Source organism: Cygnus olor, chromosome 13 (genome assembly GCF_009769625.2).
Source record: "Cygnus olor isolate bCygOlo1 chromosome 13, bCygOlo1.pri.v2, whole genome shotgun sequence".
NCBI classification, from domain to species: Eukaryota; Metazoa; Chordata; class Aves; order Anseriformes; family Anatidae; genus Cygnus; species Cygnus olor.
In genome coordinates this window covers 3,913,752-3,974,699 of record NC_049181.1, presented here as the reverse complement: position 1 = coordinate 3,974,699, position 60,948 = coordinate 3,913,752, and the positions used below count along the sequence as shown (strand labels likewise).

The window sequence follows — 60,948 nt, the reverse complement described above, 5'->3', positions numbered from 1 at the left end:
CCATGTGTAACTTATGTTGAGTGTTCCTTAACACTTCACAGAAACAATCACCCAGCTGTGCTAAAGATAGGAAACAATTTGCAGATAACAATGGTGTAACTGAATCTCAGTATACAGGAAAACTTCCCAACTTCTAGCTAAGGGATTAGAGATGCTTCCCAAATTTGTTTTGGGAGAAGACCCAAATTTGAGCCAATTTTCCGACTTTCACACACTGATTTTTTTTTCCATGAAACACAATCCCATTGGCTGTAATAAAAACGAGAGCTGGCTGCAACCCCAGCCCTTCTTGGGTGATTAAGAAACTTGGGCAAGAGAACATCCCCACAGTCCTTGTGCCTCTATAAATGCTGTTAAGGTGGGTGGAGGAGCAGGTGATTTCAGTTCTGTTCACAGCTATGTGGACCTCTGATGAGCTGTGAAGGTGGGGGAGAAGTGTGGGAAGGTCAGTAAATCTATTGTGTTTCTATGAATCAGATAGTTATGGTTTTTTTTGTGTGTGTGGTTTTTTTTTTCACTTATGTGTGAATCTATACCAAATTCCCCTGTAGTCTTAGATGCTAGTAATTATTGACTAGGATGCAATACAACTGAAGTTTTATTGCCTCATTAGAGGGATCTCTTCCACTCTGATGCTTCCAGGGATGTCTCCAGTCACCTCCCAAGGTACCTGCGCTAAGCAATAGAAGATAGATTGGGTGATTGGTTGCTTTCTCAGGGGAAAAATGTTTTGAGTATCTTCAATGTTTTCATTCTCATGGTAGCTACAGGTAGCCTAACACTGTTGGTGTTTAGGGTGTTTTTTGTATGTGTGGATTGAAAGCAGATTGTGCATGAAGGATTCACTTCAGCAGTCTATAGTGCTTCAGCCTTTTCAGTGTGGGTGTATCTATATACATGTGCAGAAATATACATGCATATAGCAGGAATCATTTCTCTTAACACTGAAATGCAGCTAGCCCTTCGATGAGATGTGGTGACTGTTAAGTAGTGGACAGAAATATTAGATAACTGAAGAAAAAAGAGGAGAACATGACAAGTTATGTGCAAGAGGTTTTAGTTGAGATATATATTAATGACCTGTATTGGCTTTGCGTGAAATACATGAGCTTCATACATTAGTACTGGCAGAAATGGCAGTGAATACTTAACACAAGTCAGAACTCTTACACTTCCATGTTTCATATTCAATATATCTTTCTAAGTGTGTTATTCATCGTACCAAAAGTGATATAAACAAATCCTGCTCTGCAGGCTGCTGTTTACTCTCCAAGAGGCATTTTAAGAGCAAACCTTCCTTCCTTGACATACCACAGTGACAAATTACAGCTAATACTTCTATATCCAGTAGGAAAAGAACATAGCAGTGGTAAGGATTTATATAGTAGAGAGCAATGTGGCATATGTAACTGGCTGGCATTTTTAGTGCCCTGCCTTGATTTGAGACAGCTTTGGTAAAATGTAGCTTATCTTCTTTGTCCTTGACTATTTCAAGATTTTTCTGCTTGTTTGCTTTCTTTTGTATATAAAGCTAAGAAAGCTTTGAAGATGTATTTATAACAAATCATATGACATTTCTATACAATCTCAAAGAACATACTCGAATAAAGAAAATGAGGGGAAAAAGTGGAAACTATGAATAAAAATAAATGCAATAAATGTTATTTTATGAATACCCAAATATATTTCTCTTAAATCTATCGAAGATCTGTAAATTTAATATGTGACATCTCATTTGGCTTTGTGTTTGAGACTGCTTTTCAAAAACATGAAAGCGTGTTAACTTTTTTTGTTGCCCATCCTCAAAATTGTTCTTCATCCCAGCATAATAGCATTAGAGCTCTTTTTAAAAAGTGGTGTCAGAAAACAAATTCTAAGTCTTAAGATCTTTCTGAAAATGAAAAAGAACCTGGTTTTAATCAAGGGCAATTTTTCTCATCACCCTATTTGTGTACAGCTGTGGAAGACTGATAGTGATTCCATTAAAATCAGATGGACTATTTGTAGGAAGGAAAAAAAAAAAAAAACAACCACATGTTCTTTAGTCCTCATAAGTAGTATTAAAATCTCACTAGACAAAATCAAGTTCCACTCAGAGGTACTTCCTTGTTCCTCTGGCTTCCTCCAGCACCACTGGCTTCTAACTCTTCCTTCTACTTAAAACCATACTTGCAATCATATTTCACTGCATAAAGCTGTATTGGAAGCAATTATAATGTGTCAGCACATTTTCAAACTTTACGCTGTTGTAGTCATAATGGTGTTAACTTTCTTATGCAGTGGCAGAAAGTGGCGTACTAAACACCTTAACTTTCATTTTATTTCCTTTACATAAATATAAGCTTGCTTTCATACCTCTGAGGATTTTGGTTCTAATTAAAACATCAAGCTCCACTCAGTTTCAATGTACAAAGTAATTTTAGTAATATGTTTCATTTGGCAACCAAAAATGGGATCAGAAAATATGCAAGCATCTTCATGAACAGAAAAAGTATATGCTAAATGTAGGACAACATTGTGAAGATCGCAAATACTGTAACCGAAAAGGATAACTGTTCACATAATAAAAATGCTCTCACATCTTTTGTTTCAGTCTACCCTTTAATTAGAGACGTCAATAAAACTTTTATAGAGTAAAGAATTATCTAACTTTTAGTCTGTGCTAAACAGTGAATTTCTGACAATAGCTTCAAGAGTGTGAGTCTAGGGTAGTCCAGGGAAGGAGCAACACACATCTGGAAGGTGCTTCAACCATTGTCCTTTTTTGGTGTGATTTACAGAGCTGAAGGCAGGTATTGGGTTGTGAATGTAACAGCACAGCCATAAAGATGTCTAGTACTATGAGTTAGTTCCTCCATAGAACAAAACTATACAATTCTGGTTTTCTTCCCAGAGTAGCTAAAAGTGCTTTATTTTATCATACATATTGCTCACAGAAAGACTGAATATGAATGTAGTCTTATCCATAGCACATAAGAATCATGTTGTGTTGACCAAAAATAAGACGGAACAAAGACTTCTAATTCTGTATTTGTGTCATGCATTATCATTAGCATGTACCTGGCGTCCCTCAGAGATGCATAGAATAATGTCATTGGGCATTCTGTGTATTTGGAGAAAGCTAGGCTATAAAAGGTCTGATTCAGCCATGATGTCTGAGATCTTTGTTAGTCCAAAGTCATGAATTGTTTATCCTTCTCACACTTTTCCTTATGAGATAATGAGGATTTTTCACCTTCTTTTGTCCTGATTAGTCATAAGTTGCTTTTTCTTCCTTTGCTCTTACTCACTTAGAAAACAGAAGGAAATCATGTTATTCTCCAGTTTGTTTGAAATATGTGAGTAATGTGGTATCCCGTTTTTTAAACGATAAATATTTGTTTTCTCTTCTTAATACCAGCATTTACAGTCGGCAGTGACTCAGGAACTCATTCAAAACCTCAGTGACTAAATGAAAAGTAGAATACTTTACTTGCTTCTCTATGGTGGCAAGAGTAAGACACGTACTTGTGCTTGTAGCTATTTTCTGCTATTTTTTAATTATCTTTTTAATTAATAAACAAACAAAAACGTAAGGATGGTATAACCCTGTCTTGTATCAGACTTAGTTTCTCTTTTGGTGTTAGGAGAGTCTGAGTTAGGTGTCCTCAAATGTAGCCAATACTCTAATTGTGGAAAGACTGTTAAGGAGTCCACCTCTTTCCATTGATTATAAGTAATGAAGTTTGTTGGTTAGGAGATGCCCATATCTTCATTCAAAATTTCTGGCTCTGTAACACTGAGTTAAAAAGGCCTTCTTTGCATTTCTTAGTATGAGCTGTTCTTTCCTGGATATGACATTCTAAAATAGAAATCCTGATCTTTTAAACTGTCATGCATTCTGCTGACAGGCAAGCTAGTCTCAAAAGCTATATACCTGCCTGACCCAAACCGATAAACAAAGGAAATCCAAACCCATATAAAATATAAAGGAATAAATTTCATGTGAAGTTAATTCTGTGAGAAGGACTACGTTGGTTGAAGATACTGGAAAAGGTAATTAAATATGTTCCTGTGATTCTTAAGCAGATACAGCCCATTTCAGCAATAAACCTTTTTCATGTTTGATAGGCTTTGCGGAGATAAAAATGATTATGAGTTTTCCTGTTGATAGGAATTACAGTTAAGTAAATTCTCTTCTAACCTCACATTGCCCTAGAACTGTTACTGTTGTTGCTTTGACTTGAAACAGTTCTTTTCCTTTCTTTCTTCCACTTATTTTTTTTTTTATAGACAGAAAACCTTTTGAAAACTGTTTTTTTTTATTTTTTTCCCCATAGAAGCCATTTCTTTAATGATATGTTTGGAAAAGCAAAGTGCTTTTTTTTGGTGCTTTACAGATAACCTGTTATTTGAATGTCTAACAGTCCTTTATGTCTAGCAAATGGTGGATCGGATTAGAAGGAAACTTTGCACCGTAAAAATGTTTTCTTAAGTTTTGTATAAACATTCCTTTCAAGGTTGAAAGCAAATAAACAAATATGCAACATGGAGAACATGTCATCCTTACATGAGGAACTGTTGGTGTTTTTGCCTTTTTTAATCTTGTTAAAATTTGTGCAGGGAGTTGCCATGAGCATTATTCTCTTTTCCAAATAGTTTCGTAGAAAGCTGCTAATCTGTATGTGAAATAAAACTAAGCATTCTTATTAATTTTTAGAAAGGCCACTTTGCAAATCAGGGATTATTAACATGAATTCAGAAGAACTGTAAAAAAAACTGCTTTGTGGAATGATCTTTCTTTTAGACAGTAACACTTTGCTAAACTGTAGATACTTTTTGGAAAATATTATTTCTTGAAAACATTTCACATTATAGCTTCTCTTTTTCCAGTGGTGATATCTTGCTTTCATCCTATGAAAATGATGGCATCCTATTTTGAAGTTATAAATAACTTCATTTAAATCTTGTTTTTGTAACCCTTGGGGGGTGTGTGTTTGTTTGTTTGAAAAAGCCAAAACATCAGCTATTTAGATCCAAATTATTTAGTGAATCAGGACACTTGGTGTCATATTATATTAAAAGAAAAAAGGCGGGGGGGAGAGGTGGGGAATCTATAGAATTTACAACGCTATACTTTTGCACAAATCTAATTCACAGTTCTTTTCCCAGAAAGATATTATCTAACTTTCTTATGAATTACCAGTTAGATGGTTGATTTCCTTTCTTTCATTATTTTAACACTGGTAGAGTTGTCTAATTAACAAAACAAACAAAAATTAATATGCTAGCCAGAGTAGAACTTTTGGTGATTGTTACTAGGATGAAAGAAGTCAGCACTTCACCTCCAGCTTAACGAGCAGGGATTAACATCACAGAAGTGAATACCTGCATCACTTGTAAAACACACAACCTGTTTTACTGGCACAGTATTGATCTGATGTACCTCACCATGACTCCTTGCTGTTTTGGGTTTATGAATATAGTGTTCCTTGGGTTGTACAATTTTTCATGAACATTCAAGCATTATTAAAATAATGCTTAATCATTGTGGATTGCACATTAAAGCTTCTGGAAATGTTTTCTTTCTCAAACTGGAGTAAGAATGCAACTCCGCTCATATTTAAGTAGGAAGGAAAATAACAGTTTAGAAAAATGAGGAAGAAACAGCTCCGAGCTTTTTTTTTAAAGGAACTGCTCTTCTAAGTTTTCAATTAAAGTGAAAACCCTTCTGTGAGCATCTCCTTTTGATGTAGAATATGCTTTTGGTCATTGAAGATTTCCAGCACTTTGAAGCACCTGATCACACTGATTACTGCTGAAGATGTTGGCTAAACAAACCTGCACAACATATCACTTTGACAAGAGACGGTGCTAGCTTGCAATCAAGACTATAATGAGTGATTTATTTGTTCCCTTCTCCCTGGGCTTACCCATCATTACATGTTCATTAAGTAATAATTGTCATTGATCCACGGGCCTATGTATGGATGATGGTAAAAGAAACGGGGCTATTAAACCTTCACTGGGTATAACAAGTGCATGCCACAACCAATAAGGTAGATTAATGAGAAGAATTAAACTAAGGATAGTTGCATTATGGACCACTTCCTTTCTTTTCATTTTATTTACGACTAAAGTTAAGTGTATGTTTTAGACCTTCAGAAATAAAAGTTTAACAACATCAAACAGAGCCATGGCCTAATACTACACTGTTCAAGTACTCTGACCTTCAACAGCAGCTGGTCATAACTTAATGTAATAACTGAATTGGTTTGGAGGTTTTCAGATTAGTTGAAATAGAAAGACAAGGGTGTATCACAAATAAAATTCAAAGCCAAATAAGGGTTCTAATGGGTCATTAGTGGGTAAGTCCTTGTATAAATATTTAAAAGATCAAAAAGGCCTTGTATCAAGTGGATGGTGGCAAAGTTATGATGTTTCAAAATATGGTATTTTATTATACATGTTCATCTATATTATTTTCAAAAACTTATGTAGGAAAATATTTTGGAATCTACCCGTTTGGTCAGCTAACATCACAACAGGCAATGTTGCTGTAAACCTTTCTAAAGAGTTGTGTGCCTCTAGAGACAAGATGCTGTTGCTTCCAAAATACGTTCAGCTTTAGATGTATTGGTGTCCATATTCCTATATATTGAAACATTATTCCCTGCATTATCAAGCAATACCTATAATCCTTATTTTAGTAGCTTCTTCAAGCTGTATATTCATGCCTAGATAGAATTATTGAAAGTTTTCTCTTGGTAATTATATTTGTTTCTGATTTTATAGCATAATTTATTTATTTGTTTGTGTTCCTTTGTTCTATTTTGCTTTGTTGCATCTGAAAGCCAGGTAGGTACATGCTGCTATTGCTATTGGGCCAAATGTTATTGGCTGTCTAACAAAGTTGATGTGTTTAGATCATAGATTACTTCTGCTTTTCACTGTGGTCCCAGGCCTCCTGCAATCAATATTTTAATAAAAAAGGAAATGTTTTTTGATTATTTTTTTTTTCTTTTTACAGACTGAAAGGTCAGGACAACACATAATGAGAACAAAAGATGGAGTAAAAACAACATGAAAAATTCTTTGGGGAAATAGGAGAGGGTTAATTAAGTGTACTGATTGCAGTCGTTTTATTGTCTCAGAAAGCACTGTCCTGTGTTAGTACTTTAAAATACAGCTTTAATTATTATGCTAGGTAAGAAAACTACCCTAGGGTAGATTCTGCCAATGCTTTCCCATTGATTGCTACAGAAGTCTAATACTGCAGTATTTTCTCTGCTACTACTGCCAGGACTGGCTTAGAATATCTACTGTAACTGCTTGTAATTCAGAAGCAGTACGGACTCTGAGGCACAAGTCTCCAGTCTGCATCTCAATCCCAAAACAGAGTTGTTGAAAAGCTGGATAATTATTTTCAGGTTTTAAGGATGGAAAGTAAGAGAAGGATTGTTTAGCTTTTTAAAGGAATAACCTATAACTATTTTTAATCACTTAAAAAAAAAAAAGTTGCATTTATTGTAGCCCTATTTACAAGAGGAGTTTAACCCAGTTGTCCCTCATCTGAATTTTCCTGAACATGAGATGAATATCAGAAAAGAATGCAATTAGTTGCAGAAACACTTGGTTATATGCTTCCTATCAGATGGAATATTATCCTTGCCTACTGGGAGTTACAGGAGTAGAGGCTAGCTTTTTGTAATGGAAGATAAAGACATCCACCCGTCTTTCACATACCCAGGTACCCCAGAATTTTAAGCAAAATAGGCCACCGTATTGGAACATTAATATGGGCACAGAAACCACATAAGCACCCTGCGGAGAAAAAGAGAAAAGCATCCAAATCAGAGATTCTTAGACTGTAGAAGAAAATAATCAAAGAGTAAATTTTAATGAAGCATCTGAATAAACAATAAGATAAGACCCATCCAAGTTCCATGCAAATTTACTTTCTTGATGGTAGGAACAGTTAAAATCTGAGTAAGACTAGAATGGCAATTCTAGAATCGGGGGGGGGGGGGGGGGGGTCATAACAAGAGTATGTTTCTTCCCCGTTTAACTCAATTTTTAAGAGGACATAAGATGTGTCGTCTTTAATGAATTTTAACCTGTATTCATTTGGAGGGGAAAAAAAAAAGAGGGATAGTCTTATCAGTATATGCTCAGAGATAAATTGGTTTCTATCCTATTATGGAAAATGTGTTTGCAATTAGTCTCACAATATTTATTCTTTCATAGTTGTTATTTAAACTACACAATTGTCTAATATAAGAACAGCTACATTAAATCATGGATATGCCTATGCCTAAGTGATAGTTCTTTCATTTTTATCAAGAGAAAGGTATGTGCAGGAGCAGAGATGAGGAAACTATCAGAATTTTCTGGGGAGGGGAGAAAATAGGATGTGTGTTGAGTATATTAACTTTAGATAGATCCATATTAGAAGCTTGACAGCAAAACATTTTTTCAGCGTTTGCCTTTATTAATTTTGAAACTAACCCCATTGGGAAACATTCAGTGAAAGACGAAGTAATTCTTTTCAGTTTGAACCTATATTTGACCTACTGTTGTTTAAAACAAACAACAAATTGGGGGAGTGATGTTAAGAAGGTTGGAGTGTTATGGTCTGTTCTCAATAGAAATGAAATACGTAAATACTTCTATCCAGATATTTTTACAGCTATGGCATTACATTAAGATGCAGAGAATATAAAATCTACAGTCTACTACCAAGGTTTGGTAAAGTCTTATGCCAGGAAGCCACTGAGTAGTAAATAGTAACTGAAAGTCTTCTGTGAAGAAGTTATTTTGTGACAGCTGAGTTGTTTAAAAGTTGGGTATGGTGTCAAAGCCAGTCGGTTAGATTCTTTCAGTGGTCAAAGGAAGAAATAGCTGTACTAAGAGAGGTTTTAGACACTGGTCTGAGGGGCTGCATTGCCACCCCATAGGACTTCAGGGCTATCGTGGCAGTGCTGCAGAGGCACTCTCCTTTCAGCTTAAACAAAGCAAGGCTTGGCAGCTCTGACACAAATTAGAGTGGCATTAGGGTTGGGGGGGGGTGGGGGAAAGGACACTAGGACACTACACCTCTTCACCAAAACAGTTCCTATAACAAAGATGTCTTGCATTTCAATTATTTGGGGGTCAAGTCAAATAGATACTGGGATTTTGTTATTTGGTTTGCAGTCTGAATCTTGTGTCATGACTATCAAAATAAATTACTGTCATTTGACTTGAATGAGCAAAAAGGAGCCATTTCTAGTCTTGCTTTCGTTATTACCTCTGTAACAGTCTGTAAACTCAACTTTCTGGATTTAATTATTTATGATCTTTTACAGAGTTTTATAAAAGGTAAAAATCCCTCCCTTTGTTTTCAATTTCAGTGAAGAGATTAAAAAACCCTAAGTACTGATTTGATTAGCCTTAGGTTGACCTTTACTAATAAAACTTGCTTATACAATTGGTGAACTTCCACACTTTCTCGCTTTCCTGGAATCAACTTAGTATGCTACTACACAGCACAAAATGGCAATACTTTAATCACCAAGTAAGCAAGGATTTTTTTTTTTTATGACCTGCTCATTGGCCTGGGACAGCTCAGAACTTTCTTCTGCCTACTTTGCCATAAATAATGAATTATCCTGAGGACACAAGCGATAACTTATTCACATCTAGGACAATGTTGTCCTTGGTCTTTGATAGCACCTCATTTTCCCTCAATGCATTAAACAAAGCACACTAATATAATTCATCTTGTAATGGTAGCATCTTGCTGTAAGGATGTAAAATGGAATGTTACATTAAAAGCTCTTGAAAAACATCTTGAAAAACATGAGAGATCCTTTACCAGGGTAGGTAAATGTTCTATGTTTAGCCGTTACTTGCAAACTATGCTTTCTTTTTTATTTGCATATTTACTGTATAAACAACTTATCTGTTAGTGACTTGGTTTGTTTTCTTATTGATTGATTGCCTTCATTAAGGAAAACAGTCCAGTTTTTAATTTTTTAAGTTTTTAATTTTTTATACAGAATGACAAGGAAATACTTACACTTAAGTGTCAATGCTGTTGTTAGTTTCTGGAGTGTCTTTCTCCTAAATAATGGTTAGTCTCTCTTCATGCAGGTTTGAAGTTTTTCTCTATAAAAAGTAGTACTGACAGAATACTGGAAGTTTCTTTTTAATTGTGCTATGTTTGCGACCTAAGGAGGTAGAAAGCCTTAGCACATTTGGGAAAGGATAATCCTTTTAAAAGTTACCTTTTGAAATCCATTATCATGCATATATTCAAAATGAAGTTTGTGTTCACACATGGAAGAAGCCAGAGCTGATGTGAAAACTCCACCCTTATAAAATTCACATTTTCTTTGGGCAAGGGAGACATACTAATCAGCTGAGTAGTTGTCACAAGGAAATGCTTGTTTTCAAAAATGACTTAGCATTAACATTGTTTATGTGTAGTTATAGTATAACCTCCTCTTCATAATTCCTGGGTTGGCTAGCAGATAACTTAAGCTAAGTAGAATTGATGTACCTACAATGTGGGCAGTATGCTCTCACTGCCTGTCCTAGATGACCAGAAACTTGCAAACACTTTACATTTGTTGCTGCAATGTTTTTTTAAATTGAGTTGTATATATTGAAGGTATGTGCATAAATATGTTTATGGAAAAAAAAAAGCAAAGAATCTTCAGATGTTTTGGATCAGCCATGATTTTATCTATTTTTCTGACAGTTTCCTTGGTTACGTGGTGCCTAAGTCAACTCATTTTAACCAGATATTTTACTGAAAATCTTTATAATAATTATAAAGTATAGTAAGTCCACCAAAGCTAACTGCAGAGTTTTACAGCTTTTTTACTGTAATTTGTTTCTCCTTTGTTATACTGCTTTCATTCTATCTGGGAAAATGTAGTTGAGAAATTTAGTCAGACTACTACAGTTCAAAGCCCAGTTATTTTGGTACAGTTTTGTTAAGAGAAATACAGAATGGGAAGACAGGCAACAAGACCAGAGAATCTACTGCTGTGTACTTACTGTTGTCCCGTTTATCTTGAAAGGAGATAATCTAGCACTCTTCCTCCTCCTAAAATCCTTTCTAGAGAGGTACTGGAGTGGTGTAGTTCTGAAGGAGCTCTCCAGCAGTATGATACATTAGGTCACCTGTAGCAGTTCTGCTACTGACTTGTGACTCCAACAAACATGGTTATGAGAATGATGTGTAGAGGCAGAAAGACAGTTGCAAAAAAAAACTCATTGTGCCTTTCAATAAGATTTTTTTAAAAATACTTTCATATTTTCAGCATACACTGAATTATTGCTCTTCTATTATTTACACCTCAAAATTTTACTATAACTAACATATACATATTAATAAACCCCTTCTAAGACTTCATCTGTAATTGAGAATAGCTCTTATATTTGGATGCATATTTAATACAGAATCAAACTTTTCTTATTGAAGGCAAAGGAAAATGATTACTTGCTATGTATTTAATGTTAGGAGCAATACTGGTATATGAGCTGTCATCTTACACAATTTCCAAAGATGCAACATGTGATAGTTCTTACTGCACAAAACAGGCAGGCAATGTTTGCGCACAGCTTGTAGCTACAGAAAAGAGACAGAACTAAATGACTCTTTCTCCAAAGTTAAATTACTTTTCTAGCAATTGAACCCTGTACTCCTGAAAGTCTGGCCAGCACTGGCACTACTAGACCAACCCTTTCCCTCTCTTCTGTCTTCAGAAAAGAAAAATGCTCTCTGAATTGACATAGGTGGTGTAAGGCTTGTATTGCAGTATGCAGAGTACCACACCTCTGAGGAAATAATTGTGTTAGAATTGATGTGGCCTCAGCTAACTTGCTGGTGTTTCAGGGTTAGATTGTATTACTTTTCTGCTTCTTTTTCATTTATGTATTTTCATTTGTTGTCACTCTCTCAGCAACACACTTTGACAAATAAGTTAATTCTATAACTCAGAATTAGGCAAAATTAAACTTGGCTTTACCATAGCAAGACTAACTGCCAAATGGAGTGGTTGGGCTTGGAATCTCTTGCATCCAAAGGCTAATTCCTATTTCACATCCTGCTATGGAAATAGACAATTCCTTTGATTGACTATTTTAATTCAGTGCCTGCACTTTTTAAGAATTGGTTTTCATTCAAATGTAAGAATGTCATCTGCTGATGAAATGCCAAAACCTTAAACTGTGAAGACTGTTTTCATGGAAACTAAATCGTAGTTGGCTTTTTTCAAATGAACTCATATTCTTATTTTATGGATAGTAAGATGAACCAGACAATCACAACTCTTAACTTAAACCAAAAGATAAGTCTACGTGTCACTCTGAAACAATAATAATAGGAGAAGAAAAAGATCTGGATTACGTGCATAAGTTCATCTACCATATATCCATAACGAAAATGGCAATTCCTCAAGAAGTTTAATTCAATGCTCATTCCTCAGAAGGCCAATAAAAGCAGGAAAAAGTGTGGACAACTTTGTCCTATATCATTCAAACTGTACTGGAGTGCAGAATTTAGTTCAGGAAAACTGGGACAAGCAGAGAGCTGCACTACTTTGAATGAAGTGTCTTAAATCTTTCATTTGGACATTACCTGATTTAAATAATTAAACATCACACAAAGCAAAAACATCAACGTTCCCCGTTTAAAAAGGAATCCATCACTCTTCTTTATAAAGATCTCATGCTAACATTATGCAAAAGCACAACTCGGGGAAGGAACAAAGTTGTTAGTGGGGGACATTTTTTATGTAAGTATTTGAAAATACCGAGAACAGTAAGAACTCAGTATTGCTTACAAGAGTAATTGGTCTGTTAGTGAGTTTTCAGATATAAAAAGAAAAGAGCACTCATCTCTTACAGTTACACTTTGGTGAGATATAACACACATTAAATACTTTGAGTACCTGATACTTCTAAGATACAGCTTACTGAAAGTGTTGGCATAACAAATAAAAACTACTTCTCTACATTCTTACACTTCTTTTTAATTTTGGAATTGTTGTTGTGAAATAAGCTACATATTAGTATGCTTTATTGTTAGGAATATATACAAAGAGCTCTCAAGTGGAAATTTTACCTATGGGTAGACCGGTATATATTCCTAAAAGGTATTACTGCTATGGAAATTATCTTGTTTACACTTTCAGACTCTTCTCCAATATTTTCCATGTTTAAAATACAGTATTTTCCACTAAGTCTGTGCATTACTAAATATGTATATTTTAATTAGTTTAAGGTCAGTTTAGCTTAAAATATTTCCTTGCTTTTTAAATTTCTATACTACTAGTTACTGGATAAATGAAGAAAATAATGAAATATTAGGGTATGAATAAGAAACAATGAAAGTCAGTTAATTATGGGTGGTAGCCTATGTTCTCTACTCTCTTCAGCAGAGAGGCATATGGCTTTTCCCATGCTCTTACCTCTTTGATAATTTTTGCTCCATGTGTACTGACCACATGAGGTGGTATGTAATCCAGATGGTTCCAAGCTGTGTCCCTAACTGGGCGGACAATTATGTGCAACTATTAAGAGAGCAGATACAACAGCATAGATTACTACTGAGCTCGCGTTATAGCCTTCTCTGGGTTTGGGTATTTCAGTTTGCATAGGGAAAAATCAGGCAGCCTTCAATTTTCAAGAAGATTTTAGTACTTCAGTGTCTTTAAACTTTTTTACTGACTTATCCACTTAAAATATGTCAATATATTCAGAAAATGTTAGGGAGTGCTGATAAGACAGATTATTAGCAATACTTTTTCTGAAGAAGGCTAAAAGTTTAAGGAAAACAACCTTGTCAAAAATTTACCAATATACTTTTTATACACTAAGGATGGCTTGTTTTTTCTAGCTGATCAGTGACTTATTGATGAGAACAATAGAAGTGAAGGATAATTTTCATGCATATATCTAATCTTCAGGAATGTAAAACATTGCAACTGGTCTACAGTCCTTTGTTTTTGCAAAATTACTATCTGTTACAGATCAGCACAGTCTGGGAGGAATTAGCAGAATCTTTGGTAGTGATTAGTTTGTAGAAAAACTGCTCAGAGAAATATGTTCCATGTAATGGAGCATGATTGCAGTGATCATTGGTTGAAATTAACGCTGTTTTGAGGTAAAGAATTATCCCCAGCCAACAAAGTTCAGAAACAGTGCTGTATCTGTGAACTTGAAGTTTCTCTCATCTGCTGAGATGATAAATGCAGAGCATTTGTTAACCCTATCTCAAGATCTGTTTGATGGCAAGTTTCAGTCACTGCTCTTATGCATTTTTCTTTCTGCTTTACATCTGTTGTTCCTTTCCAATGCAATAAGGCTGTTTATAAAATATTTTGTGTTACAGAATAAGTGTTCTTGCTATTTCTTTCAGCTGCATTTTCAAAACATTTCTTAGAATTTTTCCCATTTTCCTCATCCTTCACAGCACTTTTGCATTAACGCTTATTGTTGTTCCTGCCTGGGCAGTGTGCAAACATCTTTGCTTATAGCATTGACTTAACATAGTTCTCCAGGTTGACAGTTGTCAGAGAAGATTGCCAATCAGTGGCACTGGGGTTTCTATCAAGTTTTTCATGGTTCTAATGCTGCACTACCAAGCACGTAGGTCTCCCTTGTATAATCCTTATTAATATTGATAAGTTCATTGACTCTCTAGGATTTTTTATGTATGAAGTTTTGCTTCTGTACATGCTAGGAAGTATTTTAGTCTCAACAATTTCGAACGTATCAGTTCTTACCTCAACTATAAGCCTCACTGGGATTAAAAGACTAGACATTTCTGTCTCTACTACACAGAAAGTTTTATATATCACATTAAGTATTCAGTAGAACAGGGAGTAGAAATTGTATCTATTCCTCTCCAGGGGAATGCTGTAACCACTGGGCTATAGGGTCATTTTAGTTGTGTAGAGAGTGCTTAATTGTTTGGGGAAATATTCAATGTGAAGGGCTGAGAGCAAGTTCGTTAACCTTCATTCTGATAATATTTCCTGAGACAGGGACAAATGGAATTACAACCTACTCTTCCATCACAAGTCAGACTCCTGTTGAGTGGAGAAATAACCCAGAAGTCAGAACCAGACTGGGGCTTGTCAGATATACATCTGATGCTGCCCTTGGACTTCTAGATCTGTAATGATTTCTGTAAGTTCATGGGAGCAAATAACAGGTGCAGACAGCTTGGGGCTACCTCAGCTTATCACCCCCGCCAGCTAGAAATCTACTGAAGACTTCTGAATATATAGAACTGGAATTGCAGGCAGTTCCAGAACTACATTGGGCTGAAAGCTAGGAAAGGACAAATGGGGAGCATCATATATGCTTCTCTTATTTGTATACTCTTATCTAGGTATTGGGTGATTGCAAACAGGATAGGAGATAAAAATTGACCTTTGTTCTGACTCGGAAAGTACACTATAACATTTTTCTTATCAACTTTAATGTAACACAGCTGTTGTCTTGCATCTTGTTAGGATACTTCTCACCAAAAAATTCTGGACAGTTGTTTCTCTAAGTCTTTCTGAGATACGTTAATTTTTGGCTCAGGTCAGTACAGATTCTGTCCAGTCCAGTTCTCTGATTAGTAGTCATGAAAATCACCAACTCCAAATCTCTTAATTGTTTTATCAATGTCTGAATCTTTCTTCTACACTAATTGGATTTCTGAATTTTAAATTTTCTAACTTTTATGTAATGTGTGCCAACAAAATCATCAGTGAGACAGCCATTGGTCAAGGTTCAGGTCCAACATTACTTAAGGAAGATTTAAAAAAAAAAAAAAAAAAACAACTTCCCTTGGCGCCAAAGGAAATTAAGCTTCTATACTTGGGAGCATTGTGCCTAATGTAAGCCAATGGTACATGAATAAAATCCTGTTATGAAAAATATTATGTAGTCACTGGAGATACCACATGGTATTTTACTTCAAGAATTTTAAATTATGTGTTTATTGCCATTTAAATGATTGGGTACAGGTAACCATATGTTAAGACACTTTGCATTCAGCAGAAGGGTCTAAAACCACAGAAAACTGTTTTCACATTGTGAGTAAACCTTTGGTATGCTAATTTTATATATGCAAGTGACAAAATTGTGATCTGCTTTCTCTCCATGGGACAGAACGATAATATATAATTCTGTCAGAACAAGATATGTAAATGAGGTCATTTAAACTTCAAGGGTCTTCATACACTTTGATACGAGTTTTCATATTACACAAAGTGAAATTTAACTAAGATAGGATTTTAAATACTGGAACTAAGTTCACTACCAATTATGATGAGAACTACCACCAAAGTATTTGGAATTTTGGACTGAGAATGAAAAATCAGACTAGATGAAAAAAAAATCAGACTAGCTCAAAACCATAAGCACAGATCAGACCTTACCTATTAGGAAAGATTCCAGCTTCTCATTTGGATTTAACAAACGTGGGAGTTGGTTCAGTTCACTTATTCACTAGAAAGCTAATGCTAAAATAGATTATACAGCTGATCTAACTCACTGTGTAATTTGGTGGTTAGATCCAGTGCCAGAGAAGCCTCACTAGACCTCAGGGGGGTAGAGAGGAATCAATGGGGGGATCCTGTACCTGAACCAGCTGAAGCATGGAAAATAATGGCATTCTTTGCAACCATGCTTGAGGATAAGGCCTGCTTTGCAGGTAAAGCCTGCCTTCCTAAATAAAAGGCACATGGCTCTGTGTCTGTTTTTCCCCAGATTACAATATAAATATAATTGATTCCAGACAGTGGCGTCCATTTCTGTTGGTCTCTTTTATTTTATTACTTTTTCCTCCAAGGTTTATTGCTGAAAGTACTTAATTAAATCTCATCATCAATGATGTAACTTCATTTATTCTTTTATGATTTAATTGCACGGAATAGCATTTAGTTAAATAGCAAATAAGGGCAGATACAGAAGCAAAGAAATTATACAAAGCCAGAAATACTTGATACACTTCTAAGCACAAAAATGTGAGACTTCCCTTTGAAATCAGTTAGGGACACTCTTCATAAATCTGGCTACTGAATGTTATTTTGTAAACTAGTAAGGATATAATACTTTCATCCCTGTGTTTTTTTTGTTTGTTTTTTTTTGTGGAGTCACTGTTGAATCATTACTTTGTGGCTCTACTAGAAAATCCCAAGAAGTTAATAGTTCTGTCAAAAAATGCCTTTTTTTACAGCTGTGACTTGTGAGGTACCTATCCAGTCTACCAAAAGTGAAAAGGGTAACCTGAAAAATAGACTATGACAGCTTGATTATTGATTCTTTTTTTCTAAAAGGAAGATGATAACAAAGGTTAGTTTACTATTGTCAGTAACTTCATAAGTCTGTGACAAAACAGATTTAACACCCAAATAATAGGAAAATCTGGTTGGGAGCTTCATTACAATTTACATTAGTGTGATATGATTTGATCCTACAGCTGCATTCACAGAACACCTGAGCCATGACACTAATGATTGCATTATCTGCCCGTTGATGCTAATGTGTATATTAATGAATCTTCTTTCCCTCTGATCACTGCTCTGAAAAGAATAAAGGAAAGATGCTGAAATTTCTGGTATAAGACTATTTTTAAAGAGTGAAATTGCATACAAAATCTGTTAATGCATTTTTATTTTTTTACCAGCCATATGTCTCCCAGTAGCTAACACAAATGCCCTTGTGTATTATGTAATAATACCTTCTTTAAAAAGAATAGTAACATATAAATGTGTTAATATATTCTTTTTTTTGCCAACCATATGTTTCAGTAGCTACCATCAATGCCCTTTCACTTCTGTGTTACATATTTCATGTTTAGAGTTTCTTTTCTTAGAGCTCAGGTATGAACCTGCCCTTAATCGAGGGGGATGGGCAGCAGTGGTGAACTAAATAAATAAGAATTACACTTTGAACTCTTACTCTTTGTGAATTGTATGTGTTGAATACAGGGGAAAAAACTGACAGTCTGCCTCAGAAAAGGCCAAAGACTGCATAAACTTGCAGATAAAATGTCTATCACATTCAGCTCAGGTGGTCATTTAAGATGAAAAGGGAAGCTACATCAGCATAACAGTGTGAGGAAGCCCACCTGCAGTTTGTGTCTGCACTGCGTTGATTGAGACACTGGGGAACTGAAAGTCATTCAGAGACAAGTACTGAGATTCATCAATTAAATATAAACCATTCAAATAAATGCAATGAAAACAAAGCCTTACATAGCTAGATTCCAATTTTGTTATATGTTTTCTCCATGATTTTCTCTTTACCAAGAAGAATAAGCATTTATGACTGGGAAAACTTGGAGCTAGAAAAATACATTCTAAGGCATTTATAAAAACCTGGAATGCATGCTCGTGTCTGCCAACAGCATAGAAAAGGCACCAAAACAGAACACTCTACTGTGATTTTTTTTTTCTTTAATGCTTCAGTTGAAGGGGCTAAGGAAATATTCAAAAATTCTGTGGTAACTAACAAACAGTAGGATGAATAAATAATTAAAAACAGTGGTCAGAATATTTTTAAATGTATCCATTGTCCTAATAATATGGTTAACTCCGTTTGTCATTTTTAGTACTGGCTTACACTTCAGAAATGTAAAAACATTTTAGGTTCATCCTCACATTTGAGAAATGTCTAAGCATTGTGCAACAAAGATATTTTTAGGTAATCGTTACTTATGGAAAATTGAAGTAATTACTAATATGAATCTGGATATGACAAACATGTTGAAAATGAAGATCATTGTGCAGAAAAGATATTTTAAAGTGTTGTGTGACATAAAAAGAACATGATTCTCCTATCTATAAAACAAATGGAGATTCTTTTTAAATTCTCTTTGCTGGTTTCTCTACCCCTGCAGTAATTTTATTAGTTTATAACGCATTGCTCCCAGGATAGCAGCAGATGGATCTGAATATATGATGGCTTTTTAACAATAGTCTGTCATCAGTGACTGCTCCTCTAAGTGTTCTTTCCTTCATTCAAAAGTTAAATGGACTCTTAAAGCATGAGAAAGAATAAATATGCAACTGTTATTACATGAGCATTATTAAGATAGAACATGCTAAAAAAAATCAAATTCCAATAAATCATATGACTACAGATGTTTGCTTAAATTTAAGAGGTCACAGATTTCTTTTTAATGGCCTATGGACATCTGTCCACACTGTAGCATATTTCTTTACTACATTTCTGTTATAGAGAATTTTTTCTGTTACACTTAGCAACAATGAATAGTCACAGCAGTTGTTTTACTATGCATTAAACTATCTGTCATATATGAAAGCTGGTAATTTATCTACCTGAACCAAAGAATTGCTTGGCTCTCTGCACAGATGTGCATGCAAAATAAGCTATCTTCACTTAGCAAGCTGATTCTCCTACCAGAAGAAGAGTGGTCTTTTTGCCAAAACAGAAATGAAAATTAAATTCAAGGCTCCAGTAGGGATAACATTACATCTCTTTTGTCTTAAATTATATTAGCAGAAGTACCTACTGATTTATTTGAACAAGTTTTTGAGTTGAAGCCCACAAAGATCAACTGTTTAAATATGTATTTTGGATACAACAAAGGCAATGCATTTGAAGACACTAAAATTTCATACAGAAGTTAGTTGAACATCATGCTTTTTTACTCTTATTTTCTTATCAACAGGAACAGTAGTATTTCTGCTTACACATGCAATGCTAAACAGTTTATCAGAACGCAAAGACCAGGTGCAGTACATGGTGTCATCATTTTTTCAGGAGACATAAATAGTTCTCTGAAATGCTTAATCTTGACCCATCAGGCCCCACTATCTAATATCTAAGGCTGCCTTCATTTCTAAAGCATATACTGCCTTTATGCTAAAGAATCCTCTTATTTAAGAGGATAACCTACTGAGACACAAGAAGTGCTTTAGGATATACTTTTACTGCAGTGACTGCTAGGGTAGTGATAGAATGAGACACTCTTCTTTACACAAGAATATACTCCCTCCCTCATTATTTAAAAATATGCTCCTTCTCATACTGTGATGTTATGGTACCATAGCTATATCTCTGATAAATATACAAAATTTCTCCTTCACTGTTTCTTTGGTATGCTACAGATGTAAATTTGTTTTGGATACGAACCTTAAAGCTGCAGTTGTGCTACAAACGTCAACTGGTATCATCCCCCAGTCCAGGCTGTGGAAGTCAAGCTGGTTTATATGGTTTGTAGTGAGCTGATTTGATTTTTTTGGTTTGGTCTTTTTTTTTTTTCTTTTTTCCCGTCAATATTTACTTTTACTGAGTCAAAAACAAACAAACAAACAAAAAACACTTCTCCCATGTAGATACATCCTGGTTCCATTTAAACATAGGCACAAAAAAAACAGTCCGGGAACACTGTTTGGAGGAACTACTAGGTCAAAACCTAAACCACCATCTTAAATTTCACAATTATTGTCGCCTTCACTCTAAATCAGTTTAGGAAATCAGATGAACCCTGCAGTGTGGTCTGGCATTGGATTTTTTTTTTTTCTCTTGACCACCTCAGAATCTGAACCAGTTTATACAAACCATTTTATAGTCTTTTTTTTTTTTTTCTTTTTTTTCGGGTAAAGGTCATGAGAAGGGAACTGCCGACTGATTGAACTCATTCTTATCTAATTCTACTTTCCTTGGCAGAATAGGAAGCACATTGTTGGAAATAAATTCATCACTAAGGAGAGGAGCCATCTGGGTATTGCTTAGGCAGTAGTTTTAGTGTGGTCTACAGTGTTTTTCTACTTAGCAGTCTCACAGTTGCAGAGTACTTTCTGTGAGTGTTTTTTGAAATTCATCCAACAGACACACATCAAATCTTATAAGAAAAAGGAGATTTGACTAGGAATACATTTTGATCTGATTTATACCAGAGTGCTTGAAGAATTATGAGAGAAGTTTAAAGTGGCTTGATGTACACCTCTGTTGAAAAGTATCGACAGCTGGACTTGATTTTCTCTTGGGTTTATTTTAATCACTGAACTTGACTTCCATTGTACTATTGCCTTTGATCCACAGTATTCAGTGTTGAATTTTCTGCATATGACATTTAAATTTTAAGATAATAAGACTGTCAAGTCTAAAAGAATTATTTTACAGAGTATCTTAAATTTGACTTTTTATGAGAATTACTTATGTGGAAGTGACAGATAATAAATGACTTGTGCTGTATTTTTATTAGGTTTTAAGCAGCTGAAATATACTGCTGACTTAAATAAATAAATAAAATCCTAAAACTAAACAGGTGTGAGCAGGTCCATTTACTTTGGAAGTGCACAGTGTTATCACACTTGGGAGAGCTGGGAAGTGACCTTGGGATTCTCACGCAGTTCTCCCCTGAGAGCAAGTTCTGTGCTATCCTTAGCACCAAGGCTTTGGCATTAGATTTATGGACAGTTTAATAAAAAGTAAGTATTCCTGGTAGGAATGTACAGGCAGTGGGTCTATAAATGAAGGCCGTGTAGATCACTGAGTCTTCTTGTAAGGGCAGAAAGATAATATTCCACTGTTCTTAATGCTCTCTTGCCCCATACGTAGCCAGCTCAAGGCAAGGCAGTAGATGCATCATTACTGTTATATAAATGAATTTCCTCTATTTTACATGAGATAAGTCCACGTTCTGAGATTTCTTACTGATGTACGTACCTAAGGCTCACACACACACAGTGATTTTAGTGAGGCTAATAGACAAACAAAAACTATTCATCTATAACGTTCCTCATTCTTATGAGTGTGAGATTAGATCCATCTCTCAGGACTAGTTGCTTTTTTCTGTGTTCAGTTTTACAGCTGGTCACGTTCTTTTTTTTTTTTTTTTTGTTAGCACAGATAAGGAAAAAATGATTCTGCATTAATACTGATCTAGGAATGGCTAAAGCAGTTTAACGGTTTAGTCTTCTGATGTTGTCAACAACCATGTAAGATCAGACCCTAAGGACACTATCAAACTATCCTATGCTTATTTTGATCTTTTGTCTTCGTAATTCAGTGTTTTTCCAAAGCTCATTTTCTGATGGTTTGCAATAATCATTTCATGACTGCATCACAAGTATGAATGGCTTTATTGCCAGTGATGTGGGAAGAGCCATATCTAACTCCACATTTCCAGGAAGTACTAGTAATGAACAATTGGATGTGGGGAAAAAAGCCTTTCAGTTTTAATTTAATCTTTTTAGGGGGACATATTGAATGGTAGGGTTTATGTACCATGGCCTGTGATGGCCACTAAAACAGAGCTGCTTTTTCTATCTGCATTTGATTCATTATTAATTTCAGACTGGGAGAAAATGTTATATTCTAGATCTTTTATGATTATCCTGGAATAAACAAGGTAACGGCTTCTCTAAGCCAGTGTAACAAGCCAAGCTAACAAATCAGCCAAGAACTAAGGGAGGGGTTTAGTGACACTGTGGGCATGTAATCTAAGAATGTTGTATTGAAAGAGAAAAAGGTAAGAAGCTTCTTTTTTTGTGTTTGTTGTTTATTTTGGTTTTATTTGTTTTTAATTTTTTTTCCCTAGCTTAGAGCCAGAACACACAAAGCTATAAGCATTTAGAGGGCAACAGTACAAAATTCTTGCTACAGAAAATCTTGATAAGGACTGAAGCTGCTATAATTTCTCTGGGACAATGAGGCTGGGGAAAGACAACTCTCTGGAAAGTTGTTGATTGAACACCTTATAAGGAATATTTTTCTGAATGAACTATGTTAGAAAAATCTGGAGAGAACGAGAAGGAAAGAAGTTCCAGTTGTAATGAGAGATAGTGAATATGGTGTTTTTTGCAGTTCCTGAATAATGCAAAATAAAGAAGTGGAGATAAAACTAATGCATATGTATTTTATATTATTCTAGTCCTTGGTAGGGGGTTCTTTGAAAATATCGATATATGATATTGAAATATCTTCTAAATTTATATAGCCAGTAATATAAGAGTAAATGTAATGCTCAAAGATTGCATAATTTCTTTTTCCTAGAATTCTTGAACCTTTTCAGTCTTGATACAAATATTGGAGGAGTCAATGGAGTTGCAAAAGAAAGAAAATAATAGGTGACAGAAAATCTATTGTGATCCCTGCTAATCATTCAGTACAGTCTTTTATCTTTGTTTCACACAAGAAATTGTTGACTTTTAGAAATAAGCTTGATGTGGTAAAGAATTATAAGCAGAGAACACTGTATTTCTGCCGTAGAAGACACTTAAGTAGAAGGCATGGGTGAACTGGAAACTTTTGTTGAGATTCTGGGCAAAAAAGAGGGTCTACGTCCTCTGGAAGAAGGGACAGGCTACTTGGGGTGACTACAAGGAATTTGCTAAGATATGCAGAGAGGAAGTTAGAAAGGCAAAACCCCAGCTTGAACTCAGATTGGCCACTGCAGTAAAAGAGAACAAGAAATCCTTTTACAAATATATTAACAGCAAGAGAAGAACCAAGGAAAGTTTCCATCCTTTACTTGATGCAGCAGGGAACGTGATCATTGAGGATAAGGATACAGCTGAGGTTCTCAATGCCTTCTTTAAATCTGTCTTTAATAGTTGGATCAGTTATCCTCAGGGTACTTTACACCCTGACCTGGACGTCTCCTGTGATTCAGGTAGAGAATCACCCCTCTGTAATCCAGGAAGAGACAGTTAGAGACCTGCTCCTCCATCTGGAATGTCACAAGTCCATGGGACCAGATGAGCTCCACCCTAGGGTGCTGAGGGAGCCAGTGAAAGTGATTGCCAAGTCACTTTTCCACCACCTATCAGCGTTCCTGGTTATCTGGAGAGGTCCCAGAGCATTGGAAGCTTGGCAATGTGACTCCCATCTACAAGAAGGGCCATAAGGAGGACCTGGGGAACTACAGGCCTGTCAGCTTGACCTTGGTTCCAGGGAAAGTTATGGAGCAAATCATCTTGGGTGAGATCACACAGCATGTGTGTGGCATCCAGGGGATCAGGCCCAGCCAGCACGGATTCACAAAAGGCAAGTCGTGCTTGTCCAACCTCATCTCCTTCTATAACCATGTGATGAGACTGGTAGATGAGGGGAAGTCTGTTGATGTAGTCTACTTAGACTTCAGCAAAGCCTTTGATATGGTCTCCTACAGTATTCTCCTGGGGAAACTGGCTGACCGTGGCCTGAACAGGTATGCTCTTCTCTGGGTAGAGAACTGGCTCAAGGGCCATGCCCAGCGGGTAGTGGTTAATGGAGTTAAGTCCAGCTGGCGTCCCATTACAAGTGATGTCCCCCAAGGGTTGGTACTGGGGCCTATCTTGTTTGATATCTTTATTGATAATTTAGATGAGGGGATTGAGTGTACCCTCAGTAAGTTTGCAGATGACACCAAGTTGGGAGGTAGTGTAAATCTGCCTGAGGGTAGGGTAGCCCTTCAGAGGGATCTGGTTAGGCTCAATTGCTGGGCTGAGGTGAATTGGGTGAGGTTTAATGAGGCCTAGTGCCAGGTCCTGCACTTTGGCCACAATAACCCCATGCAACACTATAGGCTTGGGGCAGAGTTGCTAGAAGACTGTGAAAAGGAAAGGGACCTGGGCGTGTTGATCGATGTTCGGCTGAATGTGAGCTGGCAGTGCGCCCAGGTGGCCAAGAAGGCCAATGGCATCCTGGCCTGTATTAGAAATAGTGTAGCCAGCAGGAGCAGGGAGGTGATCATCCCCCTGTACTCAACTTTGGTGAGGCGGCACCTCGAGTACTGTGTTCAGTTTTGGGCCCCTCACTACACGAAAGACATCGAGGCCCTGGAGCATGTCCAGAGGCAACAAAACTGGTGAGGGATCTGGAGCACAAGTCTTATGAGGAGCAGCTGAGGGAGCTGAGATTGTTTAGTACGGAGAAGAGGAGGCTTATGGGAGACCTCATTGCACTCTACGACTTCCTGAAGGGAGGTTGTGATGAGGAGGGGGTTGGCCTCTTCTCTCAGATAACTAATGAGAGGACTCAAGGAAATGGCCACAAGTTGCACCTGGGGAGGTTTAGATTAGATATCAGGAAAAACTTTTTCTCCCAGAGTGGTCAGGCACTGGAACGGCCTGCCCGGGGAGGTGGTGGAGTCACTGTCCCTCATGGTGTTCACGAAGCGCCTAGACAAAGTGCTACGAGATATGATTTAGTAGCTTAGTGGGTAGTATTGGTTATAGGAGGACGGTTGGACTAGATGATCTTGTAGGTCCTTTCCAAACTTGTGTTTCTATAATTCTAAGGCAGCTGACTTTTTTTCAGAAGGGATATTTTTCCCTTTGTCAGTTATAAATTAGGTTTTTATTATAAATTGATAGATTGCCTTATAAATTTTTATTGCATTAATTCCCGTGACTCAGTAATTCCAAGGAGAAATGCAAGGTAAATAAATAACTAGTTGTCCCACAAATTAAAGAATTAAATTTAGAGAAGCAGATGCTAGAAATCCATCATTATTTGATGTTTAAACTTCCTTTTTTTTTTTTTTCATTTTACATTATATAGCTCTTACCAACTTAATTGTTCATTTCTAATTTGTGGCCCTACTTTGATCAGTATTATCTCTATTACTCCTTCATTTTTAAGAATTTCTTTCTGAGAACCCCTTAATTCCTCAGCATCTGCCATGCAGAGTGGCTGTCAGTAACCGGTACTCAGTTTCCTTTCAGATCCTTTCATGGTGCACCACCAGATTCCTCTTGTACCACCGTTTCAATTTTCTCTCTCTACCAGAATTTTTGAAACAGAAGGAAATAAATCACAGCAGTAGCTTTGGGATTTGGTACTTCAATATTCTATTTAATTATTTCTGTTTCTTTCTTCCAAATGACCTAACTTTGTGTTAAACAGTCAGAACATTGAAGCAAACTTCTTTTTTTAAAAAAAAAAAAAAAAGAGAGAAAAAAAACTAAGTCTGAACTAGCTTTTTAGCAACTAGTTTGCTAATGCAAATCCTTCTATTGTGTGCATCCACCTTCTAATTGTTGAAAAAAAATAGTGGATTAGATATTTTACAGCTACAAACTGCATTTGGGAACAGTATGGTTTTTCCTTAGAGAGAATCTATTGCATTTTTGTTCTTGAGGATATTAAAGGTCTCTAATGATCACTCAAAAATAATACAGGGCAGTTAATTATCTCCTTGAAAATGGTCTCATTTCAGCTTTGTTGAAATACAGAGGAGTTCTTACTGTTACCGTGTAAGAGGACAAGGACAGTACATCAGAGATGTTGGCCATGAGAATGCATATTTACTAGTGCTTTTCAGTCAACTGTTTTGATTATAAGAGGAAATTTTCCCTGCAGGTGAATGACTTATTGTAGAGGAAGAAATGACCCTTTGCAGTATCCTGCTAATCAGGGGAGATCTTCTGCTCTGATTTTTAGTATGGCTGTTTGTCTCGACTCTGTATATGAGGCTGACTACTGGGTCAGCCTGAATACTTGCAAGAGAAATTAAAAAATTAGGTGGGAAGCAGGGAGGGGGTGTTTGAAAATCCAGAGAAGGGAAAGTATCTGGACATACAAAACTTAGTCTCTTACTTTCTGTGAGTAACTTTGTGTGTTTAAAGCAGACAACCTGCCATTTCCCTGTTAGCATTACTCTGAAATCACACTCAAATCCTGTCAACTAAATTAATCCCATACGAGCTAAATTAAGATAGACCTTCCTTAGCCTCAGCCAACTGAAGCCCATCAAGTGGCATGTAAACTGCCTTTATTAAGGATGAGTTTTGTACTTTTCCTGACTTTTGTGTCTCATCCTTAATTTGTTGTCTTCAGCAGCAATGCATTTCCTTGGGAAAATACTTGAGGAAAAATACCCAACAGAGCTAACCTGTAGATTAGGTATTTTACAAATGCACGAGAATTTAACAAGTAGAACACAGTCAGTGAAGCCCTCTGGAGGTTGTTGAAAGTTGAGTGCTGCTATACCGTATCTTTTAGAGTCTCAGCAAGCCACCAGTATACAGCGCACATAAAATGAAGACAAATTTCCCTTCACTTTCTTTGCCATTTTTCATTGATTGTGTCTTTAGGAAAAGACAGTGAGAGAAAGTGAGAAGACAGTTCTACTGACAGATAAGAATTAAGGTAAGCACCACCCAGAAGTTCTACTCTTTGAGTAAACTTGTTTGCTTTAGAAATAAAAGTTTTGGATTCTCTGTCCTTTCACAAATGTCAACTGTAGCATCAGGTATCAAATTATTTATGATGCTTTTTCCTTTAAAACAAAAGCTGACATTTTTTCCACAGGCAACAAAGAGAGTCTAAATGAAACAGTTTGTTCTGTATATGACAGTAATAGCTAGTATTACTGTTACACTAAAATTTTCCCAGCTGTAATACTTAACATTTTATATTACCTGATTATTATGGAACCAGAATTATGTATTACCTAAAGTGAGTAAATTAGTATTACTGTTACTAAAATAGTGCAAGTATTATGTAAAATAACTATATAGAATCATAGAATACCCTGAGTTGGAAGGGGACAAGGATTATCAAGTCCAGCTCCTGGCTCCGCACAGGGCCACCTAAAAATCAGACCCTATGTCTGAGAGTGTTGTCCCAATGCTTCTTGAACTCTGGCGGCTTGGTGCTGTGCCCACTGCCCTGGGGAGCCTGTTCCAGCACCTGACCACCTCTCAGTGAATAATCTTTTCCTAACACCCAGCCTGACCTTCCCCTGTCCCAGCTCCATGCCTTTCCCTTGCGTCCTGTCGTTGTCCCCAGAGAGTAGAGCTTAGTGCCTGCCCCTCCAATCCCCTCATGAGGAAGCTGCAGGCTGCCGTGAGGCCTCCCCTCAGCCTGCTCTGGGCTGAACAAACCAGGGGACTTCAGCAGTTCCTCATACATCTTGCCCTCTGCGCCCTTCACCATCCTTGTAGCCCTTTGTAGCCCATAAGCTGTTTAATCCTCAGTGTCAGTTATCACAGAAGTGATACTAATAAATGTAATTGCAAGGGACCAGATTTTTCTTTTATTCTTTTCCTCAAATCTCGTTAAAACAAGTTTGAGTTCAACAGTGCTTCTACAGATGCCATCAGGAATACATCCCAATTTATCCTGTAAAACTGGCTAATGTATATTTGTTTGCAAAATGCAGAAACAGATTTTACAAGATACATACATCCAAGAATAGGATAGATAGCACTTAACATTACATGCATTATTTATGGCCTTCGTTTGGCTTTTAATCTATGTAGAGTTTTGGACTGATATTTCTGGATCATCTAATTTGATCCATATGCAGAAAACAGAAGAGCTGCAGAGCAGTAGTGTGTGGGGAAAGGCATATTGTAAGCTTTTCAGGATCAAGAGAGAAATTAGGTATATAATGAGGCGTTTGACCTCTGAGTAACAAGAGACAATTTGGTCCAAATCAGATGAAAATTTCTCATCAGGAAGAGACAGTCTTTCTTTACAAATATTAAACACTGTACATTAGAGGCTTGATCCAGTCAGTCTTTCCAGAGATTGAAGGACACTTAGGATCTTGAGGATGGCCCTTTGTGTTTTTGTACTTTTGTGGCACCTAGTTAGTAGCCAGGCTCCAAGAGTTGCTTTCACTTGGGATGAGCTATTCTGGGTTTTATTCCATTTGAATTATTACATGTCACAAAGTCACAACCTTTTTTTTTTTTTCCACATCGGACATGTCTGTTCTCAGTCAAGTATGCCCTTAGCAAACCTGTCTTGTAATTAAGCTATTTAATGACCCTAAAGACTATTTGAAAATTCTAAATAATAGGTATGCCCTTGATTTAGCATAATTAAAAAATAAAAGTAAATTACTTTCCCTCAAAATCTCATGCCTTATTTTGAAGCTGGCCTTAAATACTGTTTAGAGGTAAGGAAATGAAATGGAAAATTCTGCAATCATTTTTAGTGAATCTGGCAGTCTTCCAAATACAAAGCCCAGAGCCAAATACTCATTTTAACCATATTTTGTTTGGAAAATATGCTTTAAGGAAATTAATTCAGTTTAATTTTGGAACACTTTAATAATGTGTGGTTGCTGATGTTGTTTAGAATAAATATTTTGTATTTGAAACATAATAGTCTTGTCTGTACTACCACGGAGTTACTATACACTTATGAAAGGATGGAGCGGAGTGACTCCAGTACTGTGAAACTTTAGCAAATATTGAGAAGCCAGTATTAATTTAAACCACTTGTTTTCTTTCTGTCTGATTATTCTCTATTACAGTTATGTGATTTATTTTGTTTTTTTTTACTTCTGAGAAAATCAATCAACATTTATTTAGAGTCATCAAAATCTATGTCCAGAAGTTGAATTTAAGAATGTTTCAGTTGTCCTGTTTAAGTTCTCTAAACAAAAGAAAGTGGCTGTCCATTACATGCAGTAAATCCTGAAAGACTTTTATGCTGGGTTAAGTTATTTTTGAGGATTGCTTATCAAATTTTTTTGGTGCTCTCATCATCAGATTGGTCATAGAATGGTCAGCTGTGACCTATAGATACCTGTGTGGAAATTAATAATTGCTATCTAAGTAAAATGAATGCAACTTTCTTAACTTCAACAAGGATATGTAAGAGGAAAGGCAAATTAAATAAACTGCTACAGTAGGTACAGAGTCCAGTTTTCATTTAAATATATGCAAAATTTAGCTATTAAGTATCCATTTTTTTCTAGAAATTATATCGTGATCTTTCAAAACAGATAGAAAATGCTAAAATAAATGTTAATAAGTTGTGACTGACCATTCAGCACTCTGTGGCAGGGGGGTTGGAACTAGATGATCCTTAAGGGTCCCTTCCAACCCAAACCATTCTATGATTCTGTCAGGGTTATCAAGACTTCATTTAAAATGTTTATGAATAGAATGCAGTGCAAGTAAAAACTACTATTCGAACATGGTATGTTTTGAACGCACAAATATGATGAAAATTCTGGTTTAAAGGTTTTTCTAGAATTGGTCAGTGTCTCTTTAAGGGTGTCCATTTTTGTAGGAAACAAACTAATTCAGCTGAGGATACCATAAATCCAGTAATGCTATCAGGACAAAGTAGGGCTCTTATCTCAAAGGGATTGATTGATAGATAGTCATTTCATGGAAACAGTTATTTTTAGAAATTCAAATTAGTTTCCATTAAAGCTACTGCTTTTAATTATTAAAAAAAAAAAAAAAAAAAAAAAAAAAAAGATTTATTGAAATTAAAGTCTAAAAGTGAGATTTAATAAGGTGAATATTAAAACTCAAATAGTTTGAAAATTTGAGTTTGGCTTCAACATTTTTATGTTGTTCTGATGTGAATAAACTATTCCCTTTGAATATCAGGCTAATATTTGAACAAGAATTGTTTATACTTTAAAATGATATTTCAGTCTTGGTTATTTAAAAGATAACTTCAAAAAATTATTTACATGAATTTGTTTTGAGCTGTGAAAGTTTTTTAAACACTTTTTTGTTTTTTTAAAAAACAGTGAAAAGTTTTTTAAACACTAAACTTGGTTTTACAAAGCTGTTTGAAATTTAAAGATAAAATGATTTCCTACATATAATGATAAAGCCTGAAAAAAAAAAAGATTTCTGATCTTTTTCTTTATAAACATATAAGTTATAGATACTGTTTGACCTAATTATAGACAGTTATTTACGAGAAATAGGTTTTAAATAGGATAGTTTAAATTTCACAGTGCTGATCTAGAAATGGGACGAAGCCATAGATTAAATCCTGATGAGGGTCTAGTTACCTTTGATATTTTTAATTGTCTTTGGCAGCAAATTTTAGTTTAGAAAGTTTTCGCTTCTTGGTCATCTTTTCTTACTTCCTGATTTATTTATTACTTTTTATTATTATTTCTTTTTTATCTAAAACTTCACACAAGCTGAGGATATTACACATATCTATCTAATACTTAATCGCTAGAGACCTGGTTAAAAGTCACTCTCCGTATCACATAAAAATAGCTGAATATTATAAAGGAATTGTAGAGATAATGATCCAATACATCTAGTAGCTATCTGTAAACCAATTGTGAAGATCTTGTACTTGTAACAAAGAAGACAACAGCAAAAAATGAGCTGGACTTGATTTCAGTTTTTGTCCTAATGTTGGTAAATTGATAAATAGTGTGGTATGCAAATTTTTTTAGTACTTACCAATTTTCTCCCAGCAAGTTGGCAGCACTGTAATGTCTCATTACTTCTTTTTTTTTTCAGCATCAAACCTTGTATCTGCAATCATCAGACTCATAATACAGAGTAATCTAGACAAATTGGCATAGTAGTTTAGTTCAGTCATCCTGAAGCAACTTGAGGGATCAGGAGTTTATGGGTAAATATTACTTTGACATCTTGAGATCTGTGTTAATCAAACACAAAGTGCCATTGTTATAGCTGCTTTCTATGAATCATCTCTTTATCGCTGAGTTTTTGTGGTCTGTGCTGTTAATGAGATACCGCAGATAAGAGTAAATATAGACAGACTGCAAGGCAAGCAGGTTAGAGATGTTAGGCATTTATGGTAATATAAACATGGAAATTAGGTAGGTTCAGAGTTCTAGTGCAAGAAATGTTGGAAACAAGGACAATTAAATGGGAGATTACAAACTACAAAGGTTAGTGATGCATCCTACTTGAAGAAATACCCATAATGAAAAGTAGGGTTTTATCAGATGATGTAGCAGTCATCTTAATGACTGGACATGGTGAGAAAAGAGCTTGACTTCCACCCCAGCAGACAAAGACAGCAAACATAGGCAGCAGTGTGTGAAACTATTTAAGAAAAGTGAAAAGTGTGTAGTAGGTGTAAAGAGCAGTTTATTTTAGGAACAGAGAAGGTGAGAAAATTCATTTAGCAAATGCCGAAAAGAATCTTGTGCTGTCAAGCAGTGGTAAATGCTTTATACTTATACACTTTTTTATTTATAAATGTATTTGTATGCAGTGCTCCAGGCACACTTATAGTCTTGTTCTTTAGCACGTATAAAAATATAAGCTGACCTGGTGCCAACATCTACCAGTTTGTTAGAAATGGGAAAACTGATCAGCACTGCAGACTTGAGTACTGGAGAAATTATGTTTACATGGGCTTGTCTGTTAAAAATCTATGTATAATGTAACTTTCTTGTACTCTTTTATCATATCTGGACAATCTTCATGTAAGCCTTCAGGTCAAAGCATCTGCAATTTTAACTATAAACTCAAATTTTTTTTTTTGAGTAATTATAACTATTAAATACTGAATAGAGTTATGAAGAGTGCCATAGGAATGTGTTAACTTCTCTTTTTTATTCTCAACACAAGTCCTTATGTACAAAAAATAACAATAATCATAGCTCAAATGGAGTTTCATAAATTTTCTGGCAAAACAGTTGGGAAGGATACACACTCCAGTTTAGGGAGATTTTAATGAAAAATGATATACCAACAGCAATTTCTCTTCTATAATGAGGCAACTTTCAATTTCCATTGATCTCAGCTGTAGATGTATCACATAAAAATCTTGTAAGTAATGAGATCTAAAGCATTATGCTTAAGTTGACATCTTCTCTTTTAAATTTAGCTGTAACTTGTCACCCTATTTATATACTTCATAAAGCACTAGGCAGCTTTGCATGAGACTATTCCCAGTAGGAGGTCATAGAAAACTCCATCTCCCAAACACTCTGTCTTAATCAAATGACAAAAAAAATGCATAATGTTTAAAAATAATTTTAGCCATACTTTTGTCTTAAGCATCCTTCAGTTGCTTTTAGTTGTGTCTAAATTCACCCAAGTTACAGTAGTTCTTTCTCAGTTCCTCATCATCTAGAGCAATCCTATTCTATTAGCTTTATTTTGAGCCATGGTTTCTGTGAAATATAGTAACATCTGTAATGAAATACATACTGTTTTCCTGAGGTGCTGTGTGATCTACACACAGGAGTATGAGATTATGGTCTGACTAGTAACTATTGCAAAGTTTGCTACTTTCTTGCTCATATTCAATGTTTAAGTATATTCCTACTGGATCTATCACTAACATTTTTAACACACCGGTAGCATTCATTTTTCTACATACCTTACCAATAAAACCAGGAACAGCTGTAAGAGAGTATTAAACAACATACTGTTTGCCATTTTTGTACATCAAGAATTATGACAACTGCAGAGAAAAGTAAAGCCAAATCGGGATGAAGAAAGCTGCTAACTTCAGTATATAAATGAGTGAGATCTCATAATTCCATTTGAAAGCGGAAACTGATCATGTGTTGTCTTCTAATATTAAACACAAAATAAAAAGATTCTAATATTAAACATAAAATGAAATGCCCCATCTCTTGTTCTGCTGAAAGGACATTTCCACTGCAATAGTTAGGAGGATTTTTGAAATGCCTTTAGAGATTGCTTTAGTAGGGCCTTAACATGTTTTGACCAATCTAGTTATTGAATCAGATATTTATATTAGTGGTAATCTGTTTCTATTGTTTGGTTTTCATTAAGAAGCTTGAAAGAGATCTAAAAGACTTTATAAAGACTGAAATCATCTACAAATAAAACTTGGAGAAGATATGGTGATCACACATTAATGCTAATGTCTTTAGAAGTCTTTATTATAACTTTTTATTACCTTATTGAGGATTCAATATTAAAATTAGTTTTCTTTTGAGAAGGAATAATTCTGTTTTTACAAAGCTTTGCAGTATGAAAATGCACTATTGATAGCTGTGAATATAAGGTTTACACTACTGTAACACCATATCAGGTTATTGATTTGCTACAGCAGGATAATGCAATACAACAAACTTTCAAACCCAAAGACTCCTGAGAATTGTGTAACTTCATTGTAGTTGTAGATTTCAGAGGTAGCATGAGAAATTACTTCTCCTTTATTTATCCCTTCCTCCCTATAAGGCTAGAACTTTCAATTCTCATTAAGCTTACAACAAAAGTAATCTGTTTTGACTATGCAAGTCCAAGATCCAGGGTTTTATAATTGGGTCTATATACTTTTTTATATGCTTTTTCTTTACTTCTGACCATTGAATGAAATGTATGCTTAACTACAAAAAAATGTATCTTTGTCATGTCAGATGCTAACCTTAGCTGGCTAGCTACCTTATATGCACAGAGCCAGAATCTGCCTATAATAGCACCCAGGAGTTAGTGAATTAATCTAACTTGATGAAGTGTGTCTCCTCAGTGCATAAATCAGCTGGAATAATGTCATTGATATGGAAGGAGTATGTAGAGAAAAAAAAGTTTAAAATGAGCCACAGCTGAGAGTAGACTGCTAATGGATAGGGCCTTAATATTAAGTAACTGTGAGCAGCTGGTGGGAGTCATTTGGGGCTGTTTGATTTCCTGGAGATTCTGCGGTATGTATTTTTTAAATAATAATAATAATATAAACAGTTTATAATATATACTGCATTATAACTGAATCATGATTGTTTTCATGCTTGTGTCTCTTGCATGTAATGTGTATGTTTATATTTGCAATACCTTGTTAAACACTTCAGTATTTTGGGCTGCACCTGTCACGACATCAATTGCTGCTTAGTGTCTTTTGCCATAATCATAGAAAAAATTATATAATGCAAACTATCAATAAGAAAATGAGGGTTAAATGCTTTGGCAATTAAACTAGGTGCAATTTATATTAGCAACTCATTCTCAGTAATTTACATATATTTGGCTAATTCAGAACCCTGATATTCTCTGTTCCCTATAGAAAGGTTGGGAAATTAGTACACTTTTATTTTAAATTCAGTGCACTTCAGAAAAAAAGGAGGGATCTCAGAAACCACAAGTCAATTCTGTATTGTTTTGAAGCTTTAAATGGTTAATACATTCCAGCAAATTTTCTGTACTACCAAAGCTGGATAATTTGAATACTCTTCTAACTCAAGACATCATTACGTGTTTATTAGTATAAAGTCATTACTGCTAACTATTATTTTGAGAATGAATGACCACATAGAATATGAAGTAATTTAATAAGTGTAAAGTTTTAGACTATTTTATTCCCCACAGACAAAATTTGATATTTTCTCTATGCCTTGCAACAGGTTTAATGGATACAGAGGGAAGACTGTCCAATAAAGTGTGAAGTAAAACATAAACTGCAAACGAACAAAGGAATTTCTCCTCAGTTGTTATTGTTTCAAACTTTTAAATTGCACGGCATCCTAAATTTATAATATGGTAACAGTTAGGTGTGCAAGGTTCTCTAAAGCTCACCCAAAGACTAACTTATATTCTCAAAGCAACACCATGCATAGCAGAAGCTATATGTTTAAAATAATTGTTTTTGTATAACTTAAATATGAGATGTTTATTTTTATTTAATGAATGACAAAGCAGAATTAAGGCCTTTGAGCCTGGTATTTCTCTCAGCTCCCACTGTCCGTACAGCGTCAGGAGCTGCAAGCACTGAGCTGAAAACAAGCTCATAGATAACTATTGAGTGAAAAAGGGTGTGGCTTAAAAAAAAAAAATCAAGAAGATGAAACAGTTCGTCAGGAGGTGGAAAAGAAAGGTGTGGTGGTTTGACCTTGGGCAGCTGACGAAGTTGCTCTCTGTCCCCCTCCTCATCAGGACAGTGGGAGACGATGAATATAAAAGCTCATGGGTCGAGATAAAGATAGGGTGATTACTTACCAATTACCGTTGTGGGCAAGCCAAACTTCATGGGCTGCAGGAAAATGCATGGTTTCCCATAGTTTCTCCATGGGCTGTGGTGGAATCTCTGCTCCAGCACCTGGAACGTTCCTTTTTGCCTTCTGCCTTTTACTCAAGTCACTGGAAATTTTTCCTGTAAAGCATTAATATAACTAAGTTGACTGTCGGAGACAAAAATTCATAGAGAGTGGAAGAGATAGTGGCCAAATATACCATAATGTTCATTAAAAATGCAAGATGAAAGGTCAAGCATGCGATGTGGTAGATCCACTGGAATATTTTCCCCCATCTCTGCCTCCTTTGTAGTAGAGTTACGGATTCGCTTAATTATACATATAAGAAGTTGCAGGTTATCATGCATCATCATTTTTCTTTAATCACCTTAGATGATTAATTTCAAGCTCTTTCAAATATTTAACAGGTTGGTAGAAAATCAAGACCATTTCAAGTAGCTGTTTCTTACATATTGCAGAACTTTACTCTTTTTTCTTTCCAGTAGGTTTGAAGCAAAATCAGCCAAATGACATTAGTTATGCTTTAAATTCCAATTTCCACAGTCCTTTCGTTCTGTATCTCACTCCTTTTTTCATCTCACCACCTAACTTCCTTAGATTTTTAGTGTAACGAATCTCAAACTCCAATGAATAAAGTGAAATAGAAAAAAGAGAAAACTATCGTGAGCCTCTGAATTTGGGTTTCCCAAGTTCAGAAAGCTTTCTGGGGTTTGATGATATCCAGCCATTTCTATAGTTATTAGCTGATATTGCTACTCTGTGTGATTTTTCTCACTTTGTCCATCAATAGTTATTGACCCTAGAGAATAAAGTGGTGGAAGTGAAAACTTTTAATATATGTACATATAAACTGATAATGCTTTCTCAAAATGCTTTGTAAAATTGATGACACCATCAGGGTACCAGGTCCTTTCTCTTCACAGAACTTGAATCAAATGATATTGTTTATATTTCTGTACGATTCTAGGAAAAACTATTGGCATAAAGCTTATGAGCACTGTCTAGCATCTGTGTCCAGAGACAGCCTTATTTTTGTGAAGCTACAAGTGAACTTTTAACTTATTCTAAGGGATGACTGTGGCTACCCAGGAAAGATGAGGTCTAGGATCCATACAGCACTATTTAAAAGAAGAAAAGGAAAAAAAAAATGTAATTTTATAATGTGGAGAATTTTCTGGAAAAAAGAAACAGTGTGATTGAATATAGTTGTTCATGTTTTCACATGTAGATATAGTTTTAGAAGCCACAAAGATTTATGTTGCTTGCACTATGTTTTTTCTGCTTTATATCTGAAATCAAGCTTCTGCTAAGTGAGTAGGCATTATAAAATAATTCTATAAATAATTGTTCAAAATTAGAACAAAACTACTTTGTCTACTTTGAAAAGCATGCTGTTGCACTCCATTTTTGCAATGGCTATTTAGTTTTTGCTCTTTTAAGAAAATAAATTTCAAAGTTGTGCCTGCAGATAATTGGAGCACTTAATTGATACATTTACACAGAACATCCAAAATGTGGTTTCAAAACTGAAATGAATGATCTCACCAATGTTGTTATTCCAGTGAAAACCCAGTACCACAATGCAGAAGCCACAGTCTGCTGTCTTCATGCTGAAATCACCTCAGTGCTGAACCAAGAGGATGAGACATCCCAGCTTGTGGTGTGATACATCCATTGCCAGGTCAGTGCTCCAGTGAAAGTCTGTGTAATGTATTTCTTAGAGAGTGCTATCCTATGTGCTATCTTCCATTCATGTTTTGTCCAGCTGCATAACCCTTTTATTTTGGTTGAGATTTATTCTTGCCTTTGAAAGGGCCAGTTTTTTTGGTTTCTTTTCCCCCCACCTAAAGAAAGTAACATAGTCAAAATCTTACTATCTGCCTCTAGCTGTTGGAGTGCCACAGAAGATAATATTTCTCCAAATTCTACAGACTAGCCAGGGACTTACCTTTCTGAAAGTTTAACCTTTATGATACATAGGTTTACAAGGACTGGTCTTGCTGTTCCACTACGTAGAGTAGCTTTTTGGGTATCAGTATAAGTGTTTCTTAGCCTATTCCGTAAGAACACAAAAAGGGTTTCCAGCATAGTCTGTCATTTTCACAGGTTGCTTACTCCCAGGTATTGTATTTGAAAGACAATTTAAGAAGCATAGCTTGTGGTCAAGGTAATCAGATATTATAGTTTTCTCCCCTGTGAGTCTTGTATATACTCTTTAAGCTTATTAATGGCAAACATTAGCCTAGACATTTCTTAGAATTACACCGTTGTAAACATTGCATCACTCAACTTAACACTGGATCTTTTGTAGATCACCATGTAGGGTTACCTGTATTTTGCAGCACTTGGCAGTAAATATTGACAAAAGCATAAAATTGTAACGGATACGCCACAGAAGTTTAGTGACAATATTTATGAGGGATTAAAGCTTCATGATGAATTGAAATATCAGAAACCTTATTGTTATTGTAAAGAATGTGGCATGATGGTTCATTTACATTAAACTGCAATGCCATTTGTGCATAGTAAGTATTATTTGATAATACAAGACTTAAACCAAACATTATTTGTGAGAAACCAAACTATATTTATAAGGTGTAAGAGAAAATATTTTCTTTTTTCTCTGGAGATAACTTAAATCAACAGTATTAGAAATGGTTTTACATATCATATTTTACAGTTTGTGTTGTTTCCCAAGATCTGTGTGCTTACTTTTTAAATTAAGGTAGCATAAATAAATTTGCAACATTTCTTGGACCAGAAGAACCACATAAAAATGATCTCGCTTTGCTTCATTACAACACCTGTTTGCAATAAGATGGGATCTTATCTATTTCTGTAATAAAATGCCATGGTAGAGCTGTGGTCTTAATTATCCTGCTAAATAATGGGACACATTTAAAACCTTTCCACTCCATCTCCCAGTGCTCATTAGTGTCATTTATGAGTTATTTGTCTGCCAGTTTTTGCTTTTCTACCAAAAAAAAAGTGTTAAATGCATGTTTTGATATAAAATGAATGCATAATTAATAGTCCCTCCTGTTTCAGAATTTACTCTTTAATAGCAGAAAAAATGCCAAGTGTTTTATTGAAAGCCAATACAGTGATAAGCAACCTAGGTATCAGTGTTTCAATGTATCTTGGGGGGGGGGGGGGGGCCCCCAAGGACCTTAATAAAATAGTTTAATAATTAAGTGGTAGTAATTTAGATAATGGATTTATAACCCTTCTTGTTCACCTGGTATGTTGAACAAGTGAGGTATTGTTCAGTTATGATAGATTCACATGTTCAGTGTCTAACAGCTATCTGTTATTAAATGAACAAATTATGAAAATGTAGGATGTGTTCAATATTATAGCATGTGTGAAGTTTGAATTCTTAAGCTTGTAGTGTAAGTAGTTTCAGTAGGTAATGGGGAGGTTTAAAAATCATTAAATATTTTGCTAATGTTTTTTGTTTTGCAAGTTCTTATTTAACATCTTAAAAGTTCTTGGAAAGTGTTTAAAGTGATAAACATGTATTCGGACTTGCTTGATACTGTTGAAAAGTTTATGAATGAATAATGTAAAATTATTTTAAACTGACAATAGCGTACATCATTGATCATTAATCATTAGTGAATCTTAAAATAAATTTACATATCTGTTAGGACATTCAAACTGCCTGATATTAAATGACCAAAGGAATTTTTTAATGGAATTCCATTTAAAAAAATCTGATTTCTTTTACTATATGCTTTCTGTATTATGTCTTGCTTGAGAATAAAAACTAACTTTTATGGATTGTCTAACCAAGTGTTGTAATTGCCTGGTTGTGTATGCTTCATTATGATGGGAAGAGATTTTGCTGTATTTTTCATCTCAGAAACCAGAAAGTAAATTGTTGGCCTAGAAATGGCTTTGCTTGGCTCCCAGGTTTGTGAGCTTGTCGTAGTGGTTCATAAGACAAACAACAAGATTTTTCACCTAATCGGTGGGCAGTATTTGGTCAGAATATTTAAAAAAAATGTGCCTTTGCCATCTCAGTGAAGAGCATAACCAGTTCTGACAGCAGGTGGTACCACTGAATCAAAACACCTATCTAGGATGCAACATAAACTTAACACATAACTTAACAACATAACTTAGCTTCAGATTCCTATTTATGTTAAACAATGGCACTGTTACACTAGCATAATGGTTGCCTGGTACGGAGCATAGGTGGCTGGTACTGGCCACTGTATTGCTAGCATTTGTCCTGTATCAGAATGGGCCAGTCACTGCCTGGGCAACCAGCTCTCTGTGTAACCCTTATTTCACTTTACACAATTAGCAATCCATGCTGGACTTGCTGTGGGAAGTGCAACTAGGCTGCAGTCTTGTTGGGTACACAAAATCAGATGATGCAGTCCCTAAAAGATAGACTGATGAGTCGTGTTAAGCTAAGTGTCAAGCTGTAGGCTGCTGACTTCCTTGCTGTAGTTCAAACAAGAAGAGAGATCAACACCATTTCCACCAGCAGTACTGCTACAAAATTCAATTTCCTGTAGGTAGTTAAAGGGCTCAATTACACAGTATAATTTCTCATTTTATTCTGCATAAAATATTGCTTTGTGTTTCACAGAAGCCAGAGAACTTTTATATGAATCCTCTTTTAATAATAACAAAAAAAAAAAAAAAAAAAAAAACACCAATGAACAGGAAGGGAGATGGAAAAGTGAGAGAGGAAGCAGCACAAAACAGAGAGAGGTCAGAGAGAAATAAGGAAGAGCAATAAATGATGGAATTGCCAGCGGGTGATTGGCCTTTAAGAATTATTGGCTTTTGCTTCATCACTGGTCATTCAGCCTTCCTCCAAAGGTGAGGAAAAAATAACCCTCATGACATGCTAAATCAGTGCAGGTGAGAGAAAAAGGGAAACTCTTTACTTAAAAAAAAAAAAAAAAAAAAAAGAGGAGATTTGAATCCTGCAGACAGTAAAAAGCAGAACTGTGCAGTGTCAGAAAAATATACAGACCAAAAATGCACTTAGAAGGCTCAGTCCCTGGATGAAATTTGACAGGTGTAAACACAGACTTCTGAAGCAGGGCTTTGTGCCCTGCTCATCATTTTTCCTTTGCCTCTCTTTCCCTTACCAAAAAGGACACTATGTAGGCCTTAATGAATTCCTGGTTAGCCCAAAATCAATTGGTAAAGAGGCTGGACCTTTGCAGACCAAGGAACTGTTTAATATCCTCTATGGGACTTAATGCACAAGATTCCCTATGGAGAAAGAAATGATTTAAAATCAGTTTTTGACTGAGCATTACTTTATACAACGTTGTTCGGAAGGGGCCAAAATTAATCAGCTCCACAGTCATGTGCAGAGGGAGAAGTATGGGGTTGAGAAATAAGTAAGTCCTCAACTTTCTGGGAAATACAAGTAATTGTTTCATCCTTGTGGATGGATTAGAATGAATTCAGTGTAATTTTGTTTCTATGGATTAGAGACTATTTCAGATATTTTGACTCCAGCCCCACTGAATTTTTTGAACCCAAATTGTTGGTTTGAACTCATGCTGATAAACTAACCTGTGCCATGACTGGTTAACAGAAATTATGTTCATCTTACTATTGAACTAATACATGCTTTAACCTGACCTGTACCAAATGCCACTTTCCAAACAGATTCCTGTGTACAATTTAGGAGATTTGCACAGGCCAGAGATCATTCCCAAAATGCAGTTTTCATATGATCGTGCATAGAGGGGAGGGGGGGAGGAAGAATTTTATGAGCAGGCCATGCCACTTGGCCTTTAGGCTACACAGCATTTCCTGGCACTGGATCATTTACTGGAACAGACATTGCAGAGGGGACCTTCTCCTGTTCACGCTGAAAGCTCATTAATTATGATTAGCATAATTAATGTTGAAAAACAAGGAGTACAACAAAGATATCCTAAAACAGAGAAGATGATTTCACGTTGGTCTGGTTCAAAGAAATACCTGTAAACTTTGAAAGTGTGAGTAGAGCTATTGATGTAGATTAAGCAGTAAAATCCTTATTTTGGTCTTCTGAATTAATGCTGGAAAGTCAGTAATGTAACCTGGTGTAAAACTGACACATGTTAGATTAGCATCAAGCTATGAATTCTTATAATTATCACTTATCTACTTACTGAATATAAGATAACTGCAACTAATTAGGAATATAAAAGAAAAGAAAGATAAATGTGTACAAACATTACAGCAGAGATTAAAAGTCTATTTATATGCTGTTATTTTTAGGGTAGGATTTCTATACAAAAGCACTGATAAAGCTGTCTGTTGTAAACAGCATATTTGACCCGCAGTTATCTTATTAAATCTCATTATATACCTAAAAATACCCAGTAAATCAGAAAACAAAATACCATAGCTCTGAAGACACAAGCTGATGGTGCAATACACTACAGAAACATTTATATGTTGTTTGAATTTACCCTTCAGCTTTGTGTATTCAGTTTAACTTAGTAGAGCGCTAAGATTTGAAAGAGGATGTTGATGGAATTGCTTAAGAAATTGATTTAGACCTTTGATATCTCCAGTGATTTAATACTGGGTATTCCTAATGAAACAAATTGTTTATGTTGATGTGAATTTACTCTGTTAAGCAACGCAGTTTTTTGTTTGTTTGTTTTGTTTTTTATACCAACTGATCATGTTAATGAGAGAAATAAACTCGCAAACATAATGAGGACATTTCACCTTAAAGCAATAAAAACAAATAGAGATGCTGAAAACACTTTGGGAGTGATTTTTCTCTAATGCAAATGAGAAGAGGAAATCTGAAATAACTCCTGAATGCATTAAAGAATCCCTGCAATATTTATAAATATTATAATAATATATATATAATAATAAATATATAATTATTAATATAATTATAAGGGTCTAGTATTGATATATGAGGATGTAACACCATTGATTCTAGTGGAGAAAATCATATTAAAATTAAGAGTAAGATAAATAAAAACGAGGCCCCAAATTACTAATTACTCAACATATGAAAGCTGTAAATAAATCTAAACTGACAGAAACATTGAGTGGATGAAAACGTACAGTGCATTAAGGCCACCCTGGAAGAATTGTCTAATACTTTAGGCTCAGACTTTAAGCTCCAATCCTGTATTGGATCTATGATTTCTTCTAGAAAGAATGAAGAATTAATCACTGATTCAAATTGACTGTTAACTAGGCAAAGAAGGAGCCATGGCACTCTGATCAGAAAAAGAGGAGTAAGAACATAGATTTCACTGAATGGCTCAAAATAAAAGTAGACTGGGTTTATAAAAAGAACTCACTGAAATAAGTGGTCTAAGAACTGTACTGGTAGTATTGGATATTGACTATATTATACCTGCAAAGGAATTAGCAAATTAAATATTACAATCCCAGGCTTGGAAGCCTTAGATTGTTTTTCTCCATCTATATTTCTGCAATTTATCCTCTTTAAACATTCGTATTCCACCATAATCTCCCAAACTGGAAAAACATTACAAAGATGTATTAATTTTAAAACAAAAATAATACACTGAGCTGTGAAGTCTTAGGTAAATAAGCTACAACTTGCCACACTATGGAGCATCAAGTTATTTTCACTTCTGCTTTAATACTTGGTGTGAGAGTGGAGGACTGAGTTGGATAAGTTTTTGTCAGCACTTGTCTGTAGGTAGAATATTCAGCTAGAAAAATAGCAATACCTGGTATTATAAAATACAGATCTGCCATCTATCATAGTACATACTAAAAATGCTGCTATTCCCATGGTCTGACCATTCAACTCTATCAATTATAACACTTTCCGTAGTATTTTTAATACTCTGAACTGTGTACCCAATTTATACTCCAGGAATGAAGCTTTGTTTGCACAGGGGTTGAGTTCAGTGAGTGAGGATTTTGTTTTACTCTTCTCATTTGTGTAAGTAGTCTATAGATTACCCTGGAATTATTTATCTGAGTAGCTTATCAGGAGTCAGCTATTTATTTTCTGCTTGTCCTGTATAATTTGATTTCCAGCCAAGTATAAGTGGCCAGCTGTAACACATTTTGAAAATGAGGCACTTAATGAACATGTTTAGTGTTAATACAGTTATTTATGTGTTATCTCTCAGTGTTTTATTGCAGATGATAGGAAAATAACACTGTATATTGTTGAAAAAGGGTAACTGGGATATGATTTTATGTTTCTAGAGAACAATATTAAATTCAGCAAGTGGGAGTTACTGTTTTAGAAAAATGAACTCTTAAAAAGTATAGAAGAACAGAAGGGGAAAAAGCTGGCAATTAATAAAGCTTCAAAGAGCTATAGAGTAGTTTGGTGTCAGATATACAAAATTACACACAACCACATACCAACAAATAAAAGCACAAAGCAATAAAAGGAGAATTCTGTAATTCTAATTGTTTATTTATTTCATTCTATATAAGATAGAAAGAACACTTAAAATATATACATCAACACACCCAAGATACTGCAAAATAAAACATATGAACATTTTAATGTAGAAGGAATAATCAATATTTTTAATTTCAAAGTGGTATATTATATGTAAATAAAAGCATATAAATGTGACTATAAAACAAGATTCTTCATGAAAACAGTTTTTCATAAAAATATCTCAGATTTTTACAGTGGAGAGGAAGATTTTTACAATCTTGCTGCAAAACAAGACTCAGAGCCTAATAAACAAGTAACCAAGTCCAGTTTGTTTTACTCAGGTGAGCAGCCCTGTTTAAATGACAGGTATAATATGTCCAAAATATCTTATAAAAGCCATCAAAAGTATAAGCTATACTTGAATATAGCATTTATACCTGGTAGCTTTTTGTTATTGTACAATCAGAGTAATTTTTTCTTCTGATGCACTTTTTTTTTGGTGAGAGTTGTTGCCAAAAGAGCTTATTAAAAATAAAACATACCTACTTTCTGGGTCATTTTACTAGGTGTTTTATCTAACAGTTGAGGCTGCAGATGCAACAGTCCCTGTGTGCTGGGCATGAGACTGTCTTAGCTCAAATTCAGAAATCCCTTGCTAAGTCTACTTGTAGCACATCAGACCACTCCCCGCTCAGAGGGTGTGCAGCAACGTCCATTATTTACCTGTAGTGTGCTCTATGGTTGTATCCTGAATAATTCCTTTCATTGTTTATGATGGGCCCGCCTCATCTTGTGCATTGTTTTGAACAATGAACAAACATAAAGCTAAATGAAGAAGAAAAGGGTGTTTGAAAATTGAAAGGGTAAAAAGTGGGCTAGATCAGCTGTGTATCACTAAGATGGCAAAGCCGAAAATACACTTTGCTTTGGAAATGTAGCTCAGAGCATATCAAGAGTCACTAGAGGAAGTAATGGAGAGAGAACCTTCTGGTTTCTGGAAGACTAACTTCAGTGTGACTTAGGAGGGTGATAATATTTGTTGACATCATGTGGTTGCTTTCATCTTGCAATTGTTTCAATTGAGATGTTCTAGTGATGTTCTAAATTAAATGCTTTTTTTGTTTTGTTTTGTTTTGTGAGGCAAGATGAAATTTAATCAATATAGATTAATTTAGAGCAGCTGTTATTCACTAAGTAGGAACAGTTTTGTCACTGAAGAATTTTAAGTCCAGCTTTTATAACATAACCTGCAGTACATTTGAATATATTCCCTTGGTCTCTGCAGTGCTGTAATTCTACTAAGCTCAATGAAATTTATCTTTTACAAAACAATATGCTGTAGATCTTCACTTGTTTATTTCTCAGAAGCTTCTTTTTCGTTGAAACGTAGGTCATGTAAAGCCATTAAACCTTCCCATGCAGGTAAAAAAAAAGAAAAAAAGATAAAATGTGGAGAATACTGCACTCTGCTCTCAGAATGTATCAGGAGAGGTGCTTCTGTCATTATGATTCACTGGAAAGATTGTGTTCAGTAGCCTTCACCCTCACTTCTCCAGTTGCGGTTTACATATAATGTATGAATGCTGTATTCAGTCAAGGTCACATGAAGGTCCTCCCCCTCCCAATACACTTCACAGAGAAATGAAATTTGAAATAATACACATAGTCCAAGGTGTCACAGAAGAGTAAATTTTAACAGATTGTTTTGATGTAGTTGAGAGCCTACAACATGAAAGATGCCTACACTGGTACATAACTATAGCAATAGGCATGTAGGTATATATAGCTAATGCTATACAAGGCATTTGGACATCTTGTTTCCATTCAAAACACATTATGTAGAGGTACTTAAGCGACTCTGTGGAATTGTTTGTAAGTGCATAGCTCCCCTTCAGTTCAGGGGTACCTGGGCGATTTCCAAAACCCACTAAGAATCTTAGACTCACAGAACCATTATTTTATGAGCTCTTTGTCCTAGGGAAAACAAACAAACAAACAAAAAACAACACCACCAACAAAAAACACCAAAAAAAACACAACGGGATGAGACTAGAGGTAAACTTTAATCTAGTTTTATGTATGATGGTGTTGGGCTGTCTGTGTAGCTCATAGCAGGAGTTAAATAGTCCAAATATTATAAATTATATTGATGATGATGTATTCCATTCCACCTTGCCAGTGCAATGGAATAACAATTATGGAGATCTAAGTCTATGCTAATAACACTGGTATGTACTTCTGTCTCTCTCCTTATTTCATTTCCAGCTCACCATGGGATTCTTATAGGGCAGCACTTGCAGTACTGACTGGCAGTTATCATGATGTTTGTTTTCCTGACTGTGAAGCAAAGGAACCCACTGTGTAAGAACATGGGTTATGAGTAATTTCAGTATGGGTGTAATGCAGAAGTAAATTCATACAGAGTTATAAATCAGAAGTAGGTTGTCACCTGAGAATTTACACATTGGAAAAACTGATGTAAGAAGCAGCATCAAGATTACACACCCTCATGTCCCTTTATACATAAAATTGTTGCTATAGCTGCTGTTCATGGAGCTGATAAGGAATAGCATATTTTGTGTATGAATGACAGAAATGGATACATAGTGAGTTACACATGATTATTCCAGGTTGAGTAAGAGAACAACATATAAATTTAGGAATGAAATATGAAAAGAAGTGACAGTATCACTCTTTTCGAACACTTACTGTGCAAATGTTTTTTTCTTGTTTTGTGGCTCTTTATGCTTCATTATGCTCTGTTTATCCTGCTAACTCAGAGGGTAGTAAATCTTTATTTTCCTACCTGATTATTTGCTCCAAGCCCGTGGTTCTGCAGTACTAAAATTTTGGTACAACTATGACGTTACAACACAAGAAATTAAACTTTTATGTTTTACCTAGCTGGATGGAGATTCTTAGGGTAAATAGAATTTGAATAATCCTCCAGACTTGGAAAATGAAGAAGACAAAGTCAAATTATTGAGACAAAGATGTTTGTTTTCCTAACGCATACCCCAGCTGAGAATGCAGATTTTGGCTTACCTTTTAGGATCTTTTCAGTTGACTATCTTTAATAAAAATATTAGATACCACCTTCAGATGAGGGATGTTGCTGTTATCTCAAGCTGCGAATCTTGCTAAATGATCTCAAAAGTTAATCTCTGTCACATATAGTGTTTTGCCCACCATGATGATGGATCTCACTCTTGTAGCATCTTCAGTTGTAGTTGATGTTTTTACCACTGAAAAATGGGTTCCCTTTTAGAAAAATTTACTGTTTAGCAATTGAAATTGATATGCTAGGGTTTTGTTACACATCTAGAATTTACACAGAGAAAATGCATATTTATACTGACATACTTATATAGAGTTATCACCAAATTAGTATCAGTATTCTGCATTGTAGGTATAAAGTCATGTTTTATATGCAAAATTTTAAGATTTTGGAAAGTGAACAATTTAATAACGTAACAGTTTAAGGGACTGTGCTTACTTCAGACTTTACTTTGGTACCTTGGATAACTGTGGTTGCACCAGCGGAGTGTGTGATTGCATAATATTTAATATTAGTCAGACAGTTTAATGGATTATGGCCAAATGTCATACAGTCCTCATTACGACTTTAAAATTGACTAACAAATTTTGTCTAGTTATTATTCTTTCAATCCTCCTTTTTTTTTTTTTTTTTACTAGAGTACGCATCTAAAAATGTGGCCAAACTTGCATTCAAGATTTATGACTATTTACCCACTGTCATTTATAAGTTATTCCAGTTGTTATTGAGCTTACAGATGTGTCTGACTCTCAAAGAGATGCACAGGTAGTATGAACAGTTTTCTGTTGTCCAATAAGTATACACATCTTGCCTTTAATTGTGCTATGCTTTTCTTTCTTTCTTTCTTTCTTTCTTTCTTTCTTTCTTTCTTTCTTTCTTTCTTTTTTTTCCCCCCTATGGATATGTTCTATATATTTCTTTATGATTTTCATTAAAATGTTATACCGTCAGCTGAGAAATATTGTCAGAAATCTAAACGCTTCACAAAATGCCAGCTACTGTAAAGCTCTACATTCACAATAACTAGATGACTGTGAATTCTGGAGGCTCAGCAGAAGTCCACTTGGTATCTTACTAAACACCCACATTTCCTCTGTAGTGGCAATTTGAACATCAAAACAGCCCTTCAAAGTAGATTAAGAAACAATTCAACTTCATAGTATTAATAGGCATGAAATTGGATAATTTGGATGTAATTACATTTCTAAATTTTCTTTCACAGTTTTATAATTCAAAAAACCACCTGTTTAGATTAAAATTCAAAACTTTTTAGTTCAAAATATTCAGATTTTTCATTTTTAAAAGAAAAAGCAGGGATGCAGTTGTTTGGGATGTTTAGGAAGAGCTTGAAAAATGTAGAGAATTGTTTGGACAAAACCAATTTATTGCAGCTGTAGAAATATAAAGCCACCTCTACTACAAGTGCAGTCTTTCAAAGGAGATTGGCTAGCAGTAGATGGGCATGAAATTTCCAACTGCAGCAGATATGAGAAAGTAATTTTATGTATCTCCCTTATGTATGTAAGTAATGTTATAACCAGTTTAGACTTAGCTTCACAAATGAGTTATTATGAAGTAAGAAGCTGAACAAAGATATGCACATGCAGAAGAAAGTAATTTATGCCACGAAGATTGAAAAATGTACCAACTTTCTCTTGGAGTATAATATATCTGCTAAAAACTTGTGATTTAACTACATTTCAGAGTTATCATTTTAGAGGCACTCAGTCAAGAGAAATGTATACTGAATATAATACCTGATTGGTTATTTTAATCCCAGATAGTGGAATCAGTTTTTGTTATTTTTCAAGCAACATGTATGGATGAAGATGGTAGACTGAGAACACTGTGTGACTGAGGAATACAGTAGTTTAATTATTCAAACAGGTGGATAAATTTAGAGGGAAAATAAAAGCAGTATGAATTTCAATAGAGTTGGATAGAAAATAAAAATATGCTAAAAAGTTAATTGACATTTATAAAATCCTAAGTAGTGTCTACAAAATCAATACTTTTTACCACTGTAACTACAATGAAAAGTGTAGGGCTGAGGGCTTAAATGGAAACTAAGCAAAGACAATTTTGGAACTTATAAAGCATGCTTCCTTCACTCAGACTGTGATGCATAGTTTGAATGGCCTAATGGGTAAAGATGTTGGAACAAACGTTGCAGTCATTCAGGAAGCAATTAGACACCATCCTAAGGGACCATATGTATTATGAAGGCCAATCCTCTTTAGGCCGAATGGCCTTTTCTCATATTCAAGATGTTCTATTCACACTGTTGTTTTTTTCCACAGAATGTACTCTATTTGCTTTGCTCTGACATACAAAATGTTGTAAATACAAAGTAAAACTATGCTTTTTGTGTGTGTGATTTTTAGAAAGACTTTATCATATTCTTTTTTCTTTGTATTGCTTATTATTAACTTGTTCAGATAAATGATTCAGAATTTGCAATTTTTTGATAGAATTAAATATACAATTAATAAGATTCTCATCCCTTTGGCATAGCTGATACCGTATTCTGTCTCTATGTTGATTGTTCCTTGTCAGAAGGTATCCAGATTATTTCTCTCATAAGCGGTTTTACCCTGAAATCTGATGCTTGACAATACCAACCCTTAAACTAAAACTTTTAGTTTATACTAGAAAGCTTGCTGCAGCTTCTGAGATGTACACACAGCAATTTGTAGACAGTTGGCAAGGCTCTTTTAAATTTAATTTAGCTTTTAGAATATTCATCCATTTAATTTGGGTATATTGTCAGTGAAGTAAAAATACATTCTATCATCTGAATTCATTCTTAGAACTAGACAAATTTAGATTAAAACAAATAAGAAAAACAAAATATTACAAATAAAGTTTAGATTAGTATTCTAATAATCTTCCTCAATAGCTGTTCCAGTAATTATGTTATCTTATAACATGGCTCAATGTTTTAGCAAATTTTTTGGATAAATCTGTTCTGTTATTGAAGATTGTAATATTGAAGATTCTAGCAGTATTGGACCATTCTATAAATATTGAAGATTGGTTGTTATACCTCACTTTTTTTTCCTGATTTTGATCATTCTACTGTTCTTGCAGAAGTGGTAAGTGGTTTCTCCTCTCCTATTCTTATAGAGATTTAAAATTATATATTTATTTTGGTTGTATCTTAATGATCATATTCCTTGTTGCTAAAATGGTCCCTGTTGTCATTCTTAAATGACTCTAAAGAGTTTATAAACATCATATAATACTCTGTATATCTAAATCTTATAATATATATCTTCCATTTTCTATGCTTTTAGTTGTTGTAGGTTCTCATATTCAGGAGATACTAATGATCTTTGTAAAAACAAAAACAACAACAACAATAAAAACTGTGGAATTTGTGGTTTTGCTGTGTCATAAATATACCAGTGTAATATTACTTTTATCCTTCTTATTTTGAAATTATTGTGACAAGAGCAAAAATTATTGGACTGCAATTTCTGGGAACTCCAGGCATACACTCTAAATGTGATTGCAAGTAATACTCATGTCAGCTGAGTTGCTGAACTACACATCCATACCACCCTTGCAGAGGAAGAATGCAGAAAAAAATGCATCCTGAAGCTACAAAAGGCAAGTAAGATTTCACTGCTCCATTTTCAGGTACTTATTCTGATTTAGAAATGAGCTCTTTTTTTTCATTTAAAACTAACAAAAATATATCTTCCTGTAGAAAGCATGATTTATAAGAAAATGCAGATTTCCCCAGCTTTTAAGACTGTGATTTCACAAGCCATACGTGTTAAAGAAGACTTTTGAAATCTGGGTGACTGTTCTGCTTGTCAGGGCTGAATAACCAGGATCAGAATCCCTCTGTGTTCATGCAATCTTGTTAGATCACATGATAGACCAAGTCATATGGAAAAACAAAGTTAATTTTGGATTTTTTTTTGTTTAAACTACAATATTTCCAGCTGGGTTCTCTTAGTAAGTTAGGATGCATGTTTTGTTTTCTGTCTTTTTCTGGATTAACTATTTAGAAAATTTCTGTAATTGAGATCAAGAGGAATAAAGGTGCATGTGAAGAAATACTAGGAAAAGAATGGGATCTATGGATTGAACTTGTTTTATACTTAACATTTCAGAAAATGCATAAGAATGAAAAAAAAATCTAGATGCTTGGGTAAAGCATATTTTGAAACTATCAGGATTTTACATCTATATTTCATACAATAACGTTAGGGTTTTTTTTTGTTTTTTAAGATTAAGATTTTTTGTTTTTTAAGATTAAGGTTTGTTTGTTTTTTAAGATTTTTTGATTATGCTACTTAGCTACATATTCTTACCAAGTAATCTTTGGCACTGACTTTAGTGCATAAAAATACTATTTATGTTTTACTATAGACATACGAAATTCAATTTTGGACCATTATATGTATGTATTAGCCCCTCTTGAGAATCATGCTGCTCCTATGAGATACAGTGAGCCTTGTCACTGCTTAACAAGGAAGTAAAGCTCTGTGTGTCAGTATGAAGTGTCTAATGAAATTAGAAACATCTGTTCTTGCAGCTTGTTGCTCCTCCCTTGAGGGGAAAAAGGGAGCAGGATGAATGAAAGAACAAAGAAAATGCATAGCAGAACAGATTTTGGATGGAACACAGAGCTCTCTGAAGCCTCCTGCTTTCATTCGACTTGTCCTCCAGCCAGAACTCTTCCCTGCAAGAGGAGAGCAGAGAAAGAAAGATTATAAATGGTCCCACAGCACAAGCAGTCCTTGAAAGGCCTTTTGCTGATGTGTTGATTTGTCCATGGAAGTTTGCTCTGGCCTGCTGTGAAGGAAATTTCATTGCTCAGGCACTGAATGCTATTTTACCCTTCTACAGAGAGTTACACTGAGCTGCCCATTGAGTTGACAGGCATTTTCTTACTCTTCATTTGCTACTGTTTCTCAGACATTGGAATCATGTCTCTCTCATGTAATAATAGCTGCTTTTGTGACTACTGCATGATCCACGTACAGTCCTTCTGTATGTGACTAGCTAGCTTCACCTGAGTGGAGATAAGTTATTGATAAGTAAAGCCAATTTTGTATAAGCAATAGGCTGCTCTTATCAGTATAAATAAGATATATATATATCTTTATATAATTGTGTGTGTATATATATCTATAAATTTTAGCTTGCATAAAACTTCCATCATTTGCCAGGCTCTTACATCAGTAACAGTATACTTAAAAGTGTAATTCTCAAGAACAATACTTGTGGAAGCAATTGTGGGAAAATATGCGATTCATACTCCTAGCCCCAAGTAAATGGCTGTGCAAGACAAAGTCTTTCATATTGTCTGTCTGGTTGATGTTCACATTTTATAAAAGTCTCCTATAGACATTTTTCTTTCACCATTTCTGTTAAGTTTTACTTCCTACTTGCTTTCGTTTGGAATTTTGATGACACAGTACATGTCCTGACTGATTCATTAAGCCCATACTTCTTACTGTTTTGAAAACAGTCTACTCTTTTTCTTTTTTAAGGTAGGTCTACAGCCAGCAATGTCCCCAGAAGATCAGGAGCCCCAGAGAAATTTACTCTCTGCTTACACTGACAGTCATCAATATTTAACATATGATGCTGCTATGTTCCTTTGTACTGATTAACTAATACTGCTTAGTGAAAGAGGATTTACAAGTGGATTTCCTGTAATGAATAAGAAGCTACAATTCAGTAAACACACTAGAACTCTTTTAAAAATGTAATTTATATTAAATGTAGAGAGTACTGTTCATCATATATTATACATGGAAATGTGACAATATCATCAAGTCCACTTTTACACCTGTTTTTTAAAGCAAAATGTTTGATTTGCAGGAATTTTTATTATTATGTTGTTAGCATAACGTCATATACCATTTATTAGCCAGTTTCAAATTTCACGTAATTATTTGGAAAGTAGTAAACAAACCGTAAATACCAATTTAGCTGGACAAAAAAAATTGATTTGTGAAGGAAACAGAGGAGCTCTGCAGTGATGTAGACTGATCTCAGTGGAGGAGGAGTAAATGGAATAATCTGACTGAATTTATTGGCTAGCATTAAACATGTGGTATGAATGCCCTGTGAGGTTGCATATGATCAAGTTACAGGGAGAAATGTGTGGGACAAAATGCTGACGGGACATTTGTTGGCTTAAGAAAGCCTGGCTGGAAGTGTAAAAAGAAGCAGTGTGGAATGGAGAGCTATGATAAACAAAACACATGAAGGAATCAAATGAGTACTAAGAAGGAAAGAAAGTAGTGTGGAAGAGAGATGGAGAGAAGCATGGCAGGTCTTTATTTCCATAAAAATTTATTTCTGTCAAAATAAAGAGCCTATGTCAGCATTACATGTATGTTGTGCACAGGGAGGAACTTGGGCCAGAATGTGGAAAAAAATGAGTTTGGTAAAGCGGAGAAATGCTTGGATGCTTCTGCAAATTTCATTTTATCTAAATACTTTGCCCCATCACAGTCTCTCCAGAACTGAATGTCTCCTTTGCATAACATTGTGATAGATTTGCAGGGAGGAAAGGAAGGTTGGCCTTAAATCCAATAGCTTGTTCTAACCCCAAAATCTTCATTTTCAAACAAGGCTTAACATTACTTTTTTTGTTGTTTTTATTTTTCATATTTCCCCTGTGTGAAGTCTTCCTCCCCAGGTACCTTTTGTAGTCTAAGCAGAAACAGGCTAGAGCCCTTCATTTCTGAAGCTGTTTTCTAAATGAGAAGAGGAAATCCTCCTTTTCTCATTGTTTACCTCCACATCGTCATTGCATGTAATTTTTTCTTCTATAATTAACAGACCACTGAACAAAAGAGCCATTAGGAATCCACAACACAAGTGGAAATGAGAGCCCCTGAGGACTATGGAGCAGTCTCTGGTACTCAGTGAATATTCACAATGCATTGCAATAAGTAGCACAGGTGTTTCTGAAATTGTAAAACCATCAAAATTTTTCTGTGCTTAATTGCCCTCAGACTCTCCCATCCATCTGTTTAGCTGGTGTGGATCAGTTTGCTGGGTAAAACAAAAAAATATTGATGGACTACCTCTAAGGGATTGTGAGCACCTCTTTTTTTAGGTATAGTTATATAATTATGTTTTGTTTATAGTTCCAGTTTTGTTTTGATTCCATTGCTATCAGAAAGGGTTTACAGAGCAAATCTTTGGCAAAGAAGGACGGGAGAGGGTAAATCTTGGCCTTTTGTTTTTCTGAACAACGTTCCTACTGAATCATCTCTGTTGTTTTGAAAGTCCAAATTAGCATTGCAAATTTCAGAGTATCATTTCTAAAATTTTACAAGTGAGAAAGTGTTAGCATGAATTTATGGTTTTCAGTATATTTGTATAATCTCTACTATGTAAAAACGTGTCTGGATTTTTGAAGAAACATTATACATAGTCTACTTACCACTATTTGTCTTAGTATCTTTCTAATTTGACGAAGCAATTTTATTGGATCTAAGAAAAGTTTGTAAAGCTTTTCTCTGTAAAACTATAGATCTATTCACTGTTTTGTTTCTTGAATAGTTCAATTAAAAATTGCCTCTTTATAGATTTCCAGTAAATAATTATTCATACTTCTAGTGGCAGCTTGAAAAATTTATTGTTTCATGTACTGAGTATATCTTCACTGTAAGCAGTACTGTTTTCTTTGTAAATACAAAAACCTTTTCAAATAGCATATATATAAATTTAAAGACAATTTTGAATATAGGCTTTAAATATTTCAGGCAGCAGCAGTACATAACTTATATTCAACCTTGTTTTGTGATATGTAAGTGTTTATTAAACCTGAGTTGACTCCTCCTGGTGAGTTGGCGTGAATCTCTGCTGTACTAAAGACTGCACTCTTCTTTTGGGGAGCAAGGTTAGCATTTTTGTCAATGAACCTAGAGAGGAAGTGAAGCACATTTGCATGCTCTGGCATTTGTTAATGTATTTTCATTGCTTGTGTTTTCAAATGTCTATATGCAGTTATCTGATTAACACTTTGGTAAGCTCTGCATTAGTTCATATGACAATTGATGCAATGGAGGTTAGATCATTTCAGGTTTGCTGATCTGGACTGTAGTTCAGATAGAGCCTGCAGCTGATCATTAGCAAAAAACAAGAAACAACTGATCGTTAGAAAGAAACAAAGATAAACTGCCAAAACTTTGTACAGTCTGCACATCACAGAAGTTTTGGGTAGAATTTCCCCTTTGTTTAAAGCACCAAAATCTTATAGCCCATATGTTGTTAGCCATCTTATTAGAAACCTGCATCTGAAAAAGATTAAGAGGTTTTCCTTCTGTAACACTCACACACACAAAGCTGCATGCAAATGTACTGCAGTACTGCTACAAAAATGCATTCGAGACTGTATCATCATAAAAAAAAAAAACTTGCAGAGAGAATGAATGAAACATCTCTGTATATAAAAGATAAAATATCTTTATGCACTTATTTATACTGCGACTGTTGATGTTCTATTATTCAGTATTCATGAAACAGAAATTCCTGTGTAAATTTAGGTGTTCTTCTATGATTAACAGCTTGTGTACTGTCAGTTGTCTTCTTTTTTTTTTAATGGCAATTTGTAATTTAAGTTATTAGATATGTAAACTTCAATGGAGTGCTGCACTGACACTGTTTTGAGGCAGGACAGAGAGAAGCTCCTGACATTATAGCAGTATTATTGAAGAGTCCAAACCTGAGCCCTTGTTCAAGACACTAAGATCAACGAAACTCATGCCTCACTAGAAATTTCTAGGCTTAAGCAAAAGTATTTAAAAAGGTATCATGAACACTGTCCTTGACACACCATGAAACTCTCCCTTCATATGCTCATACAATCAAACTGAGTTTACAAAAAGCAAACTAGCATCTGATAATGGCCGTAGGATTCTTTATTTAACACACCAAGCTAAGCTGTTCACACAGAATGTCTGTCTACTATTGACTTTCATCTTAGGAAGGAGACACGACAAGAATGTTTCTATCCTCTTATTTAGCTTTCGAACCTTGGAAAAAGCTTTACATCCTGTACTTAGCTGAAGTACTTTCTTCAGAATGTGTTTTCAACTTGTGTTGACAACAACCTTGTCATTCTCACCTTTAGAAGATGCACCTCCCAGGCTCCAGAAGATAACTACATTTCCCGGCAGTTTTTCAAGCAATGATTTACATTAATGAAAACCGCATAGTGGCCTGATCAGACTTACCTCAACATTCACTGCAGCCATACAAATACCATTTGTTCAGTGTTTGAAGCAACCAAGCAACTCAGTTTTTAGGTCATGGTAATGATATCCAATTTCAGCAAGACTAAAAAGCCTTGATTTTAACAGATTAAGTCAGTAAGGAACAACATGTGAACACGAAAATAGAAAGCAATTTATGAACACACGCACACAGAGAATGAATCAGAATTGTAAATGCAAATACCCAACATCCTATATTCTAAAAGTGTATGTCAGAATTAGAAGAGAAGACTGTGTTTAAAAACAAAATAGAATCCAGAACTGGAACCTACCATGATAAAGAAAATGACTGCAAGAAAGGATTCCAACTTCCTGGAAGTATAATTAGCTATTTAGCTTTAATAAAGGAAGGAAGGAAGAGAAAGAAGGAAAAAAGGAAAGGGAAGAGAAAGGAAAAGAAAGAAAAAGAAAAAGTGATAGCTTCATGCAGAAAAACATGGTCTTCCCAGTTCACATGAGAATTGCCAGTACAATAAATACCCCATTTAAAAAAAAATAAATTATTATTAGGAGTAATTAAAAACATTGTCTAAGGAAATATGAAGGTGCTCAGAAGAAAAGATGAAAACTCCTGGAGAACAGAAAAAACACTGATAGTCAGTCTTTGCCTTAGTATGTGCTTTTGCTTTTGAGGTTTAATGGCAAGCAGTTTGGCAGCTCTCTTAGACATGGGGAGTACTGCTAAAACTTAGTGAACAGGTCTGAGGAAATTTAAATTGGGAAAGAAGTGTGGGAGAGGGACCAACTGAACGACCCCAGTAATAACTGGCCCTTAGGACAAGATACAAAAACACAGCACTGGTAGGAAACATAGCTTTATGACATAAGGCCACAGTTATCTGAAAGTGAAGACTAGCTTAGAATTTATGGAAAATTATACTTGTATAGCACAAACTGGTTGCTCTTTGTAAGTATTTTTTTTTCTTTGCATTGTATTTGTACTAGAAGTGGTAATGGTGCATATTCACAGTTGTTCAACAAAAAGATTTTTTTCAAGCAAAAGGTAAGTTTGCTACATTAGCTGTTTTCTACTCCTCGTTTTCCATCTTGCTGAAGTAGTATATATGTTTATTTTGTATTATGTTGTTTCAAACCCAGGTAGCCTTTTTATAAAGCAGTATTGTAAATGCTAGATCAAAACCCTCCAACATAACTCACTCTTTTTCCATATTAAAAAAATAATTGTTCAATGTCTTTCCTGTGGTAAATAAGGTGGATTGTAAGCTATTGTTAAACCTTGCCTAGACTGTATTAATACAATTAACTAAATTTGGCAGAGAGATGAAGGTCAAATTCTTTGATATTTTTGTTCCATGATTCTTTTTTCTTGTCCTCAGAGAAAATTGCTTCCATCTGTAGAGGTGTCTAGACCAGTAGAAGCTCTGTGTCCCAGTCATTACCTGATAAACTTGTCTGTTAGGCATGAATCCTGACATCTTTGAATTGTCTAATTTTAGAGCACTTTTTTAATAACCATCACTCTTTCCCAAAGAGTTCTTTTACGACATTAGAAATACCCTAATCCTCCTTCAATAACAGAATGGAGGAGAGAAATTGCTACAGCTATCATTATTGGAAGAAATAGCATTATATTGAAAGGATAAAATGGACTTGTTCTGTCTAACCTGAAAACCACTTACAGGATATATTTTCTGACACACAGCCTCTGTGACTGCTTGAGTAGGTATCTCGAATGCAGTGTCTAACGTAAGGCTAAGTCCCTTATTAATCGTCTCATTTGTTTTATTTTTTTTCTTTCTAGGTATTTCAAATGACTGATATTTATAAAGGACTACGAAAAGTGGAAAAAAAAAAAGCCTGGAATTACACGATTAATATTGTCTTAATATGGTAGGTATGGTTTAACATCAATGGGCAGCTCAGCACCACCATGCCGCTCTCACGTTCCCCCTCCTCAAAAGGACAGGGGAAGAAAATACAATGAAAAAAGCTCATAGGTTAAGATAAGGACAGGCAGACCACTCACAAATTGCCATCATGGGCAAAACAGGCTCAGTATAAGGGAGATTCATGTAATTTATTGCCTGCTGAAAACAGACTAGAGCAGTGAGAACTGAACTAAAAGCAAAGTAAAAGTACCTTCCCCCTCATGAACCGTCTTCTACCTTCTCCCTCCGAGTGGCACAGGGGAATAGGGGGTTGTGGTCTGTCCATAGCACTTCGTCTCTGCTGCTCCTTCGTGGTCACTCTTCTGTTCCAGCGTGGGTCCCTTCCTGAACTGATTGTATGTGGGCTTCCTATGGGCTGCAGCTCTTCAAGAACTGCTCCCATATGGGTCCGTACCACACGGTCTACGTTTCAGGAGCAAACTGCTCCAGCACGGGTCCCCCACAGGCGACAGCTTCCCCCAGATCCCCTGCTCCTGTGTGGGCTCCTCTCCAATGGGCTGCAGCTCCAGCCCGGGGTCTACTCCTGTGGGGGCTCTCCATGGGCCGCAGCCTTCTCCAGGCCACATCCACCTGCTCCACCGGGGGCCTCCCTTACGGGCTGCAGAGGAACTTCTGCTCCTGCACGTGGAGCACCTCCTGACCTCTTTCTGCACTGACCTTGGGGTCTGCAGGGCTGCTTCCCAGCTGCTGTAGTGCAGAGCTTTTTCCCTTTCCTAAATATGCTCTCACAGTGGCGCAGCTAGCAGCACTTTCTGGCTTTGCTCTCACCAGCGGAAGGTCCCTTTGAGTCACCTGGAGTTGGCTCTATAGGGCAGCTTGTGGACTGCTCTCACAGAAGCCATCCGTGCAGTCCTCCCCTACCAAAACCTTGCCATATAAACCAAATACATGGTCTTTATATAGAATGCAGTTTATTTTTAATACTAAAATGTTACAAAAGCATGTTTTAAATAGCTTCACAAATCCAGTTTGCTGCAAATCAGATCTCCAACACTCTCCAAGATTTGTTTTATCTCACCTAATATAAATCATCTAAACTAGTTTGAGATAAGTGTCTAAGCTCCCCCTTAATATCTACAGCAGACATATCAAAAACATCCAGAGGGCAAGTCATCCCAGAGGATTCTAAATTAAAAATCTAACCAGAAAAGAAAAATCAGCTTTCAGAGATGTTTGTCTCTTCAGTAACTACAAAAAAGATCTATAAATAGTTAAAACTATTCTAGACTAAACTAGTTGTCTGTCTAATGGTTAGTTGACTAAGGTTGGATGAGATGGATATCAGAAAGAAATAGCAAATCAAATAATCAGCACCTCAAATTGATAAATAATGGTGCCCAGCCAGCTATTGGTTGCCTTTCACTGTAGCCAGGCAAATTTGATTAATTATAATTAATTCAATAAAAGACTGAGTCCTGTAGCTTATTAATAATTTCAGAACCTGCAGGGTAACACTCATACTGTGCTCAGTATTGCCTGTCCACACGTTGTATGTTTACAACCACTCATGTTAAAAGTTTATCATTGAAGATGTGAGTGAACAATTTTCCTCCTGAAAGGTATAGTGCTAGATTCTAATTTTTCCTTTTTTACTGTGCTTCTAGAGCAACTGGATTCTAAATTAATGTGAACTCCTATAAAGCTAAAATATTTTGCAATAGTTGTGGTGAAACAGCACTCATGAAGGAAGAGTTTCATGTATAATTCACCTTTTTTTTTTTTTTTTGCATTGTATCAAACTGTTTTAAATCGAATGCTAAATTTTACATGAGTATTGATCATAACTTTATATCATCCATTGAAAATAACCTTTTTGTTTGTTTAAAACTGCTTCTACAGAGCTATGGGGAGAGGGGTAATAAATGAGCATTTAATTAGGTTTAGTAATTTTTCATTACAATTTGAAAGGGATATGGGATGTGCACAGATACCTATAGTCTCTTTCGCCATTGGAAAAAGATGTTAGAACATCACACTTCATCTTAAGATGAAAAGATTGCATATCCTTCTATAAAGACTTTGCTTTTGCTTTTTTTTTTTTTACCCCTATAAATGTAAAATAAATGCTCCATTAAAAGATAAAAATGTTAAACCCTTGATATTTATCTTTTTGTTTGTTTGTTTATGAACTGTATGTTCTTATATCTTTTTTAACAAATACATGTTCAAACACATTATATTTCATGAATTTCTCTTTGTTTAGTTCAATTGAAATATGACTAGCAAAAATATGCAAGTAGCCATCATATATTATCTCAGGAAAATCCATGGTTCTTCCATTTTTGTGAATGAAAAACTCATTGAGAATTAGTGAGTAAACTTTTTTTAAATGTAAATAGTTTTGCAGACTAAGTGTAGCAAACTGATTTTGCAGAAAATAAAGTCCTATCACAGCAGAGTCATCTTTGAAGCAATGGGGAAAAAAAAACAATAACATCAACAAAAACAATAAGGTTAAATAAAACAAGACTAAAACACTCTTTGGCTTTCAATCAACTTTGCAGAAGATTGTAATCCTAAAGCTCATCTAATTTTAGAAGGAAGATATTTTGTGTCAGAGGCTTTATAAGGCTCAGAGCCTTATGTTTTACTATATTTGAATTTCAACATCAGATGAAATATATCTAAGTATGGTTTATCAAATACCAAGCAATTCAAATAGTAAGAACTCTAAAGAAAAATGATATGTTTTCAGAGTAATGTATTAG

At 35.2% G+C, this 60,948-nt stretch overlaps 2 long non-coding RNA genes across 2 annotated transcripts; both read left to right on the top strand.

Annotated features, from left to right (window-relative positions):
- The first annotated feature begins 388 nt into the window (after positions 1 to 388).
- On the top strand, positions 389 to 36,780 carry LOC121077384. The gene is made up of 4 exons (XR_005824009.1): positions 389 to 445; positions 27,027 to 27,081; positions 31,179 to 31,293; positions 36,606 to 36,780. It is a non-coding gene; the product is annotated as an uncharacterized LOC121077384 (long non-coding RNA).
- A 359-nt stretch (positions 36,781 to 37,139) lies between these two features.
- LOC121077383 lies at positions 37,140 to 50,679 on the top strand. The gene is made up of 3 exons (XR_005824008.1): positions 37,140 to 37,319; positions 49,374 to 49,423; positions 50,528 to 50,679. It is a non-coding gene; the product is annotated as an uncharacterized LOC121077383 (long non-coding RNA).
- The last annotated feature ends 10,269 nt before the right edge of the window (positions 50,680 to 60,948 follow it).